The sequence below is a fragment of the Triticum urartu genome, chromosome 7A (genome assembly GCF_056163025.1).
Source record: "Triticum urartu cultivar PI428250 chromosome 7A, HENAU_Tu73, whole genome shotgun sequence".
Classification (NCBI taxonomy): domain Eukaryota; kingdom Viridiplantae; phylum Streptophyta; class Magnoliopsida; order Poales; family Poaceae; genus Triticum; species Triticum urartu.
Window position 1 is genome coordinate 29,049,304 of NC_141879.1, and position 72,089 is coordinate 29,121,392.

General features: G+C 46.8%; 2 protein-coding genes across 2 annotated transcripts; one reads left to right on the top strand and one right to left on the bottom strand.

The window, feature by feature from the left end:
• The first annotated feature begins 6,186 nt into the window (after positions 1-6,186).
• LOC147957254 (uncharacterized) lies at positions 6,187-19,953 on the top strand. The gene is made up of 2 exons (XM_087536212.1): positions 6,187-6,510; positions 18,196-19,953. The coding sequence occupies exons 1-2, from the start codon at positions 6,340-6,342 to the stop codon at positions 18,685-18,687; spliced, it is 663 nt and encodes a 220-aa protein (XP_087392338.1). The 5' UTR covers positions 6,187-6,339; the 3' UTR covers positions 18,688-19,953.
• Positions 6,675-7,939, bottom strand: LOC125523581 (uncharacterized). Its single transcript, XM_048688601.2, has 2 exons — positions 7,776-7,939; positions 6,675-7,645 (listed from the first exon to the last, which is right to left on the bottom strand). Exon 2 carries the CDS (start codon positions 7,626-7,628, stop codon positions 6,765-6,767), a length of 864 nt encoding a protein of 287 aa, XP_048544558.1. The 5' UTR covers positions 7,629-7,645; positions 7,776-7,939; the 3' UTR covers positions 6,675-6,764.
• Positions 19,954-72,089: the final 52,136 nt, after the last annotated feature.

A 72,089-nucleotide genomic window follows, 5' to 3' on the forward strand; every position in this document is an offset into this window, starting at 1 on the left:
TCAACATGCACATTTTCTTATGCCCTAAACATTTTTTCATTGTAATTCATTTGTTATTTGCGATTTCCGTCATTATCAATCAACATGCACATTTTCTTATGCCCTAAACATTTTTAAAATTTTGTCAACAATTTTGGAATTTCAAATTGTGTATGAAAATTTTATGAACATGAACATTTTTTAAAAATTGTTAAAAAATACCCAACAATTGATGAATTTCTCTAACACAAATTTCAAACCACGCACTGCTTAAATACCAACTTTTTTTGAAGCACAAACATTTCTTAATTTTGTGAAAAAATCAAAAACAGGAACATATGTCGAAATTCCTGAACATTTTTCAAAATTATCGACAATACTTGAAAACACGAATATTTTTTGGTATGCCAGAAAATATTTAGAATTTTTAAAAAGGTTTAAAAAATAATAATAAAGTTCCAAAAAGTAGAAAACTGAATTCTAAGTAAAAAAAGAAGAAAAACAAAAAAGGAAAAAGAAATGCTTAACCTTTGGCCCAACTAGGTGACGACATCGCTCCCGTCAGGCGCCTGTTCGGCCGGCCCTGTCGTTCTTTTTTTGTTTCTTTTTATTTTTTATTATTATTTATTTTTTTCTTTTGTCCTTTTTTCTTTTTGTTTCCTTTTTTCTTTTCCCTGTTTCTATTTTATTTTCTTCAATTTTTACTGTGTCCCTTTTCAATTATAATTTTCTTTTTCAATAATTATTCAGAGATTTTAATAAATATTTGTATTTTTAAATTTATTTTATTTTTCAAAAATTGTTCCTCCGTTGAAATTTGGCTCAGAAATTCCAAAGAAGTTTCAATCTTACATTCTTACTTATTTAAAATGTTGACGTGACATGATGCTGGTGTTATGTAGGTCACCGGCCGGATGGAAGATGGTTGGTCATGATGTTCATTGATGAAGATAAAGGAAAAAGATGGATCTGATTCCAGCGCTAGTATACGTTCTTGCTGCTGCTGATTGAATTTACTGCCTGGTTTGCTCTGCTCTTCACTTCTCCTGATGGCTGCTGCTACTGCTTGCGTTTACTACTGCTACTACTATTCTTGTGCTTGGTTGTTAAGTGTGATAATGTTTCCCAATCCCCAATGTTTATTGTGGAGCAAACTTGAACTTCTACGGACGGCGCAACATGGATATTTTGTGTTGTGTCGCTCCCATATTAATGGATTTAGATCCATTATGTATGTCCTCCAATTTACAAAAAAAGTTCCTTAATTTATTTAATATTGGGGCATATTGCTTGAAACACTTGGCATTAGTTTATAATTTCAAATCTAGCGGAACTCTCATATAGTATAAAGAATGCTAGTTTGTTCATGTGGAAACCACAATCTTTATAAGGTGGGGGAGATAACTTGTTATTTGTTTTTTATTTAAATCTGTCTTTTCTCCCTCACTCATCTTTGTCATTATATCCGTTCGCGAGATCGATCCATCTTTCTCATCTTTTTTACTGAACCTCTATAAGTCGACTTCTTGCTCTACTCAACAACGGCCAATTCTAAAACTCCTTCGAAGGTAATAAATCTGTTAATAATCGTGATCTATAGTCAGTCACAACGTGGCTACTTGAGATGTGCATATTATTCTCTTTGCTAAGAGATTTCGGCGAGGATTGTCGGCAGATTCAATCATGCCGCCTTGTCAACTGCGGCTTGTCTGAGCGGCGGTATGAGTGTGGCTGCGCGGGTGGCTCTTATGGATGCGCCTGCATCAGAACCCTCACAAAGTTCTTCCTCACGAATATCACGGCAGCACCGACAGGATCACCGGGCATCCGGCCTTCCCTTTTGTGGTGTGTTACACCGTCTCCGTCCAGACTGCAACCTCCTCCGACGCATCGTCCTCAAGAAGAATTTCCTCATCCAAATGCCAGTGATTCTTATCCATCTAAAAAGAAGGAGCACTTTATCTTATCCATTCACTATGCATCCTCTACCTTTGCCTTGAGTCTGCACGGACACGCCAATGCCCCGAAGTACTTTGTTCACAAATAAATCTTGGAGAGATTAACAATTTAAACATAAATGGTTACCGTTTGTGGACCAGATTACATTTAGTCGGATACTATTGCTTGTACTTGTTCTAATTATGGCCATAAGTAAGAAAATATCTGTAATATATCTTAGTAAACAATATTTTTCGTAACCTTGTGAGGATCGACGCTCTTCATCTGATGTGTGGATCTAAGTCTTTCTACTCTGACTGTCGGTTTTCAGAGATCCTTCTCATGGCTAATGGCATTGAGCATATCATACGTCATTGTTGTGAACCTTACATTGCAAAACAAATTTGTTAGTGCCTCTTAGTTAGCAATAGGAACGACATGGGCTAACCTTAATTCGTTTAATTCTTTGTAGAATTACCATCAATATCAATGTTGCAGATCATTATGTAAATCTGAAACTAATGTTGATATAATAAAGTAAGGGCAGAATCTTCAGGTTACAGTGACATTGAAGGTCGAATTACACAATAAGCCTCTGCCGCCTTATGAGTAAAACACGTACACTTCCATGAAATATCTTAAGGTATTTCATTTCAATAAAAGAATAATTGAAGTAGCTCCTATTAGTTGAATATGCAAGATAACTACTTAGAAATAGTTAACTTGAAGGATAACTCTAACAGAAAAAGGGTAGTGTCAATCGAGTCACTGAAAAGCAACGTTTTGGCATCTTGAAAAAACTTAATAGCGAAACATTGTGATTAGATGCATAAATAATCAAATCAAATCAATAGTCGGCAATTTGGTAACTTTGGTTTTTGAAACTACAGTTGTCAGTTATTAGCAAATGAAAACATGATGTCCATATAAAGTTTTGACCATGTCCCTAGTTCAGCTGAAGTATGTCCAGAGGATATAATCCAGCTGTTTTATTTTTCTCATGTCTAGCTCGGTAGATGTTTCCCTGCTCTGCACTTTGTGCTGTTCTTAGTACTGCTCTCACTGAATCAAAAGGCAACGCTGTATTGTTCTTCTGTGCAAAAATAATAATACTCTGAGTGTGCTTAGTATGCGAGAGGAAAACAATCATAGTATGTAAGCTAATGTTCCTCTGAACAATCATAGTGTGTGTGTGTGTGTGTGTGTGTGTGTGTGTGTGTGTGTGTCAAAGATAGTGTTTGCTTACAGAATTATATAGCATTTAGGCTCTACAGTACACCATGTAATGAAGTATATGTAGGATGATGTACATGTAGGAATGGTTTAGCTGAAGGTTTTGTGCACACACTGCATTTATTGGGCCATTTTTTGTTAAGACCAACATAAACCCTGAAGATAATTCCTGCAGTCCAAGGATCTGACTCTTTTCTTTTGTGCGAGACCAGAAGTGAGTAATTTACACTCATGATTCAACATACGATTTTGTCTAAACTCTGCAAGGTGCCATCATCTGGAGTTTCAACATCACCGCCATCCACCAGCATGATCGTTTCCATGGATCCATTTCCGCGCTGCATGCCATGGCGGTAGAAAATGATGAATGGTGGAGGCCATAACTTTTGTTCTTTCGAACCCTTGCTCTTCTTGGCTAAGCATCAACCGAAGATGTCATACAGGTTAAATATGCTACCTGGTGTAATATTGCCAAAGGAAGAATACACATCACGTAAGATGTAGTTTCATATTTTACTAGCACATATGGCCGTGTATTGCAACGAGAGTAATAGACGCCATCCTCAGTGTCCTCCTCGTGCGGTATATATGGGTGCCAGTGGGTTGAGGCTAGCATCTGCCTTATGGCACAGGCTTTAGCAGATACCATGCAGCGGGAGCCTAGCTAATGCGCGTAGCACTGGCCGCCATCCTTTTACTCAATCATATCCTTGATGGGTCGCGTATGCCGTCCAGGCACCACTGAAGTGCCATGCTCCTTTCTGTTGGAGGATATGTCGGAAGGAAATAAGCACACGACTCTCAGAATGACAAACACCCTAAAAAAAATAAGGCAAATGTGAGGATGTTGTACTTGTATTGCGGATCTCTTCAAAAAGTAGTAGGAAGCGCCTCCCGCTCGTGGTCGGAGATAGCGTTACGAATGACGGTGCCTATGTCAGCCTAGCTGGCTTCCCGTGTGGCTCCTCCGGTCTCGTCAGCGTATGGCTTTGGCGCCACAACTGACATCGAAAATAAAATAACATTTTTAGAGTTTGAATGTACTTGAATTTAAATTGACTTTTGTATTCTCAACGGGGAAATACTAACTACATTTTTAGAGTTTGAATGTACTTTGTAAATATTTCATTTGGGTCTTTAATGATCCATATAAGCCTACTAAAAAATAGAAGGCTTTTGAATAAAGTTTGGAATTTCAAACAATCAAAAGGTTTTTTGAATTATAAAGAAGAAAACAATAACTAAGTGTAACTCTCATACTCAGCCGTCCGTCTATTCCACTCCAAGAAAACCGCGTATCTACGCTCCCCTCCTCTATTTGTCCGTTCATGTGCTTCGCCACGAATTAATCATCTGAAGCAATTCCACTGCAGTTCATATCCGCGACTCCCTCCGCTTTTGTCCGTCCATGTGTGCTCAGCCGTCAGCCGCCGTCGTTCGTATCTGCACTCCTCCTCTGTTGTTTTCCGTCCATCTGTGGTCAGCCGTCATCTGCCAGCCACCCCGTCCATTGTTGTCCCGTCTGTGTACTAAGTACTCACACGACTCACATGTTCGTTGTCTATTCCTTTTCCTTCTTAGTTAGCTTCTCTTTCTGTCTCATCCTGTCACCCCGCCTTCTGTTGATTCTCGCAGTCGCATGTATATAAGTTGATGGGATTTGGTCTAAAAGAGCGATGTGGGACTATTAATGAACAAACAAATCCTACAGCTTGACGAAAGATCGTGAGTTCGATGCATACACACACATACCTTTTTCTCTCTTTTTGGAACTCACAACTCGCAGCCCACAAGAGTAATTCTCTAGCCTTGGTGGATTTTCGTGGCCCATCCCGGTTTGGAAAAAAAAGATTAGCACATTAGTACCACATCGCCTAGCTTTAATAGGAGACAAACCAAAAGTTAGGGTGAACGCATGAAAAATCAGAGAAACGCACGCTACTTTATTAGTAGGTATAGATATAGATATACATTTGGTATTTTAGAAATAAATAGTTTTCTCTATATACTCGGTGAAAGTTTGAAAAGTCTGACTTTTCAAAAAAAAAACCTATACGAACTACAGTATGGAATGGAGGGAGTATTATATATTATTAAATTAATAGGCAACAAATAAGCCACTTCGTTGTCCTATGATCAACACCTTGATCAATCAGGTAACTTTACTCACAACTTACTTGGAGCACTGGACATATTTAGTTGTTTACATACAATGGAATATAATTAATCATAAATGTGATTAACTCGATTATGTATCTTGCTCATAAGTATTTCAGGACACTGATTCTTGCTTAAACTCCTTCCATGTGACTTTAAAAGAAACTTTTCTTGGTGTTTTCATACTGAACTTATTTTAGTTTATTGTAATATCTATTTTGGCTAAGCCCATTTAGGCACTACTATGTCCATAGATTATAATGCCTAATACCAAGGCTATATTGCCTAAGTAATTCACTGAAAAACTATTTTAATAAAGTTTTTATTTCGTGTCAAGAATATTATTTCCAATAAAAAATATGTTTATATGATATTTTTATAGATGATCATCATTTTATTCAAAATCATGTTTATCTGATAATTGTTTTAATAATGCTCTACATTTTGTGTATACATCAGTAACATTTTTTTGTACACATTTAACATTTTAAAAATAGATGATTAAGTTTTATTGAAACTTTTGTTTGATGACTACTTCTTGCACACACATTGTATATTTAGGTGTATATCATCAGAAAAAATTACGCGTTTAAAACTTTAGAAATATATGATTATGTTTTTTGTTAAACGATCAACATTTTTTAAAATGCTTGACTAACATTTTTGTAAATACATGATCACCCTTTTTTCATACATATTATATATTTTTTGAATACATTTTTCATATACAGAAGATGCATTTTTCTATACACATTTAACATTTTGCAAATGGTATATTAATATTTTTCAAATTGTTATGTAGAGTGTACCCATAAGCCCAGTGATGCCTTGCCCAGCCAGCAGTTGAGGCCTGGACCTACAAAGAAAAATAATGCTGCCCAATTGAAAAGAATCAAATAAATGTTGTCATGCTTGGCCCATATAAAGACGAAAAGAATGCGATCGGTCTGCAATAGCTACAGCTAGGCGCTAACCTAATCCCTAACCCTAAAGAAAGGCTGACCTAATCCCCGATCAAACCGGCACGCGAGCATGCCGCGGCGCCGCCGCACATCACCTTCCGGCGAGCGCACACGCGCCACCGCGGCGCCGACCTCTGGTGCCCTATGCTCCTCCTCCGACGCCGCCAAGTCCTCCACGGCAACCCCGTACCCCTCTCTGTCGTCGCCGACTCCCTCGGTCGACACCCTGCACTGTTGTACGGTAAGTCCATCAAGCAAGCTAGCTCAGTGGCGGAGCCAGGAAAAATGTATAACACGGGCCGACTGAAGGCAGCAACACTTCCGTACAAATTTTTGGTCAAAAAAAAACAGTGAAGCAGGTGTAATAGCATATTTTTCATTCATTACACCACCATTCACCGTTGATACAAGAGGATATGCAATTTTTCAATTGTACGTCACACAAAAGAAAAATCTAGATAATAGAAGATAGAGAAACTAACTTGCTCCGGGCCTTCAACTAAATGGCACTCGACGTGATGGTTCATCGAACTCATCTATAATTGCATCTGTTGATATTCCAACAGCAATCTCCTTTTCAATATAAATTAGCAAGCAGTCCCTTAGAAATCCATCTTCCATTTTATTCCGAAGCCTTGTCTTCACAAGTTTCATGGCAGAAAATGCACGTTCTGTCATTGCCGTTGAAACCGGTAAAGTAAGAACAAGCCAAATGCGTCTGCACATTAAGAAGTAGTTGGAATTTTTAGCAATGAATAAATCAACCAATACAGGAACAGAGAACATTAGATACCTGTCAATCAAGTAATATTCATCTGATTTTCCACTAGATGCAAGTCGTTGACAAAGTTCTGATATAGTTGTCAAATTCTGAAACTTTGGGCTTGTGGGTACAATATTTTCGTAATGTCGTAACTGACATCTTAGATTATTCATTTCTTGTTCTTTAAAATCAGCAGGATAGAACTTTGAAGCCAGAGAACATATATTATATATGTTAAATGAACGGAATGAATCTTTTGGGTCCAAGGAAGTACACAGGATGAGAAGCTCTGTTGCTTGTTTGTTGAATCTACAATTCAGCTCTTGTGCTTGCTGATCAACAGCAACCATGAAAATGTCACAGCGATAATGGTGCTCAACTGTAGTCTCATCCTCCGCACGAGAATTAATGAAATCCACATATAACTCACTGAAATGTGGTGTTTCTTCTACTTGTTCTTGTTCATCTACTTGCTCTTCTTCATCTACCAAGGGAGGGGCATCAACCAAATTAATCTGTTCTGGAACATCATCAGTTCTTCTTTTCTTCTCAAAAAAAGAATGCAGTGTTGCAAGCTTTCTTTTATTTTTGGCCATGGAGACAACCGATTACCCTAGAAAAATTAAACACAGACCACTATAAGACTATCCAATTTAGAGAATTGAAAAGCCAAACAAAAATTATAGAACAAATTTCAGATCTGAGAGACAGAGAAAGGGAGATCTCAAATCAAGAATATATACCTCTTCTTGTGTGCTTGCAGCGGCTTGAAGAAAGATGAGTCGTCCAGCCGGCCGGCGGAGCTGCAATAGTTACAGGAGAGAGCAACTAGAAAGATTTAGGAGATTTGGGGGCTAGTGGTTTGTCTCCATGGATGAGCAGAGCAAAGGGGGACCAAGGAAAGGGAAAGGTGGGAAGAGGAATCACGTGTGGTTGGAAGACGAGGGTGGCTTTGCCTCTTTGTGTTTGGGATTAGCTTTTGGGAATTGGGATAGAATAACACTAGAGAAAAATCAAGCCTTGTACAGGATTCATTGTGCCACTTTTGCTGTTGCTCATCGGTTAGGGAGGGCCACAAGGCCCAGAACAGCATAACACACAACTTCTGAAACAAAAAATCGCTGCTCTAAATTTTTTTTTGGCATGTTGGCCCGGGCCTTGGCCCTTGCCGGTCCCCTGCTGTCTCCGTCGTTGAGCTAGCTTATGCATGTTCATGCAGATCTTATGAAAACCGAAGCCAGTCCTAGTATTCCCGTTCACAGATTCTGTTAATTAATTGCACAAACTTTGTTCTGCTTAGCTTTGACAACTGTAGCCTGGGTGACCTACAACTTGATACACTATTTAGCAAAGCTTGGCAGGTCAATTGGTTGGTGTGTGATGTTTCTAATTTGCTTATATTGGAACTTTGCCCTAATGGTAAAAAAAATCTTTGGGCACTAACACCCAGGATATATTTTTATAAAAGGAGCCCATTTGGATGAGGCGCCAGAAATCCGCTCCCGATGAGAGTCTAACCCTGCCCGCAAGGTGCGCCATTGCAACCCTTGCCATCAGGCTACTGTAAGTTCTCTTGTCCTAACGGTTTCACAATGCACTAGTAGTAGTATAGGAGTAGTACAGTAGTACAAGACTTTCAGGGGCCAAGTCACCGACTTCGAACTAGGGCCCTCGAAAACTTAGAGCCGACCCTATGATCAAATATAAAACCTCGTGGTTTATCTTGCTTTTCAGTTTCCCATCCAGAGGGTCATTATTCGACCTCCGGATGTATTTGTATGTATGTAAACAATGTTAGTTAATACGATGCAGCGTTGTTTCTAAAATCAATTAAACAGGCGGTTTACTATTTTTTTTTCTTTCTCTTTTTACCAGTAGTAAGCGCGCACAACGCACGTATCATAATTTATAATAAAAATAAATATTTTGAATCTTATTCCTCTGTAGTGAGTTTTTCTTTTGAACCCTCTAAATGTGTCTCATGCTCAACGATGTGAGCTCGCGTGTAACACATGATAACACACATGTCTATACATAGAATTAATGATCACATAAATGTATTATAATTAGTTACTAGTAAATGTGCACGTGCAACGCATGTAAAATTTTAGATTCAATTTGTTCTAGTTAGCAATCTTCCTGTCTGCACCATGCAAAAAAGTCCAAGTGGCTCATAGTCTTTCAAACATAATTTAGTATTACTTGACGCACAATTCTCAGTGCAAATTATAAATAATGTATGCGGGCATCAACAGAAAACCTAGACAAGCATGAATAACAGATATTTCAGCAAGCAACACTTGCCCTTGAGAGAAGGCTATACAACTGTAGCTTGGGTGACCTACAACTTGATACACTCTGTTAATTTGCTTGTATTGGAAGTTTGCCCTAATGGTTTTAAACAAGAGATCTTTGGGCACTAACACCCATGCTATATTTTGTATAGAAGAAGTCCACTCAGGTGAGGCGTCAGAAATCCGCTCCCGACGGGAGTTGAACCCTGGCCGCAAGGTGCACCACTGCAACCCTTGCCGTTAGGCTACTGTCAAGTTCTGTTGCCCTAATTGTTTCACAATGCACTACTAGTAGTATAGTAGTACACAACTTTAAGGGGCCAAGTCACCGACTTCGACCTAGGGCCCTCGAAAACATAGAACCGATTCTAACATCAAATATAAAAGCTTGTAGTTTATTATACATTTTATTTTCTCACCCGGAGGGTCATCATATATGGCTTATTTGACCTCCGGGTGTATTTTGTATGTATGTAAACAATGTTACCTAATACGATGCAACATTGTTTATAAAATCAATTAGGTGGTTTACTGTTCCTCTTATTTTCTTTTTACGACTAGTAAGTGTGCACAACGCATGTATCATAATTTATAATAAAAATAACTATATTTATAATCTTATTTCTCTGTAGCGAGTTTCCTTACTGAGCCATCTAAATGACTCTCATGCCCAACGATGTGAGTACGCGTGTAAACATGATCAACACACATGTCTTTACAATTTACATAAAATTAATGATCACATAAATGTATTATAATTACTCCCTCCGTCCGGGTTTATTAGGCCTAAAGACAACTTCTTTTAGACAAGACACATAGTAATTTGCTCACATTAATTCTTTCATTCTACTCTCAATGCACTCTCTCACATGCATGCAGCCAATGAAAATATATGCATGAAGTGTATTAATTTCCCAGCCATGGCATCAACAACAATGACTTTCAATACAACCAATGAAATGGTTGCATGCATGCATCTTTCCAAAGCAAGGCCTTATAAAAAGGGACACGCTTGTGATGCTGAGAGGCCTAATAAACCCGGACGGAGGGAGTACTTATAAAATTTTAAGAAACAACTAAGCAACGTTATCTACTATTTATTCTTTGATGATAATTTTCTCTTGAAGATCCATCTGTTGATGCGGTCTATAATGCTTCGTTCCATGGTTGGTATATTGTTTAGAGCTTCATTCCCTTCATACTTCAAAATAATACCAAAAATCGCCTATTTGGTTCAAAACCATCCTACATATGTATTATGCAACATTATTATAAAAAATCATGCGTAACATGTATAGAAATGAGCATGGTGTAAATACTCACCCTAGTTACTGAAAAATATAGAGTTCCATCGTGCCATAAGTGCATGAAATTAAAAACCAAATAATCCGACAGAGCACTATATTTATGAAATGTTACATTTGCGCGTTGCATGAATCAGTTATGATGCATTGACAAGTTCATACTCATATTTGTTTATCGGAACAACATAACTTTGCACCCCCAGTTAAAGACGCCGTTCTTTAATGCAAGGTTTGCAACTTGGAGCACAATGCTTACATCGTTGATCATAGTTGTAAGTATATTTTTTCTATAGTAGGTATTGAAAGTGGGTCCAAAATACGGACAATTTTTTTATTTTGATCCAAGACGAACAATAGAAATAGCCCAAAAATATCCTAAGAAAATAAAATCTGCAACGATGCATACATTTAGAAATACATCAATCATTAAGACCAAATAAATCACTCTTAGTAATGAAGAATTAAAATCCTACGATATCACATTCTGAGATGTGATACTCATTGCTATCAGGCCAACTATTAAACAACTGTGAAAACCTAGAAATGTCTATACTGACACGACCACTTGGTCTTATGCATAGTGGGACATCAATTAAAATAATAATAAAAAAACATTAGTAATATGACGCAAAATGTAATATCTGATTATAGTAACTTACACGGAAGTTCAGATCCATGTAGTGAACTGGAATGTCTCTTACAAGCTGGATGTCGTAACACGCTAATTTCCGCACAACCATATTAAAGCAATTAACATTCATATATTCATCATTTTTTAATATGTTTCTTATTTGTCTCAAATTTAAACTAATATGTTGATATAGGTGTTTACTGAGATCACAATTGGTTAGTTTAAATTTGAGAGAAATAAGGAACATATTAAAGACTGATGAATACATGGATGTTGATTGTTTTAATATATTTGTTCGAATACTAGTGTGCCATGACATATAGCTTGTTAGAGACATTCCGGTTCACCACATTGATCTAAACTCCCGTGTATGTTACTATAATCATACATTACAGTTTGCCTCATACTAGTAATGTTTTCTTATTAGTATTTTAGTCGATGTCCCATTGTGCACGAGACCCAAGTCGTCATGATAATATGGATGTTGCTAGATGGGCACAGTTGTTCGATAATTGGCGTGATAGCAATGAGTACCATATCTCAGAATACGACATGGTAAAATTCTAACTCTTTGTTACCAAGAATGGTTTGTTTGACCTCATGATTAATATATTTCCAAATCTACGCATTGTTGGGCTATTCATATTGCTTGTCTTGGATCAAAATAAAAAAAATTGTCTCTATTTTGGACTCGCTTTCAATACATATTTTGGGAAGAATACGCTTAAAATTATGGTCAACAATGTAAACCTTGCGCTCCAAATTGCAAATCATGAATTGAATGATGACGTCTTTAAATGGGGATGCAAAGTATACATGTTGTTTAGACAAACTCATACGGGTATGATTCTTGTCATTGCATCACATTCTGAATTGATTCATTCAACAAAATGTATTTCATACATGCAGTGCTCTGTTGGGTTATTTGCTTTTTAATTTCATGTACTCATGGCACGATGGAGTGCTATATTTTCCAATACCCAAGGTGAGTATTTACACCATGTTCATTTGCATACATATTGCACATGGATTTTTATTACATATTTTGTTACATATGTGTGATGGCTTTGAACTGAGAAGATGATTTTATTACATATTTATGACAGTATAACCGAGCCTAAAGCGAGCGCTCTCAGGCCCTCAACGTTTTTGGCCGTCGGATTCGTGTTAGATTAGTTTCTGGCCATCAGATCTTTCTCTAACAATAGTTTATCGCGATCTGAGCTGGCTTTCCTAACAGGCCGCTACTCTGGGGACTTTTTTGAAGGCCTGTGATTGATTGGGCTCCCATGGGGTGCTATGAAAGCCCAATTAGTTACGGACAGATCCATAGCTGCGCTCCTAAAAGAAAACCGTTCGCTCGAGGGAGCGGGTCGATACGGAGGATGCGCCGACGCGGGCGGTCTGCCTCCATCCAGCTGACGCACAGGTGGGGATCAAGCCTAGGCGCCGTTCGCGAGGGATTCCGGCGAGTGAGCGGATCGACCTGAGGCCAGGTATCCAGCCCGGATCTACGGTGAAAGGCGAAGCGGTGGTGCGGCTATTCGGTGAAGTTGATCCGTCGGGTTGAAGGCAATCAATCATTAGTTTCTGTAAGCCTTTATGGCAATTGATTTGCTCCATTCACGGGCAGCGATCAATGGAGTACATTACCATTTTTCCAACTTGCAGCTGCTTCAGTACATGCGCCTGTATATACATGTATGCTTCCTCTCATGACGCTTCCGTCCCTCAGACCTTCCAGCAGCTATGATTTCCAGATAGCTTTCCCCTCTATCTAAAATTTTCTTTCCCCTGTCATGCTCTCTTTTGACCCAATGATTCCGTTGTGCTAATGTCTTTCCAATTTCAGATCTGTATAGGTATTGTTTTTCCTGGTTCTTTGGAAAAATGTTGGATTCTGATTCTCGTATTTTGGTTCGAGGATTTAGGGTTTGACTATCTGCAATTTCTGCTGGCCAGGTAAATTAGTTCCGTGAATATGTGTGTTCTCAGCTGAACTGGACAGCACGGTGTGTGTTGTTATGTGTGTTCAGTCAGCTGAACCAGACAGCGCGGTGCACACTGTTTCTCTGATTCCATAACATTGAGTAACCAACTATTATCTTGATTTATCTGTACCCTATGGTGCTCAGGACATACCCAATACAAGCCTTGCTGCTCTGATAGTAAAACGGATTTGTTACTTCTCCATTTTATTGTTTTGACTCTAACATAGTTGTGTCCCTAATTGTGTTTTATTCCAGGTTGACGCACCTATCCTTATTTTGTTTTCTGTTAGCTACAATATTACTCCCATTAAAATATAAAGAAGTCACACTTGCTGGTGCTATGTCATTTGAGATGGCTGTAAACTGACGCAATCATGCTCCTTTCACTCCATCTAAGATAAATGAGATGACCGTGTACACATCAGTCCAGATTCAGCATTTGGATCTGACATAGGGAACAGATGAAGTCTGCAATTAGTGCCAGATGGTTAGTCAAGGGACTTCATCTGATCCTTAGGGCACCTCTAGAATTTCAACCTTTCTAATCTTACACTAATTTGACATGTACTGATAATGTACTATTTTTTCCTCTTCCAAGACATGAAAATATGATTTACTTTGGCTGAAATCATGGAGATATGCCCTACTTTTATTAGCCAATTCGGTGTTGTTGATAGCTATCAAATAGCACAACATTTGTAGTGTCATATTTTTTTCCTGTCATTTTTTATTATTCTAAACAGGCTCTTGTTATTCAATATCTATCTTCAGATTTGGAAGCTCTTCAATATTATGCTGGTTACCTCTGTTCGTTCTGCCCTCAGAGTCTTAGACTGTTCAACTAGTGTTTTTTGTTTAGCGGGTCAGTTCAACTAAGGTATTTTCAATTAATAATGTTGCATCATATCTAAACGGTCCCTATATGGATATATCTACACAATATCTTTAAATGTACAAGTTGCTAAATATTTGTTACTTGTTATGAAATAACATAGGTTGCTCTCCTGTCCTGCAAGATTTTGGACAATCAAGACTGACCATGCCTCCACTATAGTCACTCTATTGGACGTAATTTATATCTTTTAAATGTAGACCAGTTAATGTCAGTTTAACTTGTACTTATATCTTAAAAAAATATGGATTAGTTCATGCAATTTCAACGTCCATGTTTTGTGCATATACATATTTAAATATCTCTATCATTCTATCGCCAAAATAGAAGGGCGCGGCAACGCGCGCCTACCATGATCTAGTTTTGAAGTATGAAGGAAATGAAGCTCTAAGCGATTAATATCCCAGCCATGGAATGAAGCATTATATAATCAATACCGGATAATTTGCTTAGTTGTTGTTTTTAAACATTTTAATAACTAATTGTAGTACATTTATGTGATTTTGAATTTTATGTGACGACATGTGTGTGGATCATGTGTTACTTACATCCTCACACCGTTGGGCTTGACACATATTTAAATGGCTCAGTAAAATAAACTCGATACAGAGTAATAATATTCAAAATAGATGTTTTTATTATAGATTGTGATAGAGATAATAAAATTTAAAATAGATTTTTTACTATAGATTATGATACATGCGTTACACGTGCACGCTTGTATGTTTAAAAATTGTCACTTAAATGCAACATTGTTTCTAAAAATTAATAAATAAGCAGGTGGTTTACAATTCCTTTCCTTTTCTTTTCTGTGAAAAATTCTTTTGTTTGGGAAAACGATTAAGGTCGTGGTTATGTGGCTAACGTTTGCTGGGGATGAATTGCCAGCGAACGCCCTACTTTGTTATGACGAAATAACAAAAATTGCCATGTGTTTTGAGGAAAATGCCATACACAGAATGTGATATTGCCATTTATAGGAAAGAATTGCCAGCGATTTTGATTTTTTTTTGCCATCCAATGGCTTTGGGGGAGGTTTCCCCATTAGCATTTCCGACGATGAAAGTCTCTAAAACAGCCATGCCAGAGTGTGCTAGACTGGAGGGAGGGGCAAGCAGACTGACCTCGCTGCGGGCGAGGGTTAGAGCATCTCCAGCCACGTCCTCAACAGGTCCTCTCGGGTCACTTTTTCGGTGCCAGCGCAGAAAAAATGGCCCAGTCGCGACCCCAGGAGCCCGTTTTCCGCCGGACTGGACCGAAATTGACGCCGGCGTACCCAACTAGAACCCGACGTGCTGGGGGTCGCCTGGGGGCGCCGGACGGACCGTTTTTGGCGCGAATTGTGATGGACCCTCCCTGTCAGCGACGCACCGCTTCGTCGTACACATCGCCTTGTTTCCCGCGGGAATCAATGCCAACTGACGCGCTGCCGCGCCGTCGCCTCCATTGATGCCGCGCCTGGCGCGATGCAGCACGCCGGTCAGCATGCCCATTAATGCCGCGCAGTGAAGCGTCGCGTCGCCCAGCGCCATGGTCGCCCGCCACGAGTCGCCTGGCATGCGCCTCCGCCACCCTTGCTCCGGCTATAAAAGCCGGACTCCTCGTCGGTGAACGCCGCACCGCAGCAAAAAATCGCCCCCCTCCCCCGCTCGCACACTCCACACGCCCGCCGACGAGCAATGGCAGCGTGGTATCCAGGCGACTCCGCGGCGATGAACGGCTTCGGCCGCCGCCACCTCCACAAGTGGGAGGTGCGCCTCCTTTTTGAGGCCGACTACCCGGCTCCCCCGGACATGAGGGTGCCGGGCGCATGGCGCTTGAGCGCCGGCGGCGTGCCGGTGCCACCCGCTCCCACCGGGGCGGACAGGCGGGCAGAGATCGCCCGCATTAGGTCGTCGCTGACGGAGGAGCAGCGGCGAACGCCGACGTACTCCCCCGACAACAACGCGTTCTGGACGATCTACTTCGACCGCCGCCGTGACGGCCTGATCGCCTCCACCAACAGCGTCGTGCCTCGCGGCCGCCACAACACCGAAGGGCGGGGCGAGTGGTGGGGGGTGCCCGGCCGCACCCTCGAGAACGTCCTCGACTACATCGAGGTCAGCAACACGCCGCGCCTCGAGTACCCCGCCCCCGCTCCCCCATCCTTCTCTCGCCGCCGTGGCAGCTCGTGGACGCCGCGGCGGTTGTCGGACGCGACGACCTCCTCCTCCTCCTCGGGCGGCTCGCCGGCGGCCTTCGCCGTCAAGCTCGAGCCGCAGGACACGGCGGGGGAGTCCCCGCTAGGGTGCCACAGCCGCAGCGGCGCCCTAACCATCCCCGAGGAAGGCCGTGGTGGTCGCCTGCGCCTCGTCCGGCCAAAAACCGAGCCGGAGCCTCCCCTGCTCCCGGTGAAGCCGGAGCACCTCGCGATGGCCGCCGCCGACGAGACGGCCATGAAGTGGGCGAGGGAGGAGTACGTCCGTGAGCAGGTGGCTCGCCAGCGCCGCGCCATCGAGGAACTCAAGGCACGCCACCATAGCCCCGTCCGCGAGGTGGACAGCGTCGTCTACCTTGACAGCGACGAGGAGGAGGCCGGGCCATCCTGCGTCGGCGACCATGGGCAGGGCTGCAGCAGGGACGGCGGCGGGTGGTAGGGCGAGGACGACGAGAAAGACGACGACGACACCGACTTTTACAAGCGCCTAGGCATGTAGAAGCCGGACGGCGGCAAGGACGGCGTAGCTAGGCCGTGTTTGTTTTTTTATTTATTTTTTGTACAAATTTGAACGAATGTCGCCGAGTTTGGATGAATTTCGACGAGTCTATGCCAAAAAAACGCCGAATAGATTTAGCTCTGGTGTCGACCTGGGGGCGACGACTGGGAATGCAGTCGCCCCCACGCAGAAAATCTCACTGGCTCGCCCCCAGGACGCGTTTTTTCGGCGTCCTGGGGGGCCGAACTCGGCTGGAGATGCTCTTATTAGTGCCAGGAGAATGCTTCGTCTCCGGCCAAGCCCCCCTGCCACCTGCTATACATCGACTGCCCTGCCCATCGACTGGACTGCCCTGCCCAGCGGCTACACTGAATTCCAGTCCATCGATGTTAACTGAATTTGGTTCACAAAAGTTTGAGCACATACTGAACTGAAATTTCCAGCGTACTTGTTACCACAGATGCTTGGCACCTGGAATGGTCGAAAAGAGATGGAGCACTCCTGATCAATTAGTACACGAAAGAGTTTGTGTACAGAGAGATGGAAAATAATTTATCCTGGTAATATTGCTGCTCTTTTGGATTCATGGATGCTCTATCAAATTAATTTTCTTTTCGATCTCTGTATGCATATAGCTTAGTTTGCTGCTAGCGAGTTTATCTACTGCACTCCTCAGGCTTATCTGAATGTATACGTACTAATTAACAGTGGGTGTTTTAAAAACCATTAGATTCCATGCTAACCCATGTACACTGTATGTGCATATGCTTAAATTATAAAAATCTTGCCATCCATGTAACCCTGGGAATAGTTTGGACTGAAACTAAAGTTTCAGTTTAGTTTTTCTATTGGATTGTAATGGATTGGATTGAATGGATTGAATGGATGATCCATGCCATTTCCAAACCTTCAGAATCTCTATATCTTCTCCTAGAGAATATCTTGGTAAAAACAGAGCAGAAAGAGAGCCACATTGGGTGTATGCAAAAACTTGTCCACAAACCAAAAAGTCGTCCTTATATGGGCTGCCCTTATACTTAGAACGTGGCAGTTGTCCATAAGCTATAAAGCTCAAGGGCAGCCCTTGAGCTTATTTTAGGTCCAAAGCGTATATGGCTATATACTCCAAAGCAGGAGTACTAGGTTGCACATGCCCTGTTGCAGGCTTGAAGCCATTGCTCTGTGTCACCGTGTATGAACTGCCAGCACAGAGGCCTGTAAGTGATAGAGCACAATATGAACTATGAACGTTAGATGTGCACGCCACGCAGGCACAAATGTTTTGAAATAATGCAGCATGCTGCAAAATAATTGAGCTTCAGCCAGGATAGGCCTAACATCGACTTGACTTGCAGGTTCACTGGCTGGCTCTTGAGATGACTTCAACAAGAAGACTAGCTTGCATTCCCTACTTCCACCTTGATGAGCAAACCGAAGACGATATCATTTGGAAGCATGCGAACGATGGGATATACACGGCGAGCACCGCCTACAAAGCTCAATTTCTCGGCCTGACCCTGTCCCCCATGGACCGCATGGTCTGGAAGGCTTGGGCACCTCCAAAGGTTAATTTCTTTGCTTGGTTGGCTCTGCAAGATAGGATTTGGACCGCCGATCTCTTGGAGAAGAGTGGTTGGCCAAACTGTGGCCCTTGCCCGCTTTGTAAAAGGGAACAAGAAACAAGGATACACCTCTTTGTCAAGTGTCGCTACACGCTTAGACTCTGGAGATCAATCATTGAGAAGCTTGGGCTCGTGCACATGAACACCTTCGAATGGCAGTTAGATGAATCTGCCATTGAGTGGTGGCAGAAAAGAACCGACGACAGCAACCCTCCCGGATCCTGATCTTGTACTTGAGCTCAAACTCGGTCATCTCTTTCTTCTTCTCCAGAGTCTCCTTCATGCGAGCCACCACCTCTTCAAGGCCCTCCTTGTTCCAGTGCACGGCGGGAAACACTTCCTTGATGGTCCTCTCGACCAAGACTCGGCCAGTCATTCTTTAGCAACGCCTCGTGGGGTCCAAGGGCTCTATGGCGCCAATCACAAGAGAGTGCTCACTGACTTCCATCTCTAGCTCTGTGATCTTGGTGTAGATCTGGTTCATGTCATGTCAATGTGCCTGTTCGCACAAGTATTTGCAACTACTTGCTCGTTTATGGGTTCTTTTGCTATCACCACCTTGTTTGCTTGCTATTTTCCTTGTGATGATGCACTACAGAAAATAAAGAAACCCGCTGAGAGAAAATGAAATTATTTTTACATTCAAAACTAGAAGAGTGATGGATCTGCTACCTCGTGCGGTTTTAGAAGTGTTGAATCCCTGTCACTCGGAACCATGGGGCAAGTCTTTTGCATGAGTGTGACTAACATAACCTGTCCAAGAATTGATAGACCACACCATCGCACCCCCACAGACGTCACCAGAAACAAAACCAAAGATACTCAACCACCCCGAGTGGTAACAATGAGGCGCTAGGCTTTACTCTAGAGAGTTGGGAGCGATAATGTTGGAGTAGAAATTAAGAACCTTGGCATTGTACTTGGACGGGCCATGTCTCCCGAACATTGTCTACCTATACCGTCCAGACCACCTGAACACATTTTCTCAAGGCAGCAGTCATCCAACACCACACATGGTAGCACTATTCGCAAGTCACCGCCGCACTCATCACTCGGGCCCATTGTACCATTTTTATTTTTGCAAAGACTTGCTTATCAGTTTGTTAACCCGGCATTCGAGCCAATACACAGTTCTTTAGGTATCATTGATATAAACCATTTTCTTGTTGCAAACTCCAAATAACATAAAATAATATTGTATAATATTGTGAAATTATAAACATATCATATTTGTATCTTACAAATTTATTATGCAACAAACACAATCCGAGACCTTTGAATTAAAATACAATGAATTACAAAAGAAAAAATAATATATAATCCCGTTCAGAAGGGATTTCACAAATATTTAAAGTCCACACTGTAGTCCTACAATGAGTTATCCAAATGTCAAAAGCTGAATCTAAAAGATAAGTATGACATATTTCTTACAATTAATATTTTCACACATTTTTGTACTAAAGTTTTATATTTATTTTAAATTATTTTTAACATAACAATACGTTTAATATTCTATTTTCCGGTAGGCATGGTGACCGCAAAAAATATTTATAATGTTGTTTGTTATTGAATTGTAATATATTAATTTTTTGTTTTGCTAAATTTAAGCTCTATAATGTAACAAATATTTTATTCGAATCATTTGCTCTTTTTTATTAGTTGTGCCATATAAAAGAAAATTGCTTCTATTAGATTTATAATTGTAGGATGTAAAACGTTATATTTCAGTCATGTTTCGACAGTTGCATAAATTATCGTGCATACAAAAAAAATTCTATGTAGATGTGTTTCTATATATTTTAATATCATAATATCATGGTAGAGATCTCTAGAGAGTACATGCTAACAAATATTCCTTCAAGACTATTATTAAATATCATAATATAATAGTGGCTTCTAGTGCATTATTATATACTTTTTTATATAAACTTCAAGAGTATAACTTAAATTGTTGGAAAATGTGTCGCGGGTTGAGGTCAATCATATGTTGTCAACCTATATGCTATGCAAACAGGCTCATCATACTCCTTCACTCCTCCCCACGAGGCAACCCTAAGGCGATTAGGTTTTCTCCTCCTCTTGTCACCGTCACCATCGGTCGACCCACCCCCTATAGCCCTTAGGCAGTGGAGGTCCAGAGAACCTCACCATGCCGTCGACGGGAAGGCCCCCGGCTGGTTGCAGACACGTGCCATGCATGACGCCGCTATTGAAGATGACCTGTACTTGCTGTCCCAGTTGTCATCTTCGAATATAATGACTTTCAAAGGGTACGAGATAAATGGGAATACATTTTACACGATCGCCCAAGATAAGAAGAGCACCAACCAAAACAGTGCTGTCCACTTTGATGCAGCAACCAAGACAGGAAAGGAAACATATTATGGTTACATAGAGGACATATGGGAACTTGACTATGGACGTGGTTTGAAGGTCCCTTTGTTTCGGTGCAAATGGGTCAATATGATACGAGGCGGGGTAATGGAAGACCCGCAGTACGGAATGACAACAGTGGATCTCAACAATCTTGCGTATGCAGACGAACAATTCGTCCTAACCAATAACTTGGCACAGGTTTTCTATGTGAAGGACATGTCTACCAAGCCGAGAAAAAGAAAAGATAAGGAAGCGAATGCATCATACGATGAGCCAAAGCACCACATAGTTCTTTTTGGGAAGAGAAACATCGTGGGAGTGGATGACAAGACAGACATGTCAGAAGATTATGAAAAGTTTGATGAAATTGCTTCATTCACAGTGAATATTGACCTGAGCATCCAGTTAAATGATGAAGATTTTCCATGGTTACGGCGCAAAGGGACACACGCGAAGAAAAAGTTTCACACCCAAATATCTGGGATGTGATCGGCTTTATTATCATCACTTTCTTATGAGTTTCACACTCAGGAGGGAATCTCTGTAATAGTTAGGATAGTTATATGTTTTGGCATTTGAAACGCGAAGAAATTTTATGTGCAAACAAATTCTTTCATGTATTTACTGATTTTTTTAGCTAAGTGACCCTGAAATTGAAAAACACTTCAAATGAACTCCGAAAAGGTTGAAAGTTGGGATGGTATCATAATTTCACCCACATAGCATGTGCAAAAAAAATAGAGAGGGTTACGGTAAAAACTGGATGCACTTCGTGTACAAAATGGACAATCTCTTTCGAAGTATCAGGGTTTCAAACAAAAACTCATCTGTTACAAAGACATTTCATTTTTTAAATAACCTAAGTATTACCAAATTGAATATAATGATAACACACACTAATATTAAACATAAGAAAAAAGAATCACTGAAAAATCTATTTTTAAAGTTAAGTTCTTCACAAACTAGTGATTCACACAAATTTCAAATAATTCAAAATTTAAACTATTCAAATTTGAAAACTACCGGCACTAACAGAAAGTTTGTAATTTTTTGTACCTAAAGCAAAAATATTCACAAAGAAACTCTAAATACAGAAAAATACAACTAATAAATAAATAAAACAAAATAAATAAAGTAGAAAAGAAAAAACTAAATTAAAAAACCCACCTACTGGGACACAACGGCCTGCATACGACTAGAAACCCATATTCTACCTGGGCCAGGATGCAGGCCCGCTTGACCAGTAGGCCCAACAGGGCATCACAACAGAGGTAGGCCTAGAAGACCTGCTTTAGAGAGGAACTCGAGACAGCATCAGCAGCGGGGCTTATAAGCAGGTGCGAGCGCCCCTCGGCTAGCGAGGTGGGACTAAACTTGTGTGCCCCTCGCCTGGTAGCGCACCCCCTTTAGTACCAGGTCGTGGCTCCAACCAGTACTAAAGGGGGGGTATTTAGTACTGGTTGGAGCCACCACCCGATACTAAAGGACTGCCCTTCCCGCCGCTTGGCATGGCCAAAAAAGGCCTTTAGTACCGGTTGGTGGCTCCAACCGGTACTAAAGGTGCCTCCTATATAAGAAACCGTTCGAAAAATTTCAGTTTCTCATCTCCCACTTCTCTCTTCCGCCGCCCCTGTCGCGCGCCCTCCCCGTCGACTCCGCGCCGCCCCCGTCCTCGTCGCGTCGTCCCCGTCGACTCTGCGCCGCCCCCGTCGTCGGCCCGTCGTCGGCCCGTCGCCGTCGCCGTCGCCTTGGATCAATCGACCTTGCCTCGCCGTGGCCGTCGCCTTGGATCCATCGACCTCGCCTCGACCTCGCCCGCACGTGCTGTGAGCCCCTCCCCCGGCCTCTCTCCTCCCTCCATTCGATCTAAGCCACCGCGCCGCTGGCGCCGGCCGTAGGTCCTGCACACACGCGCGCGCGCACACACACACACACACACACACACTACACGCGCGCGCACGCACACACACTACACACACAATTTTTCTGTTTTTAGTTTTTAGTTTTTTCTGTTTTTCTGTATTTCATACAAAGTTTTAGATGAATTAATTAATTAGATTAGATTAATGTCAAATAGTATATGGAAATATTAGTTATAATATATATATATATATATATATATAATGTCAAAGTTTTTTTTTCTGTTTTTTATACAAATGTTAGTTATATAGAAATGTTAGAAATTTTAGAAATGTTAGTTTTAGCTAGATGAATTAGATTAATTTCAAATTGTTAGACGATGATCGATGTTTTCTTAGTTTCTTATATTTTTAGTTATAGAAATTTAGAATTTGTATATAAGAAATCACAATCCAATAATTTAAAAAAAATTACATTTGCATATAGTATTTGTTTTCGACGATGCCCGACCCGCATCCTCACCGTCGACCCGTTCATGACGACGTGCTGATTCAGAGGACCCATGTCCGGGACTGGGCTCCGCTGGGCTGGCACCGGGAGGTGCTACCTTCAGGGGCGCGCCCTTGGTGAGGAACCCGGCCCCGGGTCCCGTCGTCGACCCTGATCTCCTTTGGTGGCGTTCGCGTGGGCCATGTTCGGTGCAGAGGGAGCCGGCCCCGCCGAAGGTGGTGCCTCGTCGTGTCAGGGAGGAGGACGAGCACGTCCGTTGCTACATGGCTGCTATGGACATCAGGTTCTCCAATACCTGGCAGGTTCTTTGGGGAGATGACCGGAGCTACGATCCTGTGATGGTTCCTTCTCTTTGGGTGTCCACCGCCCACACCTCAGGAACCGCGAGTGGCATGCATATTATGTACTATGATTCAGTTTTTCCTTATTGATTGCATCCATGCATTGTAATTTGAATACTAAATTGTTTTATATTTCTTTTGGATTAGTTAAATAAAAGCTATGGCGGACAATACCGGCAGAGAGGGAGAAGAGACCCTGTTCGAGATCATACGCAGCCCTCGCGGGCCAGATGATCAGAATGAAGAAGATGACGGCTCCCAATATCTGAACAATACCGTGGAGGGTGATGATATGATATTCGATCGCGACGACTGAATTGATGAAGTCATGAACTATGATTATGATTATGATGACGCTGACAATTTTTATCTTGAAATAACAGAGACCGATGAGGTATATTTATATAAGCAGGCATCTGGTGATCATCACATGTTTTTAATGATTTGAAGATATATTAACGAATTGATCTTTCTTCTTTCAGCCCTCCGGATCGAGCAAATCTGCTTCTACAGGCAGCAGGACAGTGCGAGGCCCGGGCAAAAAGTTGAAGGAGGGCATAAAGTACAACATCGATGCCATCAAAACTAATGGCGAACCACTAGCGCCTAAGAACATTGCCAACAAGTTCGTTCGTCAGTGCGGAGTTCTTGTGAAGGACCAACTCCCGGTCTCCCTTCAAGAAGGGAAAGAGTCAGCAAAGAAACGTCCAGATCTTACTTGGGTCGACGACAGAGCAAAAAACACTTTGGGAATCTCTCATGGTACATTTCACCCTACCAGATCATTTCACTGATGCGGATGTGGAGAAAATCAAGGACGCTGCTCTTAGGAAGATGGCAATTGCATTCAACACCCACAAGAAAACTATATGGGCCAAGTACGTCGATGGAGGAAAGAAGACTCTAGAATTCAAGGGAACACTGGAGAAGCAAAGAGAACACTGGCCCACTTTCGTGAAATTCAAGGAATCAGAATTATCTAAGGAACGGTCGAGAAAAAACAAGGCCAATGCCGCAAAAAAGGAGCAGTCCCATAGGCTGGGGCCAGGTGGCTACGCGGTGGCAATGCCTAAGTGGGATAAGTCTGAGCAAGAAATGCTGGATGCACAGGTCACTCCAGTTACTAGGAGCTAGCCCCCAGGTGCAGAACTTGGTTCTATGCGCATGGGGGGCGTTGGACCCGAAGACAGGCCTGGTTTCGAAGAAGGCAAGTCTAAAAGGAGCCGCATATAAGTTACTTCAAGCAATAGAAGATGCTCGAAAGGGGGTGTTCACGCCCAACAGAGAGAACGACGAGCTTACGCGTGCCCTGGGAAATCTTGAACACCCGGGAAGAACACGAGGCAAGGGCGTTGTTCCGTGGTATGAGGGCTTTTCGGACTGGAACACCGACTACAGAAGTCGTGCAAGAAGGAAGATGGAGGAGGACAAGAAGAGGAAGCTGGCACTCAAATTCATGCTGAGAAGCAACGTGGGTTCCGCCTTGGGCAACGCACTGCTGGATAGATACCCTATGGATGACATCATGGAGAGCACTAACTGTGAGCTACACTTCAAAATTAAGAACATATCCATGAAAGTGGCGAACGCCATTGCTTATACAAATCCCCCCGAAGCAACCTTCCATTGCAACCCGATTCCAGCCAGTCGTGCTCATGTTGTGGTTGATGAGGTGGTGGACCAATATTCGGGGCTAGGGCTTGACATTCCTGGAGGTGATGAGGAGCACACACTGGGAGAGGCCAAACATCGTATCATCCTATGGAGAAAGGATTGCATCATCTTTCGAAGGCCACCGTCTTGATAACCCACAAGTATAGGGGATCGCAACAGTTTTCGATAAGTAAGAGTGTCGAACCCAACGAGGAGCTAAAGGTAGAACAAATATTCCCTCAAGTTCTATCGACCACCGATACAACTCTACGCACGCTTGACGTTCGCTTTACCTAGAACAAGTATGAAGCTAGAAGTACTTTGTAGGTGTTGTTGGATAGGTTTGCAAGATAATAAAGATTACGTAAATAAAAAGGAGGGGCTTTTTAAGTAAAGACACAATAAAGTAAATATAGAGAGTGTGGAAAAGTGGTGGTAGGAGTTGCGCAATTGCCCCTAAGCAATTGACTACTTTACTAGACCGATAGCAAGTATTATGTGGGAGAGGCCACTGCTAGCATGTCATCCCTGACTTGGAATTCTGTGCACTTATGATTGGAACTATTAGCAAGCATCCGCAACTACTAATGTTCACTAAGGTAAAACCCAACCATAGCATTAAGGTACATTGGTCCCCCTTCAATCCCGTATGCATCAATTTCTATGCTAGGTTGAAGCTTTTGTCACTCTTGCCCTCCAATAAATAGTCCTATCAACATACAACTAACCCTAGGGTGTGATCCACGCGCGCAATCATGTGATGGGCACCAAAGGACAGCAACATAACCGCAAGAAAATTAAATCAATCATAGCAATTCATCAACCACCGATAGGACAACGAAAATCTACTCAGACATTATAGGATGGCAACACATCATTGGATAATAATATGAAGCATAAAGCACCATGTTCAAGTAGAGGGTACATCGGGTTGTGGGAGAGTGGACCGCTATAGATAGAGGGGGGAAGGTGATGGAGATTGCCGGGGTACTGATCCACGGGCACCTATGGGACTGGCGGGCCGAGTCCCTTTCGGTTCGGCGGGGGCGGAGATCGTGCAAAGAGCGGATCGAGGCGAAACCCACGAGCAGTTACCCAGGTTCGGGCCGCACGGATGCGTAAAACCCTACTCCTGCTTTGTGATTTGTATTGAGTTCTTGCTCGGGAGCGCGGAGTGCTACAGTACGCTTCAGCAGCTAATGAGACCGAGCGTGAGTGTTCGAACCAGCTAACCCTCCTCTATGTTGCACATGGGCCTCCTTTTATATGCTCAAGGGGTCACCGACAGGTGGCAACGTAGACAAGGGCAAAAAGGGAAAGGTGCTGCGGTTGGTACAGCTACTTGCTACAGTGTATCATACCTAACCCTGACGGCAGGGGACAAGGGCCTTAAATGCCCGTCTGCGTCGCCTAAACAGTGTAAAAGGGACCGTCAGGGACGCCACCGCTCGCCACGGCGGCAATCTTGTTAGGGCCGCTTGCCACCGCTCACCGCTGGCTGCACAGCCCCCCGCCACGTACGCTGGGAAGGGTCCCAGAGCAACACGTTGGTGGATGTGCTGGAGCGCGAGCACGGAGTGGTGGCTTGCCGCGGCAAGCGCCTTGCCGTGGTCGTTGTCTTGTCGCGTCCGGGAGCTTGTCGCTCACCGGGCCTTGCCGTGACGCGTGGCGCGCCGCGGCAAGTTCCTTGAGATGCCTTGGGCGGCCTTCCCGGCAAGCTCCTCTTGTCGGGGTCTTGAGGTGCCTTAGTTGGCCTTCCCGGCAAGCTCCTCTTGCCGGGGTCTTGTCTCCTTGAATGGCTTCAGGGGAACCACGGAGGACCTTGGCGGTCACCCGGCAAGCCTTGCCGCGGGATGCTGTGACTGCCCGTGCACAAGTTCGGGATACTAGGGTACCCCTGCTCTAGTACACCGACAGGAGCCCCCGGGCCTGGGCCATACACGGTGCCGAGCGCTGTTGGGCCAGGCCCAAAACAGGGCACGGGCACGCGCGGCCTAGGTTACGCCGTATCTTTCTCCGTATCCACCGCGCCCTCCCCGAACGGCACGCGTTGAATGCGGCGTCGTGGGAGACATCGTGGGTGGTTATTTTATTCGGAAATGCGGAACGTCCGCCCCCTCCCTCTTTATAAGCAGGGGAAACAGGGGCAGTTCGGACATTCGCCCGTTGCTGCTTCCAATCTCAGAAATCTCCGCCGCTCCCTCGTCTTCCCAAAGCCGAAAGAGAGCAGCGCTCCGCCCCCCATCGCCACCAGCATCACCAACGCCGTCGATCTCCTCCACCACTTCCGCCATGGCTCCAAAAGCCGACAAGGGGAAGGTCGTGAAGTCAACCGAGGCGCAGCGGCTTGCGGCGCTGCGGAAGGAGCGGGTAGTCTCCCCCCCCCAAGCTTGCCGCGAAGGAGCTGAGGAGAACTACTACCTCTTCTGGTCGGCGGAGACGCGAGCGCATCCACGCACGAAGGTACTCCCCGCCGCTGCTTGGAAGAAGGCCCCAAATGGATACCCCTTCTTCGCTCTGTTCTTCTACTGCGGGCTCTGCCCGCCTTTCTCTGCATTCTTCTGCGACATCATGAATACCTATGGATTCCACCTCCTTGACTTCACCCCCAATGCCGTTCTGACCATGGAAGTTTTCGCACATCTCTGCGAAAACTTTGTCGGAGTCCATCCCAACGTAGCCCTCTTTCGCCACTTCTTCATACCCCGAGTAGAGAGAGGAGAGCCTCTATCCGGCGGAATCGCCTGGATCTCAAGGGCCGGCAAGAAGGAAACTTATCTGGAGGGAGAATTCCGCGGCAAGTGGGAGGAGTGGAGGGCAGACTGGTGCTGGATTGACGAGGAGAACCCGCAGGCATTCACCGCCCGGCGCCAAACCCCAGTAGCACGCGGCAGCGATTGGAGTGACGTGGCCCCGGAAGACGACAGGCTGAAGATTGCTGTCACCCGGATCCTGTGCCTCAGGCTTGCCGGGCTTACTGTTGGCGCCGTTGGCGCAGATTTTCTTCGCCGCCGCATCGCCCCCCTGCAGGAACGGGGGAGACCCACTTGGGAGTTCAAGAATGCGGCGGATATCATGAGGCTGCGGCCGGGCCTCAACTACAACTTCACTGTTCTGGAGCTCAACGCGATGCTCCAAGAACTGTTCAAGTATGACCCCCAACACCCCGAAGTGTTCAGGTTGCCGGGGGGTGTCGTTCCGTTGTGCAACAATTCCTCGCTCGACCGCATCCGTGCAATGATGCCGGAGTGCGACTCGCATGGAATTGTGCCAACTTGGCAGGAGCCTGCAGACGACGTCGTGCAGCAATTCTTCGATGACTTGGTAGAAGTGGCGATCCGCGCCGATGAGAAGGACGGCCTCACCCGCGACACCACCGATGCGGAGATGGCACTTATCGCCACTAGGATGGAAGAGGCGGCGGCAGCCGCGGCCGCGGGCGAGTTTGGATTCACCGTGGAGGAGGCAGATGCAGCAGAGGCGGCAAGCCGTGCCGAGCGAAGGGAGCCTGCCGGCGAGAAAGAGCTTGCCGGGCAGAACGTTGAGCCGAGCGAGCCCGCCAAGGATACGAGCGGCTCGCTGGAGATCAACTCGTCTTCCACTTCGTCTTCGGGCAGCTCGCCGCAAGCAGAGCCTCCATCCCCACCAAGAAGGCGTCTCCGCAAGGCCGGTGACGTAGCGGAGCGGCAAGCGGGTCAACAGTCGCCGCGCCGCGTGACACGCTCCACCGCGGCAAACACCGTTGCCGCGGGAGCGCCTCATGCTGCAACGACAACTGGAGCGGGGTCCTCCCGGACTACCGCTTCTGCTCCTGCCGCTGCTCATGCCGCGACGACAGCTAGAGCGGGGCCGTCTCAGACCGCCGCCACGGCTCCCGCCAAGCGGCCAAGGGAAGCTTCTCCTCCGCCTCCCCGCGCCGGGCGCGCGCCGGACTTCGACTTCTCCGCGTTCAGCTCTGATGAGGAAGAAGAAGAAGAGTAAGCTTCTCTTGCTGTACTTGCTGTTCTTCAATCCTTGCTGTTTTGTCTTGTGTCTCACTTGCTTTACTCTGAACTTGTTCCTTTTCAGGACTCTGGCCCAGAGAGCAGCGTAGAGGGCCAAGGCCCCGGTGATTATCATCGAGGATGAACCCACGGCGACAGCGGGGGGTGCACCCGAGACAACCTCGCCGGACCCGGCAACTTTTCTCCAGAGCAGCCACCAGCGTAAGTATATGGTTTGCTTTCCGCTTGTGAGGTGCGCATGGATACTCTGTTTTTGCTGATATTTGATTGCTGATTTGTGTAGGAGCAGAGCAGCCTCACCAGGAGCCAAGGGAGAATCCCCCGACAAGGGAGAATTCTCCGGCAAGGGAAGGCTTCCCGGTAAGGGAGAAGTCTCCGGCAAGGGAGAGCGCCAGCGGCCCCCCGACGGTGGAGACCACGACTGCAGAACCCGGCACAGGTACTCCTCTTGCTTCAAAACTTCCCTTGGGTTCTTCTTCTCTTGATCTTCTTGGGTTTTTTCTTGACTCTTCTCCCCTTTCCGGCTGTCAGACCCATCTGCTACAGAGCTGATGGAGACCGAGGTTGCCGCCGAAGAAGCGGCCGGCCCTGACGATCCCGCCGGCGCAGAGGCTGTTGGAAATATGCCCTAGAGGCAATAATAAAAGCATTATTATTATATTTCCTTATTCATGATAATTGTCTTTATTCATGCTATAATTGTGTTATCCGGAAATTGTAATACATGTGTGAATAACAGACAACAACATGTCCCTAGTAAGCCTCTAGTTGACTAGCTCGTTGATCAACAGATAGTCATGGTTTCCTGACTATGGACATTGGATGTCATTGATAACGAGATCACATCATTAGGAGAATGATGTGATGGACAAGACCCAATCCTAAACATAGCACAAGATCGTATAGTTCTTTGCTAGAGTTTTCCAATGTCAAGTATCTTTTCCTTAGACCATGAGATCGTGTATCTCCCGGATACCGTAGGAGTGCTTTGGGTATACCAAACGTCACAACGTAACTGGGTGACTATAAAGGTATACTATGGGTATCTCCGAAAGTGTCTGTTGGGTTGACATGGATCAAGACTGGGATTTGTCACTCCGTATGACGGAGAGGTATCACTGGGCCCACTCGGTAATGCATCATCATAATGAGCTCAAAGTGACCAAGTGTCTGGTCACGGGATCATGCATTACGATACGAGTAAAGTGACTTGCCGGTAACGAGATTGAACGAGGTATTGGGATACCGACGATCGAATCTCGGACAAGTAACATATCGATTGACAAAGGGAATTGCATACGGGGTTGATTGAATCCTCGACATCGTGGTTCATCCGATGAGATCATCGTGGAGCATGTGGGAGCCAACATGGGTATCCAGATCCCGCTGTTGGTTATTGACCGGAGAGTCGTCTCGGTCATGTCTGCTTGTCTCCCGAACCCGTAGGGTCTACACACTTAAGGTTCGGTGACGCTAGGGTTGTGAAGATATGTATATGCAGTAACCCGAATGTTGTTCGGAGTCCCGGATGAGATCCCGGACGTCACGAGGAGTTCCGGAATGGTCCGGAGGTAAAGAATTATATATAGGAAGTGCTGTTTCGGCCATTGGGACAAGTTTCGGGGTTATCGGTATTGTACCGGGACCACCGGAGGGGTCCCGGGGGCCCACCGGGTGGGGCCACCTATCCCGGGGGCCCCATGGGCTGAAGTGGGAGGGAACCCAGCCCAAAGTGGGCTGGGGCGCCACTCCCCTAGGGCCCATGCGGCTAGGGTTGAGGGGAAACCCTAAAGGGGGCGCCCCCTTGCTTGGGGGGCAAGCCCCCCACCCTTGGCCGCCGCCCCCCCTAGGAGATTCCATCTCCTAGGGCCGGCGCCCCCCCTAGCACCCCTATATATAGTGGGGGAGAGGAGGGACTTCATACACCAGCCCCTGGCGCCTCCCTCTCTCCCCGTTACGTCTCTCTCTCTCGTAGTATAGGCGAAGCCCTGCTACTGTGACGTCCTGCATCCACCACCACGCCGTCGTGCTGCTGGATCTTCATCAACCTCTCCTTCCCCCTTGCTGGATCAAGAAGGAGGAGACGTCTCCCGTCCCATACGTGTGTTGAACGCGGAGGTGCCTTCCGTTCGGCGCTTGGTCATCGGTGATTTGGATCACGTCGTGTTCGACTACACCATCACCGTTCTTTGAACGCTTCCGCACGCGATCTACAAAGGTATGTAGATGCATCCGATGACTCATTGCTAGATGAACTCCTAGATGGATCTTGGTGAAACGAGTAGGAAATTTTTTGTTTTCTGCAACGTTCCCCAACAGTGGCATCATGAGCTAGGTCTATGCGTAGTTCTTCTTGCGCGAGTAGAACACAATTTGTTGTGGGCGTAGATTTGTCAACTTTCTTGCAGCTACTAGTCTTATCTTGCTTCAGCGGTATTGTGGGATGAAGCGGCCCGGACCAACCTTACACGTACGCTTACGTGAGACCGGTTCCACCGACTAACATGCACTAGTTGCATAAGGTGGCTGGCGGGTGTCTGTCTCTCCCACTTTAGTTGGAGCGGATTCGATGAACAGGGTCCTTATGAAGGGTAAATAGAAGTTGACAAATCACGTTGTGGCTTCAACGTAGGTAAGAAGACGTTCTTGCTAGAACCCTAATTCAGCCACGTAAAACTTGCAACAACAATTAGAGGGCGTCTAACTTGTTTTTGCAGCAAGTGGTTTGTGATATGATATGGCCAAAGTTGTGATGAATGATGAATGATCTATATGTGATGTATGAGATGTTCATGCTATTGTAATAGGAATCACGACTTGCATGTCGATGAGTATGACAACCGGCAGGAGCCATAGGAGTTGTCTTTATTTTTTGTATGACCTGCGTGTCATTGAGAAACGCCATGTAAATTACTTTACTTTATTGCTAAACGCGTTAGCCATAGTAGTAGAAGTAATAGTTGGCGAGCAACTTCATGGAGACACGATGATGGAGATCATGATGATGGAGATCATGGTGTCAAGCTGGTGACAAGATGATCATGGAGCCCCAAGATGGAGATCAAAGGAGCTATGTGATATTGGCCATATCATGTCACGTTTATTATTTGATTGCATGTGATGTTTATCATGTTTTGCATCTTGTTTACTTAGAACGACGGTAGTAAATAAGATGATCCCTCATACTAATTTCAAGAAGTGTTCCCCCTAACTGTGCACCGTTGCGACAGTTCGCTATTTCAAAACACCACGTGATGATCGGGTGTTTTATTCAGACGTTCACATACAACGGGTGTAAGACAGATTTACACATGCAAACACTTAGGTTCACTTGACGAGCCTAGCATGTACAAACATGGCCTCGGAACACAGAAGACCGAAAGGTCGAGCATGAGTCGTATAGAAGATACGATCAACATGAAGATGTTCACCGATGTTGACTAGTCCGTCTCACGTGATGATCGGACACGGCCTAGTTGACTCGGATCATGTTATGCTTAGATGACTAAAAGAGGGATGTCTATCTAAGTGGGAGTTCATTCAATAATTTGATTAGATGAACTTAATTATCATGAACTTAGTCTAAAACATTTACAATATGTCTTGTAGATCAAATGGCCAACATAGTCCTCAACTTCAACGCGTTCCTAGAGAAAACCAAGCTGAAAGATGATGGCAGCAACTATACGGACTGGGTCCGGAACCTGAGGATCATCCTCATAGCTGCCAAGAAAGATTATGTCCTACAAGCACCGCTTGGTGACGCACCCGTTCTCCCTGCAGAACAAGATGTTATGAACGCTTGGCAGGCACGTACCGATGACTACTCCCTCGTTCAGTGCGGCATGCTTTACAGTTTAGAGCTGGGGCTCCAAAAGCGTTTTGAGAGACACGGAGCATATGAGATGTTCGAAGAGCTGAAAATGGTTTTCCAAGCTCATGCCCGGGTCGAGAGATATCAAGTCTCCGACAAGTTCTTCAGCTGTAAGATGGAGGAAAACAGTTCTGTCAGTGAGCACATACTCACTATGTCTGGGTTGCATAACCGCTTGACTCAGCTGGGAGTTAATCTCCCGGATGATGCGGTCATTGACAGAATCCTCCAGTCGCTTCCACCAAGCTACAAGAGCTTTGTGATGAACTTCAATATGCAGGGGATGGAAAAGACCATTCCTGAAGTATTTGCTATGCTGAAATAAGCAGAGGTAGAAGTCAAGAAGGAACATCAAGTGTTGATGGTCAATAAAACCACTAAGTTCAAAAAGGGCAAGGGTAAAAAGAACTTCAAGAAGGACGGCAAGGAAGTTGCCGCGCCCGGCAAGCAAGCTGCCGGGAAGAAGCCAAAGAATGGACCCAAGCCCGAGACTGAGTGCTTTTATTGCAAGGGAAGCGGTCACTGGAAACGGAACTGCCCTAAATACTTAGCAGACAAGAAGGCCGGCAAAACAAAAGGTATATGTGATATACATGTAATTGATGTGTACCTTACTAGTGTCCGTAGTAGCTCCTGGGTATTTGATACCGGTGCAGTTGCTCACATTTGTAACTCAAAGCAGGGGCTGCGGAGTAAGCGGAAATTGGCAAAGGACGAGGTGACGATGCGCGTTGGGAATGGTTCCAAGGTCAATGTGATCGCCGTCGGCACGCTACCTCTATATTTACCTTCGGGATTAGTTTTAAACCTTAATAATTGTTATTTAGTGCCAGCTTTGAGCATGAACATTGTATTGGGATCTCGTTTAATTCGAGATGGCTACTCATTTAAATCCGAGAATAATGGTTGTTCTATTTATATGAGAGATATGTTTTATGGTCACGCTCCTATGGTGAATGGTTTATTCTTTATGAATCTCGAACGTAATGCTACACATGTTCATAATGTGAGTACCAAAAGATGTAAAGTTGATAATGATAGTCCCACATACTTGTGGCACTGCCGCCTTGGTCACATAGGTGTCAAACGCATGAAGAAGCTCCATGCAGATGGACTTTTAGAGTCTCTTGATTATGAATCATTTGACACGTGCGAACCATGCCTTATGGGTAAAATGACCAAGACTCCGTTCTCAGGAACAATGGAGCGAGCAACCAACTTATTGGAAATCATACATACTGATGTGTGCGGTCCAATGAGTGTTGAGGCTCGCGGTGGCTATCGTTATGTTCTCACCCTCACTGATGACTTGAGTAGATATGGGTATATCTACTTAATGAAACACAAGTCTGAAACCTTTGAAAAGTTCAAGGAATTTCAGAGCGAGGTTGAAAATCAACGTGACAGGAAAATCAAGTTTCTACGATCAGATCGTGGAGGAGAATACTTGAGTCACGAGTTTGGCACACACTTAAGAAAATGTGGAATAGTTTCACAACTCACGCCGCCTGGAACACCTCAGCGTAATGGTGTGTCCGAACGTCGTAATCGCACTCTATTAGATATGGTGCGATCTATGATGTCTCTTACCGATTTACCGCTATCTTTTTGGGGCTATGCTTTAGAGACTGCCGCATTCACTTTAAATAGGGCTCCGCCGAAATCCGTTGAGACGACACCGTATGAATTATGGTTTGGGAAGAAACCTAAGCTGTTGTTTCTAAAAGTTTGGGGATGCGATGCTTATGTCAAGAAACTTCAACCTGAAAAGCTCGAACCCAAGTCGGAAAAATGCGTCTTCATAGGATACCCAAAAGAAACTATTGGGTACACCTTCTACCTCAGATCCGAAGGCAAGATCTTTGTTGCCAAGAATGGGTCCTTTCTAGAGAAAGAGTTTCTCTCGAAAGAAGTAAGTGGGAGGAAAGTCGAGCTTGATGAAGTATTACCTCTTGAACCGGAAAATGGCGCAACTCAAGAAAATGTTCCTGAGGTGCCTCCACCGACTAGAGAGGAAGTTAATGATAATGATCAAGATACTTCTGATCAAGCTCCTACTGAAATTCGAAGGTCCACAAGGACACGTTCCGCACCAGAGTGGTACGGCAACCCTGTCTTGGAAATCATGTTGTTAGACAACGGTGAACCTTCGAACTATGAAGAAGCGATGGCGAGCCCGGATTCCGACAAATGGCTAGAAGCCATGAAATCCGAGATAGGATCCATGTATGAAAATGAAGTATGGACTTTGACTGACTTGCCCGTTGAACGGCGAGCCATAGAAAATAAATGGATCTTTAAGAAGAAGACAGACGCGGATGGTAATGTGACCATCTATAAAGCTCGACTTGTCGCTAAGGGTTATCGACAAGTTCAAGGGGTTGACTACGATGAGACTTTCTCACCGGTAGCGAAGCTAAAGTCCGTCCGAATCATGTTAGCAATTGCCGCATTCTACGATTATGAGATATGGCAAATGGATGTCAAAACGGCATTCCTTAATGGTTTCCTTAAGGAAGAATTGTATATGATGCAGCCGGAAGGTTTTGTCGATCCTAAGAATGCTGACAAGGTGTGCAAGCTCCAACGCTCGATTTATGGGCTGGTGCAAGCATCTCGGAGTTGGAACATTCGCTTTGATGAGATGATCAAAGCGTTTGGGTTTACGCAGACTTATGGAGAAGCCTGCGTTTACAAGAAAGTGAGTGGGAGCTCTGTAGCATTTCTCATATTATATGTAGATGACATACTATTGATGGGAAATGATATAGAACTCTTGGACAGCATCAAGGCCTACTTGAATAAGAGTTTTTCAATGAAGGACCTTGGAGAAGCTGCTTATATATTAGGCATCAAAATCTATAGAGATAGATCGAGATGCCTCATAGGTCTTTCACAAAGCACATACCTTGATAAAATATTGAAGAAGTTCAATATGGACCAATCTAAGAAGGGGTTCTTGCCTGTGTTACAAGGTATGAAATTGAGCTCAGCTCAATGTCCGACCACGGCAGAAGATATAGAAGAGATGAGCGTCATCCCCTATGCATCAGCCATAGGTTCTATTATGTATGCCATGCTGTGTACCAGACCTGATGTAAACCTTGCCGTAAGTTTGGTAGGAAGGTACCAAAGTAATCCCGGCAAGGAACACTGGACAGCGGTCAAGAATATCCTGAAGTACCTGAAAAGGACTAAGGAAATGTTTCTCGTTTATGGAGGTGACGAAGAGCTCGTCGTAAAGGGTTACGTCGACGCTAGCTTCGACACAGATCTAGATGACTCTAAGTCACAAACCGGATACGTGTATATCTTGAATGGTGGGGCAGTAAGCTGGTGCAGTTGCAAGCAGAGCGTCGTGGCGGGATCTACATGTGAAGAGGAGTACATGGCAGCCTCGGAGGCAGCACATGAAGCAATATGGGTGAAGGAGTTCATCACCGACCTAGGAGTCATACCCAATGCGTCGGGGCCAATCAAACTTTTCTGTGACAACACTGGAGCTATTGCACTTGCCAAGGAGCCCAGGTTTCACAAGAAGACAAGGCACATCAAGCGTCGCTTCAACTCCATTCGTGAAAATGTTCAATATGGAGACATAGATATTTGTAAAGTACATACGGACCTGAATGTAGCGGATCCGTTGACTAAACCTCTCCCTAGAGCAAAACATGATCAACACCAGAATTCCATGGGTGTTCGATTCATCACAATGTAACTAGATTATCGACTCTAGTGCAAGTGGGAGACTGTTGGAAATATGCCCTAGAGGCAATAATAAAAGCATTATTATTATATTTCCTTATTCATGATAATTGTCTTTATTCATGCTATAATTGTGTTATCCGGAAATCATAATACATGTGTGAATAACAGACAACAACATGTCCCTAGTAAGCCTCTAGTTGACTAGCTCGTTGATCAACAGATAGTCATGGTTTCCTGACTATGGACATTGGATGTCATTGATAACGAGATCACATCATTAGGAGAATGATGTGATGGACAAGACCCAATCCTAAACATAGCACAAGATCGTATAGTTCGTTTGCTAGAGTTTTCCAATGTCAAGTATCTTTTCCTTAGACCATGAGATCGTGTAACTCCCGGATACCATAGGAGTGCTTTGGGTATACCAAACGTCACAACGTAACTGGGTGACTATAAAGGTATACTACGGGTATCTCCGAAAGTGTCTGTTGGGTTGACATGGATCAAGACTGGGATTTGTCACTCCGTATAACGGAGAGGTATCACTGGGCCCACTCGGTAATGCATCATCATAATGAGCTCAAAGTGACCAAGTGTCTGGTCACGGGATCATGCATTACGGTACGAGTAAAGTGACTTGCCGGTAAGAGTCGTCTCGGTCATGTCTGCTTGTCTCCCGAACCCGTAGGGTCTACACACTTAAGGTTCGGTGACGCTAGGGTTGTGAAGATATGTATATGCAGTAACCCGAATGTTGTTCGGAGTCCCGGATGAGATCCCGGACGTCATGAGGAGTTCCGGAATGGTCCGGAGGTAAAGAATTATATATAGGAAGTGCTGTTTCGGCCATTGGGACAAGTTTCGGGGTTATCGGTATTGTACCGGGACCACCGGAGGGGTCCCGGGGGCCCACCGGGTGGGGCCACCTATCCCGGGGGGCCCCATGGGCTGAAGTGGGAGGGAACCCAGCCCAAAGTGGGCTGGGGCGCCACTCCCCTAGGGCCCATGCGGCTAGGGTTGAGGGGAAACCCTAAAGGGGGCGCCCCCTTGCTTGGGGGGCAAGCCCCCCACCCTTGGCCGCCGCCCCCCTAGGAGATTCCATCTCCTAGGGCCGGCGCCCCCCCTAGCACCCCTATATATAGTGGGGGAGAGGAGGGACTTCATACACCAGCCCCTGGCGCCTCCCTCTCTCCCCGTTACGTCTCTCTCTCGTAGTATAGGCGAAGCCGTGCTACTGTGACGCCCTGCATCCACCACCACGCCATCGTGCTGCTGGATCTTCATCAACCTCTCCTTCCCCCTTGCTGGATCAAGAAGGAGGAGACGTCTCCCGTCCCGTACGTGTGTTCAACGCGGAGGTACCGTCCGTTCGGCGCTTGGTCATCGGTGATTTGGATCACGTCGTGTTCGACTACATCATCACTGTTCTTTGAACGCTTCCGCACGCGATCTACAAAGGTATGTAGATGCATCCGATGACTCGTTGCTAGATGAACTACTAGATGGATCTTGGTGAAACGAGTAGGAAAATTTTTGTTTTCTGCAACGTTCCCCAATAGAGGCCGCCAAGGCTGTCGCCGCAGCAACTGGCGAGGGGTCTGGCGATCGCACTGACGGCCCTGAGGCCGCAGGAGCGCCAGGCGCTACACCGACCGCCGACCCGTCCGCCGCTGCCGCAGCGCCAGGCTCCGAAGAGCCCCAGCCAGGCATCTACCTGAAGGCCAGCGAAGGCGTCTTCATCAACCTCCCCTGGGCGTCAAGCTCCAGGGCACCGATCGAGGGGGAGATCTTCGACGGGGAGGTGCTCGCCTTCGCGGGGCTGACGCTGGTTGACGCGCCAAGCAGCAGCAGCAACGAGCCTGAAGAAGAGCAGCTGCTGCGGAAGTTGATGTCGCTCTACCACGCGCGGCAAGCCAAGCTGGAATCCCGCGAGGCGCTTGTCGCGAAGGCGGGAGTTGACATCGAGAAACGCACGGAGGAGCTCCGGGGCTTCCACCAGGAAGCTTGTCGGTCCTTGGCAGAGGAGCGGGAGCAACTCGACGAAGCGCAGAAGGCCTTCCTCCTCGAGAAGGCCGAAGTCGAAGAGCAGCAGCGGCTTGCCGTTGTGAAGCTATCCGCGGAGGAGGGCGAGCTGGCACAGCGGAAGGTCAATCTTGACGCCCACGAGGTGGAGCTTGCCGTGCGCGAGGAAAAACTCGGCGGAGCCCTCAAGCAAGCAGAGGACGCTGCCGCAGCCGCCGAGGCCGCCAAGAAGGAGTTGGAGACAAAGGTGGCGTAGCTGGAGGTCGATCTTGCCGAGAAGGGCAAAGAGCTCAGCGCCGCCAAGGACTCCAATGCAGATCTTGAGTCGAGGTTGACTGCTTTGACCAAGACGCTGGACGGCGCCAAGAAGCAGGAGGCGGCCTTGAAGGAGGAGATCAAGGCCGACAAGGCGCTGCTGGAAAGTGTCGCCGCCACCCAAAACGCTTTCCGGGAGACTGTGGAGCACTGGACGGAGAGTCTTGTGAATGCTGCCACAGACATTGACAAGGAGTTGGCGCAGCTGGGGATGGAGGATCTCGGGTATCCCTCCGACGAGAACCTCCAACCCAGCGCCAAGCTCGTCTTGTTCTTCAAGGGCGTGGCGACGGCCCTCCAGTGACTCCGGGAGAGGGTCCCAAAGCAGCTGGCCGACGAGTCGCGCAAGATCTGCACGGGAGCTCTTCAGAAAGTGTTGGTGAAGGTGGCCTTCCGCAATCCGGGCCTCAACCTCACCAACGTCCTCAAGACCCTACCGCCGGATGCTGATCTGGAGGCGCTCAAGGCCCTTGTCGCACCCATTGTGGACAAGGTGAGCGCGATCAAGAGGATCGAGGGCGATCGCGTAGATTAGGCCGCCCATTTCTTCTTTCCTTGTCGCTGTTTATCATGTTATGAAAACAATCTGTTAGAGCTGCGACAAGCTATCTTTGTAATATGACTTTACTTGCAATGATTGCAATGTTATTCCCTTTACTTGATTCCTCCCTTTGTATGTTTTTGCCCTACGCTTTTAGGGAACTTGCCGGTGCAGGCACCTGAGCCGCGAGCGCTGAGTGCGGGACGTCAGCAGCCTGCTGGCGGTGCCGCTACCGACAAGAAACCTTGTCGCAACTAGTTGCAGCTCACTTAAGTTGTTGAGCGGACTCGAAACAAAGTAAGGGCGCAACTAGCTACGAGTTGGTTCCTCCGCGCACAAGTTTTCCATACAAAGTGCGGTTGTTCAAGGGAGATAACTTAAAAATTTAAAAAATCTGATTGCTCAAACTTTGGCAACTTAGCTTTTCTGTTGTTTGCTTCCCGGCAAGGCGAAACTTTCTTGAACGACGCCTGGCCCATACCATTATCTTCTCCTTTCCCCCCGGCAAACTTGTGGGCGAGGGAACCTTCCTTTCCTTGAGAAAAAAGAGAGAAGAGAAAATAAAGATATGGAGCCTTGCGGCTCGTTATTGCTTACCGGGGAGTAGGTGCTGCACAAAGTGTCAGAGCACATATGCAAAAAATAGAATGCATGAAAATGACAAAATGTGCGGAGCACATGAGCTTTACTTATGCACCGGGTCTGCGCCCGGCTTTGTACAAAGGATTACATGCAACAGCAGCAAGACTTGTACAAAAGGTGGTTGCCGGAACAGGTTCCGGCAACCGCGCCTTACGGGTAAAACTTGCGAAGATGCTCAATATTCCAGGAGTTGCTCACCGGAATGGCGTCTTTGGTCTCAAGGCGGACAGCGCCAGGTCTAGTGACTCGTTTCACCCGGTAAAGGCCTTCCCACTTCGGCGTCAACTTGTTGGAATTCTTGGCGGACTGAACACGCCAAAGAACAAGGTCGCCTTCCTCGAGACTTCTGGCGTTAACTTTGCGGCTATTGTAGCAGCGCAAAGCTTGCTGGTAGCGAGCAGCTCGCACAGCAGCCTGAAGACGGTCTTCCTCAAGGAGCAGCGCATCATCTTGTCGCACCTGCTCTTGCTCGAGCTCATCATAAGCGAGCACTCGAGGTGACCCGTATACGAGTTCTGTGGGGATAACTGCCTCTGCTCCATAGACTAGAGCGAAAGGTGTCTGGCCAGTGGCTCGATTTGGCGTCGTTCTGATCGACCAAAGAACCACCGGCAGCTCCTCCATCCAGTTTTTTCCACACTTGTGCAGCCTGTCGAAAGTTCTGGTCTTGAGCCTACGCAGCACTTCAGCATTTGCCCTCTCCGCTTGACCGTTGCTTCTCGGGTGAGCAACAGAAGCGAAGCAGACCTTGGCGCCAAGGTCTTGGACGTACTGCATGAAGGTGAATTGTGTACCGTTGTCGGTGATTATCCTGTTAAGGATTCCGAAGCAGCAAACAATCGACCTGAAGAACTTGACTGCTGACTGTGCTGTCACCTTCCTCACTGGTTCCACTTCCGGCCACTTTGTGAACTTGTCGATTGCAACGTACAAGTACTCAAAGCCCCCGACTGCTCGGGGAAAGGGGCCGAGAATGTCGAGCTCCCAGACCGAAAATGGCCAGGATAAAGGGATCGTCTGGAGAGCTTGAGCTGGTTGGTGTATCTGCTTGGAATGGAACTGGCACGCTTCACACTTGGTTACTTGTGCAGTTGCATCCTGGAGGGTTGTCGGCCAAAAGAAACCTTGCCGGAATGCTTTGCCGACAAGTGCTCTTGCGCCAATGTGGTGACCACATATGCCTCCATGTATCTCTGCCAACAGCTTTTGTCCGTCTTCCCGGTGAATACACTTCAATTTCACACCGTTGAGTCTTCTTCTGTACAGTGTCTTGTCGACAAACTGGTACATACTTGACTGCCGGGCTACTCTTTCCACTTCTTCTTGCTCTTCGGGAAGCTCTCCTGTCTGAAGAAAACGGACAATCTGCTGCGCCCATGCTGGAGCTTGTGGCTCGACAACAAGGACTAAAGGCAAATCTGCTGCTGCGGAAACATCCGCTTCAACGGCGAGAACCTGTGGCTCTGCCGGAGCGTGACGTTCCCCGGCAAGCTTGCCGGAGCAAAACTTGTCGGGAGCTTCTGCTTCAACAGAATAAACCCTAGGGCTTGCCGGAGCATATTGCTCCTCAGCATTCTTGGCGTCGATCTTAGGGACCTTCTTGGCGGCGGCTTCGGGAAGCTCTGCCGGAAAATAGTCACCATAAATCAACTTCCTCTTCTTGCTCTGTCCAGTTGGTGGTGTTACGGACGGTTGAGTCAGCTTGAGCACAAACATCCCTGGTTCCACAGGTAACTTAAGTGCGGCGAACTTCGACAGGCCATCGGCAATGGCGTTCTGAGCTCTTGGAACATGCTCCATTTGTAGGCCGTCAAAGTGCTCTTCTAGCTTTCTCACTTCGTCGACGTAAGCCTCCATCAACGGACTCTGATAACTCTTGTTTACTTGGCGGACGACAAGCTGCGAGTCACCCCTGACAATGAGCTTCTTGATCCCAAGGTCTGCCGCGATCCTGAGACCGGCAAGCAAGCCTTCATACTCTGCAGTATTGTTTGTTGCTTGCTCCTTGGGAAAGTGCATTTGGACTACGTACTTGAGGTGCTCTCCGGTGGGTGCGATAAGCAGCACACCAGCGCTGGCGCCTTGCAGCGAAAACGCACCGTCAAAGTACATCAGCCACTCTTTGCCTACTTCGTCGACGGGGATGCTCGTTTCTGGAATTTCTTCATCTGGTGTTGGCGTCCATTCTGCTATGAATTCTGCTAATGCTCTGCTCTGGATAGTTGAAGTACTCTCAAACTTGAGGCCAAAGCTTGACAGTTCTAGTGCCCACTCAACAATCCTGCCTGTCGCTTCTGGATTCTGTAGTATCCTCTTCAGCGGAAAGCGAGTGACAACTGTGATCTCATGTGCTTGGAAGTAATGGCGCAGCTTTCTCGAGGCCATGAGAAGGCCAAAAAGCAATTTCTGGATGCCAGAGTACCTTGACCTAGCCCCCTGCAGAAGGGAACTGACAAAGTAAACTGGGCGCTGCACCATTTTCTTCTGTGTCTCCTCGTGCATCTGCGCAGATCCATCTTTGTCGGGACTAGAGCTTGCCGGGGAAGCCCCTTGCTTGTCGCTGGATGCGCTTGCCGTGGTTGCTGGCTCGTCATCTGCCTCCCTCTCTGCTACTAACGCAGCACTAACCACTTGATTGGTTGCCGCTATGTACAGCAGCAACTTCTCTTGTGGTTTAGGTGCGACAAGTATTGGAGGGGAGGACAGGTATCTCTTCAAGTCTTGCAGCGCAGCCTCCGCTTCCGGAGTCCATTTCATTGGATCTGCCTTTTTCAATAATTTGAAAAACGGCAGGGCGCGCTCAGCAGACCTAGAGATAAACCTGCTGAGAGCAGCCACGCAACCGGCAAGTCTTTGTACATCCTTGACGCGCTTTGGTGCTTCAATCTGCTCAATGGCCTTGATCTTGTCGGGATTGGCTTCAATTCCCCGCTGAGACACAAAGAACCCGAGAAGCTTGCCAGAGGGGACTCCAAACACACACTTCTCTGGGTTGAGCTTGAGGCTGATCTTGCACAGATTTGCAAAGGTCTCGTCTAAATCTTGGATCAGAGTTGTTTTGTCTTTGCTCTTGACCACTATGTCATCCATGTAGGCTTCCACATTTCTGTGACTTGTGGCTCCAGAGCGACATGGACTACTCTTGCAAATGTTGAACCAGCATTTTTTAAACCAAAAGGCATCCGTACGAAACAGTACGTGCCACATGGAGTAATAAATGCGGTCTTCTCCTCATCCTCTTCTGCCATGAAGATCTGATGGTATCCTGAGTATGCGTCAAGAAATGAAAGCAAGTCACATCCGGCCGTGGAGTCAACAATCTGGTCAATGCGCGGCAAAGGAAATGGGTCTTTGGGACAAGCTTTGTTAACATCGGTAAAATCGATACAAAGTCTCCATTTCCCGTTTGCCTTGCGCACGACTACAGGATTGGCCAACCACGTAGGATGGAGCACTCCTCTGACAAGGCCTGCTGCTTCCAATTTCTTGATCTCTTCTGCAATAAATTCTTGGCGCTCCACTGCTTGCTTCCTGACCTTCTGCTTGACGGGCCGCGCATGAGGACAAACGACAAGGTGGTGCTCAATTACTTTCCTGGGAACACCGGGGATGTCAGACGGTTGCCATGCAAACACGTCGACATTCGCCCGCAGGAAAGCAATGAGCGCGCTTTCCTATTTAGGGTCGAGAGTGGCACTAATGGTGAAAGTACCACCAGTGCCATCCTCCTTGGCGGACACCTTCTTCGTCTCTGGCGGAGCTGCCATTGTCTTCTTACACTTGCCGGTGGAGCTCGATGGTGCGTCCTCGACGGCAGCGCAGCACTCCGAAGAGGTGCGCTTGCCAGAGTGGGCATCAGAACTCTTGCCGGACTTGGTCTTCTTCTTCCCCCCAGGAGCTTCAGCGGCAAGTGACTTGCGGTCTGTTGCGGCCGTGGCTTCCCGGTAAATCTTGTCGGCGCAGATAAGAGCATCCTTCTTGTCGCCAGGGACAGAGATGACGCTTATCGGGCCTGGCATCTTCAGCATATTGTACGCGTAGTGAGAGGCTGCCATGAACTTGGCGAGTGCTGGATGGCCAAGTATCCCATTGTAAGGCAATGGAATATCGGCAACGTCAAAAGTGACCCTCTCAGTCCTGAAGTTCAGCTCGCTGCCAAATGTTACTGGCAACGTGACCTTCCCCTTCGGCTTGCTCCTTCCCGGGTTGATTCCTTGGAATGTGCCGGTCTCTTCGAGCTCGCTGTCAGGGATCTGGAGTTTCTGGAGTACAGCTGAGGAGATCAGGTTCAAGCCGGCCCCGCCGTCAACTAACATCTTAGTGACCTTGAGGTTGCGGATAGTTGGTGAAACCAACATCGGCAAGCACCCGACCGCAGTTGTGCGGTCAGGGTGGTCCTCAATATCAAAGATGATAGGCGTGCTGGACCATTTCAGAAGCTTGCGTGACTCGACAGGTGGTTCTGCTGCATTGACTTCCCGCACCCACTGCTTGAGTTGGCGGTGCGAAGTATGCAAAGAAGCACCACCATCAACACACAAAACCTCTGTGGCTTTCTGGAACTCCTGTTCACTGGTCTCAACATCATCCATGTCTTCGTCGTCGTCGTCTTCATCCTTGTCGCGGCCGCGGGGAGGTCTGTCTCCTTGCCGCGGCGTCCTCCCCGGCCGGCGCGCTTCTTGCCAGATTCTCCAGCGCCTCCTTGGGCCCTCTCCTTGTCTCGTCGCTCGTACTCAGCCTTTTGTTGCTGGACAAGCTGCTCGACCTTCTTGCAGCTCTGGAGGTCATGGCCCTTGGTGCGGTGAATCTTGCAGTACTGCTTGTCGGTGCCGTCCTGCTTGTCGGCGACCGCCACAGCCTGGCAGTTGGTGCATGCGGCAATCTCCTTGCCGGAGCTACCAACTTTGGCTTTCTTGGCGCCACCTTCGTTGCCGGACCGCTCAACGACTAGCACCTCTTTGCCTTTCTTCTTCCTGTTCCGCCGCCGGTTTTTCTTTGCCGGGGCTGCATCCTCACTGTCAGATCCTCCTGCTCCTATATTCTCTCCGGGGAGTTTCCTCCCTTCTTCAGCACGTGGACACTTGTCGGCCAGGGCATACAGCTCACTGACGTCTCTGATCTTGCACATCACCATCTCCTCCCGCATCCTGCGGTTACGTACGTTCTGATGGAACGCGCTGATGACCGCGGCAGGGTGGACATCTGGGATGTTGTGCTGTACACGGCCGAATCTCTGAATATACTAGCGCAGGGGTTCTCCTTCCTTCTGGGCGAGCAGATGAAGGTCACTCTCTTGGCCATGAGGTTTGTGGCCGCCTGTAAAGGCGCCGACAAACTGATGGCACAGGTCTGCCCAGGAGGATATGGAGTTGTCCGGCAAGTGCATGAGCAGGACCTGACGTTGGGCTTGAGCACCAGCGGGAAGTAGTTGGCAAGGATCTTGTCGTCCCGTCCCCCGGCAGCATGCACCGCGATGGTGTAGATGCTGAGGAACTCCGACGGATGCAACTTGCCGCCGTACTTCTCCGGTACGTCTGGTTTAAAATTCTTCATACTGGGCCACTGGACTTGCCGCAGCTCACGGGTGAACGTAGGGCAACCTACCGCGTACGGCAAGTCGCCTGGTTCCCCTGGCGCATGCATGTCGACAGAGGGCCCAGTGCGCTGGTCTGATTGACGTCGCGCTTCTCTTCGGCGCTCGATGCGAGTACGAGCGTCTTCTTGCTGTCGTTCGTGAAGAACTTGGCGCTGATCGCGGCGAGCTCGCGGATCTGATGACGCGGTGGAGTCGCTGTCGAGGTTGATCCGGCGAGTCGGCGATCTTGGCCTTCGGGGCGAAGAGTGCACAGTGGTTGCACCCCCACCGGTCTTGTCGCCACCGGCTCATGCCTGGCTGACTTGCCGCGGCTGCGACGTGCTCGGCTGCCGCTGAGTGTCGCCGTTGGCGAAGCCGATGAGATTCTGAATGGTGGCCCTCCAGTCGCCGATCTTGTCTGCTGTTGGAGGGTAGTCTAGGAGCAGTTGAGCTCGCGCCAAAGCTTCTGCTGCAGTGGCGGGTGGTGGTGGCGAACGGTGCGAGGAGCGGGATATGCTCGGACTTCTAACTATGTTAGAAGTCGCAGTATCCCGTCCAGGCGACCGCGCCTCGCTTGTGCCAGCATGTTGGCGTGCATGCTGGTCTTGAGCACTCCGATATCCACCAGCTCGATCTTGGTCCAGCAAACGCATGGTACCATGAGTACCATGACGCTGCCGGTCCCGCGCCTCCTGAGATGGGCGCGGTGCATGTACGGACGCCGAGGCCTTGGAGTGCGCCCGGTCGTTGTGGGAGGCGGCTACGCCGCTGATGGGTAGCGCAGCCTTGTCCTTGGACCTGGCGGCACCGTGGGCTCCCTCGTCGACGCCCGTTCTTCCGCCGGCGTCCGCCCCATCAGCCGTTTGCTCCGGTGGTAGCAGGGCGGACGGAGCAGCCGCCTCCGAAGCCTTCTTCTTCGGCGGCATGTCGATGAAGATGATGGAGATCTAGCTCGTGTGAACGCCGGATCTGGTTCACACAACCTCGACGCCCCCTACCTGGCGCGCCAAAGATGCCGGGGTACTGATCCACGGGCACCTATGGGACCGGCGGGCCGAGTCCCTTTCGGTTCGGCGGGGGCGGAGATCGTGCAAAGAGCGGATCAAGGCGAAACCCACGGGCAGTTACCCAGGTTCGGGCCGCACGGATGCGTAGAACCCTACTCCTGCTTTGTGATTTGTATTGAGTTCTTGCTCGGGAGCGCGGAGTGCTACAGTACGCTTCAGCAGCTAACGAGACCGAGTGTGAGTGTTCGAACCAGCTAACCCCCCTCTATGTTGCGCATGGGCCTCCTTTTATATGCTCAAGGGGTCACCGACAGGTGGCAACGTAGACAAGGGCAAAAAGGGAAAGGTGCTGCGGTTGGTACAGCTACTTGCTACAGTGTATCATACCTAACCCTGACGGCAGGGGACAAGGGCCTTAAATGCCCGTCTGCGTCGCCTAAACAGTGTAAAAGGGACCGTCAGGGACGCCACCGCTCGCCACGGCGGCAATCTTGTCAGGGCCGCTTGCCACCGCTCACCGCTGGCTGCACAGCCCCCCGCCACATACGCTGGGAAGGGTCCCAGAGCGACACGTTGGTGGATGTGCTGGAGTGCGAGCATGGAGTGGTGGCTTGTCGCGGCAAGCGCCTTGCCGCGGTCGTTGTCTTGTCGCGTCCGGGAGCTTGTCGCTCACCGGGCCTTGCCGGGACGCGTGGCGCGCCGCGGCAAGTTCCTTGAGATGCCTTGGGCGGCCTTCCCGGCAAGCTCCTCTTGCCGGGGTCTTGAGGTGCCTTAGTTGGCCTTCCCGGCAAGCTCCTCTTGCCGGGGTCTTGTCTCCTTAAATGGCTTCAGGGGAACCACGGAGGACCTTGGCGGTCACCCGGCAAGCCTTGCCGCAGGATGCTGTGACTGCCCGTGCACAAGTTCGGGATACTAGGGTACCCCTGCTCTAGTACACCGACAGAGATGTTGGTGAAGATGGCAGAGGTGTTGGTGTAGATCGCGGTGATGATGATGGCCCCCGGTGGCACTCCGGTGCCACCGGAAGCGAGGGGGAGAGAGCCCCCCTCCTTCTTCTTCTTCTTCCTTGACCTCCTCCCTAGATGGGAGAAGGGTTTCCCCTCTGGTCCATGGCCTCCATGGCACGGGAGGGGCGAGAGCCCCTCCTAGATTGGATCTGTTTCTGCGTTCTCTGATTCTTCCCTTTCACCGTTTCTTATATTCCCGGATATCCGTAACTCCGATTGGGCTGTAATTTTAACACGATCTCTATCCGGATATTAGCTTTCTTGCAGCGAAAGAAGGGCATCAACCGCCTTACGGGTGGCCCACGAGGGTCAGGGGCGTGCCCCCTGCCTCGTGGCCACCTCGGGCACCGTCTCGCGTGGATTTTTCTTCCCAAAAATCATATATATTCCAAAAAAAATCTCCGTCAGTTTTTATCCCGTTTGGACTCCGTTTGATATGGATATTATGCAAAACAAAAACATGCAACAAACAGGAACTGGCATTGGGCACTGAATCAATATGTTAGTCCCAAAAAATAGTATAAAAAGTTGCGAAAAGTATATGAAAGTTGTAGAATATTGGCATGGAACAATCAAAAATTATAGATACGACAGAGATGTATCAGCATCCCCAAGCTTAATTCCTGCTCGTCCTCGAGTAGGTAAATGATAAAAAAGATAATTTTTGATGTGGAATGCTACCTAGCATAATCTTGATCATGTAATCTAATCATGGCATGAATATTAAGATATGAGTGATTCAAAGCAATAGTCTATCATTTGACATAAAAACAATAATACTTCAAGCCCACTAATAAAGAAATCATGTCTTTTCAAAATAACAAGGCCAAAGAAAGTTATCCCTACACAATCATATAGTCTGGCTATGCTCCATCTTCACCACACAAAATACTCAGATCATGCACAACCCCGATGACAAGCCGAGCAATTGGTTCATACTTTTTAACGCGCTTCAGCATTTTCAACCCTCACGCAATACATGAGCGTGAGCCATAGATATAGCACTATAGGTGGAATAGAATGGTGGTTGTGGAAAAGACAAAAAGGAGAAGATAGTCTCACATCAACTAGGCATATCAACGGGCTATGGAGATGCCCATCAATAGATATCAATGTGAGTGAGTAGGGATTGCCATGCAACGGATGCACTAGAGCTATAAGTATATGAAAGCTCAAACTGAAACTAAGTGGATGTGCATCCAACTTGCTTGCTCATGAAGACCTAGGGCATTTGAGGAAGCCCATTGTTGTAATATACAAGCCAAGTTCTATAATGAAAATTCCCACTAGTATCTGAAAGTGATAACTCAAGAGACTGTCTATATGAAGAACATGGTGTTACTTTGAAGCACAAGTGTGGAAAAAGGATAGTAACATTGCCCCTTCTCTCTTTTTCTCTCATTTTTTTGTTTTTGTTTTTTTGGTGGGCTTCTTTGGCCTCTTTTATTTAATTGGGCTTCTTTGGCCTCTTTTATTTAGTTTTAAAGTCCGGAGTCTCATCCCGACTTGTGAGGGAATCATAGTCTCCATCATCCTTTCCTCACTGGGGCAATGCTCTAATAATGATGATCATCACACTTTTATTTACTTACAACTCAATATTACAACTCGATACTAGAATACAGATATGACTCTATATGAATGCCTCCGGCGGTGTACCGGGATGTGCAATGATCTAGCGTAGCAATGACATCAAAAAACGGACAAGCCATGAAAACATCATGCTAGCTATCTTACAATCATGCAAAGCAATATGACAATGAATGCTCAAGTCATGTATATGATGATGATGGAAGTTGCTTGGCAATATATCTCGGAATGGCTATGGAAATGCCATGATAGGTAGGTATGGTGGCTGTTTTGAGGAAGGTATATGGTGGGTTTATGGTACCGGCGAAAGTTGCGCGATACTAGAGAGGCTAGCAATGATGGAAGGGTGAGAGTGCGTATAATCCATGGACTCAACATTAGTCATAAAGAACTCACATACTTATTGCAAAATTTTATTAGCCCTCGAAGCAAAGTACTACTACGCATGCCCCTAGGGGGGTAGATTGGTAGGAAAAGACCATCGCTCGTCCCCGACCGCCACTCATAAGGAAGACAATCAATAAATACCTCATGCTCCGACTTCGTTACATAACGGTTCACCATACGTGCATGCTACGGGAATCACAAACCTCAACACAAGTATTTATACTAATCCACAACTACCCACTAGCATGACTCTAATATCACCATCTTTATATCGCAAAACTATTGCAAGGAATCAAACACATTATATTCAGTGATCTACAAGTTTTATGTAGGATTTTATGACTAACCACGTGAATGACCAATTCCTGTCATCTCTATAAATAGATATAAGTGAGGCAAGAGAGTTTAATTCTTTCTACAAAAGATATGCCCATGCTCTAACAAATATAAGTGAAGCAAAAGAGCATTCTTCAAATGGCGGTTGTCTATGTAAAAAGAAACAGGCAATCCAAACTTCAAATGATATAAGTGAAGCACATGAAGCATTCTATAAAGCCATACTCAAAAGATATAAGTGAAGTGCATAGATCATTCTATAAATCAACCATGGACTATCTCATACCAGCATGGTGCATAAAAGAAAAATGAAAACTAAATGCAAAAGACGCTCCAAGATTGCACATATCGCATGAACGAAACGAATCCGAAAACATACCGATACTTGTTGAAGAAAGAGGGGATGCCTTCCGGGGCATCCCCAAGCTTAGACGCTTGAGTCTCCTTGAATATTTACTTGGGGTGCCTCGGGCATCCCCAAGCTTGAGCTTTTTCCTCTCTTCCTTCTTCTCACATTGAGACCTTCTCGATCATCGAACACTTCATCCACACAAAACTTCAACAGATAACTCGGTAAGATCCGTTAGTATAATAAAGCAAATCACTACCCTAAGTACTGTTGCAAACCAATTCATATTTTTTTTTTGCATTGTGTATACTGTAGTATAACTTTTTCATGGCTTAATCCACTGATATAAATCGTTAGTTTCATCAAAACAAGCAAACTATGCATCAAAAACAGAATCTGTCTAAAACAGAACAGTCTGTAATAATATGAACATTCACCATACTTCTGATACCTCAAAAATTCTACCAAAATTAGGAAAAATAAACAATTTGTATAGAAAGACAGTGCAAAAAGAATCAGAACCATTTGACGTTCCAGCTTAAAATGTAAAATCGCGCACTACAGCCAAAGTTCCTGTCCTGCACTGTACAAACCATCAAGCAAATGTAAACATCCTAAAGGCAAACCTTGGCACATTATTTTTATAATACAATGGAATTGTACAAGGGGATAATTATTTTTGTTGAAAATTTTCTGTAATCAAGATTCACAAAGTTTTCGTGAGCATGAACAACGTTCAAGGCTAGCTCCCACTTCAACAATGCTTGTCTCTCTCACTTTCACTTTCCTTTTTGAAAAAGTTTTGGGTTCCCCTCTTTATTTTTGTTGTTTTTAAACTATATGAAAGCACTCAACAGAAATAAATGACTCTCTAAAACTTCCGGGTTGTCTCCCTAGCAGCGCTTTCTTTAAAGCCATTAAGCTAGGCATATAGTGCTCAAGTAATGAATCCACCCGGATCCCAAGGTATATCAAAGCCAATTTTAATTAGCAATGATTTGTAATTTAGTAGTGAGCAAAAAGTAACATATATCATGCAATAATGAAGTCTAACTCTCTTCCTATGCATCGGCATGTCATAAAAGAACAATTCATGCACACATAGTAAGGGCCAATGCATAGTATAAACAGTTTCTTGCAATTTTGTCATATTGGAAACATAGAGAGATGGAGATATAGTTCCTCTCTCATAATAATTGCAAGTAGGAGCAGCAAGCACATGCATATTATATTCATGAAAATCATCATGTGCAACGGTAAAAGGCAACCCATCAATATAATCCTTAATAAGGGCAAACTTCACCGATATAGTGTAGTTGGGAGAATTCAAAAAGATAATAGGACTATCATGTGTAGGTGCAATAGCAACAATTTCATGTTTAACATAAGGAACTATAGAAAGTTCATCTCCATAAGCATAATTCATATTGGCATCTTGGCCACAAGCATAGCAAGCATCATCAAAAAGGGATATTTCAAGAGAATCAACGGGATCATAACAATCATCATAGCAATCATCCGTCGGTAAGAACGAAGGGAAATTAAACAATGTATGAGTTGAAGAGTTACTCTCATTAGAAGGTGGGCACGGGTAGCTAATCCGCTCTTCCTCCTTTTGTTCTTCGGTCTCCTCATCATCTTTTTCATCCAATGAGCTCACAGTTTCATCAATTTCTTCTTCCATAGACTCCTGCAAAATATTAGTCTCTTTTTGGACAGCGGAGTAGTCCTCAATATATGGTTCAACATAGGCATTAGAAGCATAATTATCATAGCAATATTTAAGTATGACAAAATTGTCAGATTTGTAAAGAGTAGCATCATACTTTTCAATCAAAGAAGCAATTTCGTAAGCACCCTTAAAAGCAACAAATTCTTCAATTTGTTGAACATCATAGTAACTATAAACACCTTTAGCATACGAAGATACGATTCCATTATCATTAAACTCACATTGATAGGGAAGGTGTTTCTTAGGGTTTTCAGAACAACAAGTAAAATCATATATTTCACATAAATTCCAAGCATAGCATTGCAAACGATGAATTTGACCTAGTAAAAGTTTCCCTTTTTCAGATATACGGTGTCACACATAACAAGCATGCTCATCTAAAGATTTGCCCTCAACTAAGCTAGTTGGGGTTTCAGCACGAGCAGATAGGGATCGAAGATGATCCAAGTAATAAGCTTCAGTAGTGTGATAGATTTTGAGTGGTTCTTCAACCATTGGTTTAGTAGGTACAACTAATTTTTTTGGTATTTTGCGTTTCCTACCCATAACTAAAGATAGAAAACAACTAAGAACAACAAATAAAAATTACTTAGTGATAAAGCAAACAAGCACACACGAGAATATTCACCCCACGCTATGACTCCCCAGCAACGGCGCCAGAAAATGGTCTTCATAACCCACAAGTATAGGGGATCGCAACAGTTTTTGATAAGTAAGAGTGTCGAACCCAACGAGGAGCTAAAGGTAGAACAAATATTCCCTCAAGTTCTATCGACCACCGATACAACTCTACGCACACTTGACGTTCGCTTTACCTAGAACAAGTATGAAGCTAGAAGTACTTTGTAGGTGTTGTTAGATAGGTTTGCAAGATAATAAAGATTACGTAAATAAAAAGGAGGGGCTTTTTAAGTAAAGACACAATAAAGTAAATATAGAGAGTGTGGAAAAGTGGTGGTAGGAGTTGCGCAATTGCCCCTAAGCAATTGACTACTTTACTAGACCGATAGCAAGTATTATGTGGGAGAGGCCACTGCTAGCATGTCATCCCTGACTTGGAATTCTATGCACTTATGATTGGAACTATTAGCAAGCATCCGCAACTACTAATGTTCATTAACGTAAAACCCAACCACAGCATTCAGGTATATTGGTCCCCCTTCAATCCCGTATGCATCAATTTCTATGCTAGGTTGAAGCTTTTGTCACTCTTGCCCTCCAATACATAGTCCTATCAACATACAACTAACCCTAGGGTGTGATCCACGCGCGCAATCATATGATGGGCACCAAAGGACAGCAACATAACCTCAAGCAAATTAAATCAATCATAGCAATTCATCAACCACCGATAGGACAACGAAAATCTACTCAGACATTATAGGATGGCAACACATCATTGGATAATAATATGAAGCATAAAGCACCATGTTCAAGTAGAGGGTACAGCGGGTTGCGGGAGAGTGGACCGCTGTAGATAGAGGGGTGAGGGAGTCCTGGATTAGGGGGTGTCCGGATAGCCGGACTATACCTTCGGTCGGACTCCTGGACTATGAAGATACAAGATTGAAGACTTCGTCTCGTGTCCGGAAGGGACTTTCCTTGGCGTGGAAGGCAAGCTTGGCGATACGGATATGTAGATCTCCTACCATTGTAACCGACTCTGTGTAACCCTAGCCCTCTCCGGTGTCTATATAAACCGGAGGGTTTTAGTCTGTAGGACGAAGAACAATCATACCGTAGGCTAGCTTCTAGGATTTAGCCTCCTTGATCTCGTGGTAGATCTACTCTTGTACTACCCATATCATCAATATCAATCAAGCAGGAGTAGGGTTTTACCTCCATCGAGAGGGCCCGAACCTGGGTAAAAACATCGTGTCCCTTGTCTCCTGTTACCATCCGCCTAGACGCATAGTTCGGGACCCCCTACCCGAGATCCGCCGGTTTTGACACCGAAATTGGTGCTTTCATTGAGAGTTCCTCTGTGTCGTCACTTTTAGGCCCGATGGCTCCTCCGATCATCAACGACAATGCGATCCAGGGTGAGACTTTTCTCCCTGGACAGATCTTCGTATTTGGCGGCTTTGCACTGCGGGCCAATTCGCTTGGCCATCTGGAGCAGATCGAAAGCTACGCCCCTGGCCATCAGGTCAGATTTGGAAGTTTGCGCTACACGGCCGACCTCCGCGGAGACTTGATCTTTGACGGATTCGAGCCGCAGCCGAGCGTGCCGCACTGTCACGATGGGCATGATCTAGCTCTGCCACCGAATAGTGCCCTAGAGGCCGCACCCGCATCAGCTCTGACCCTTAATTCGGAGCCAACTGCGCCAATCGAGTATGGGTGGTTGGACACCGCCTCGGGGGCTGCAATCTCTACGGCGAACGAGCCGAACACCAGCCCTATTCTCTGCGAAGCCCGTGACTCCAAGGAGCCGGACTCCTCTCCAGACTCCGAGCCCTCTGCGCCCCTACCGATCGAACCCGATTGGGCGCCGATCATGGAGTTCACCGCTGCGGACATCTTTCAGCACTCGCCCTTCGGCGATATTCTGAATTCACTAAAGTCTCTCTCTTTATCAGGAGAGCCCTGGCCGGACTATGGTCAGCAAGGTTGGGATGCGGATGATGAAGAAATTCAAATCCCACCCACCACCCACTTCGTAGACACTGTCGATGATTTAACCTACATGCTCGACTTCGACTCCGAAGACATCGACGGTATGGACGCCGATGCAGGAGACGATCAAGACCAGCACCTATAGGGCACTGGAAAGCCACCTTGTTGTATGATATATACATGGTGGACACCCCAAAAGAAGGCAATGGTGATGGAACAGCGGAGGATGACCCCTCCAAGAAGCAGCCTAAGCGCCGGCGTCAGCGGCGCCGCTCTAAATCCCGCCAAAGCAAAAACGGTGATTCCGGCACGGGAGATAATAACACCCCGGATAGTGCCGAAGACAACCATCTCCAGCAAGATTCAGCACAGGAGGATGGAGAAGCCAGCCCTCATGAGAGAGCGGCAGATAGAGAGGTCGAGGACGATAATTATATGCCTTCCTCCGAAGACGAGGCAAGCCTCGACGACGAAGAATTTTTCGTGCCGGAGGATCCCGTCAAACAAGAGCGTTTCAAACGCAGGCTTACAGCCACGGCGAGCAGCCTCAAGAAAAAACAGCAACAACTTATAGTTGATCAAGATTTGCTAGCCGACAGATGGACTGAAGTCCTTGCGGCCGAAGAGTATGAACTCGAACGCCCCTCCAAGAGCTACCCAAAGCGCAGGTTGCTACCCCGATTAGAGGAGGAAGCACCTAAACCTACATCACCAGCGCATGATGCGGCCGACCAACCACCCCGTGGTCACGACAGAGAGGCCTCTCGGCCCTCCACTGAAGCCGCACCCCGGCGCCGCTCAAAAAATACCAAGGTGCGGGAAAATGCGCCAGACCTACGAGATATATTGGAGGACAAGGCAGGAAAACAAGATCGATCTACGGATTGCGTGGGCGCCCCACGACACGAGACGGTAATCGTCACTCCGGATATAGTAAATCCGACCGGGCCGAACACAGTAGACAAAGCTCGTTTGAGCTGCGTCGTGATATAGCCCAATACAGAGGCGCCGCACACCCACTATGCTTCACAGATGAAGTAATGGATCATCAAATCCCCGAGGGCTTCAAACCCGTGAACATCGAATCATACAATGGCACAACAGATCCTGCGGTATGGATCGAGGACTATCTCCTTCATATCCACATGGCCCGCGGTGATGACCTACACGCCATCAAATACTTCCCACTCAAGCTTAAAGGACCAGCTCGGCATTGGCTTAACAGGTTGCCAGCAGAATCAATTGGTTGTTGGGAGGACCTGGAAGCCGCATTCCTCGACAATTTCCAGGGCACTTATGTGCGACCACCAGACGCCGATGACCTTAGCCACATAATTCAGCAGCCAGAGGAATCGGCCAGACAATTCTAGACATAGTTCCTAACCAAGAAAAATCAAATCGTCGACTGTCCGGACGCAGAGGCCCTAGCAGCCTTCAAGCATAACATCCGCGACGAGTGGCTTGCACGGCACCTAGGACAGGAGAAGCCGAAATCTATGGCAGCCCTCACGACACTTATGACCCGCTTTTGCGCGGGAGAAGACAGCTGGCTAGCTCGCAGCAATAACATGACCAAGAGCCCTGGTAATTCGGACACCAAGGACAGCAGTGGCAGGTCGCGTCGCAACAAGCAAAAGCACCGCATTAATGGCGACAATGCTGAGGATACGACAGTTAATGCCGGACTCAGAGGCTCTAAACCCGGTCAGCGGAAAAAGCCATTCAAAAGAAACACTCCGGGCCCGTCCAATTTGGACCGAATACTCATCCGCTCATGCCAGATACATGGCACCCCCGAAAAACCAGCCAATCACACCAACAGGGATTGTTGGGTGTTCAAGCAGGCAGGCAAGTTAGATGCCGAAAGCAGAGACAAGGGGCTGCATAGCGAGGACGAGGAGGAGCCCCGGCCGCCGAACAACAGTGGACAGAAAGGTTTTCCCCCACAAGTGCGGAGGGTGAACATGATATACGCAACCCACGTCCCCAAAAGGGAGCGGAAGCGTGCGCTAAGGGACGTATACGCGATGGAGCCAGTCGCCCCAAAGTTCAACCCATGGTCTTCCTGCCCGATCACTTTTGATCGAAGGGACCACCCCACTAGCATCCGTCATGGCGGATTTGCTGCATTGGTTCTAGACCCAATTATTGACGGATTTCACCTCACTAGAGTCCTTATGGACGGCGGCAGCAGCCTGAACCTGCTTTACCGGGATACAGTGCGGAAAATGGGCATCGATCCCTCGAGGATTAAACCCACTAAAACGACCTTTAAAGGCATCATACCAGGTGTAGAGGCCAACTGTACAGGCTCAGTTACACTTGAAGTGGTCTTCGGATCTCCGGATAATTTCCGAAGCGAGGAGTTAATCTTCGACATAGTCCCGTTCCGCATTGGCTATCACGCATTGCTCGGGCGAACCACATTTGCCAAGTTCAATGCGGTGCCGCACTACGCATACCTCAAGCTCAAGACGCCAGGCCCTCGAGGAGTCATCACGGTCAATGGAAACACCGAACGCTCTCTCCGAACGGAGGAGCATACGGCGACTATCGCGGTGGAAGTACAAAGCAGCCTCTCAAGGCAATTCTCCAGTCCGGCCATTAAACGTCTGGACACCGTCAAGCGCGCCCGGAGTAACCTACAACAAGACCGCCTGGCACGTTCCGAGCAAGTGTAGCAATGCGGCCCCAACCCCAGCCCTCGCGAACTTGCGAAACCAGTGCTGCGCGTACATAACTATGCTCTGGAAATACCATGGGCAAAGGGGGAGGGGCACCATCACGGCACGCCCGAAACACGTCTTAAACCGCACTAGGGGCTGCCGACTTCTTCATTTTCTCTTACTTTCAGGACTCCACTCTTCGGAAGGCCTGTCCTGCAGTACAATTGCCGCACAAACGATAAAATAACCAGGGGAGCAGAAAGCTATGCCGCACTATGGAACTCTAAGGTGGTCTCTATAATGAGCAGTATACCTGTTTCACATACCATTCCGCAGCTCGCCCCTAGAAAGGACATGTTAAATAGTCCCATCTTTTTCTTATTGCACTATTTGTATCGTTCTGCTTTGATCGCAGCTTTTTTAAATAAACAATGCATAGCTTCCGTCTATTATTGCATTACTCTTTTTTACGAATATATGTTCATTAATGACATGTTGCACCCGTACACTTTGGTACGGCCAATACGCCAGGGGCTTAAGTACCCCACAATACGGTGTGAGAAGTCCGAACACTTTCACAAATGCGGCACCCCGAACTTATCGCATTATATGCATCGGCTCCGAATCATGTCTTGGGTCAATAGTTGGGTTTGCCCGGCTCCTATGTTTTGGTACCTTACGTTCCGTTATATCAGCTAAGGTAGCACTAGGAGAACTACTGCGATTGTGCCCCAGTTGAGCTGGGCTAAGCACCTCGGTAGAGAAAGCTAAAACTGACCGTCATGATGAGGCGAGAGCTGGTCGCTGTTCAAGAGGTTTTCGAGTCCCTAAAGACTTATGCCGCTTAGAGCGAGGAGTCGGCTTTGTCCGGCCTAGGCGTGGATAGCGCCCCGAACTCGGTCTTCCAAACACTAGGGGCTTCACCGAAATTTAAAATTATAGAATTCTATGGCTAAGTGAGAGTGTTCAAGCATTATAGTCCGATTGCCTTGTTCGTTGTGTTGAGCGCCTCCCTCGAAGGACCCAAGAATGGGAAAAAGAGCGCTCATGTTTATCCCGAACACCCCAGCACTCGTGGCATGGGGGCAGAAGCCGACGACTCGCCATCTCTCAAATTTGATAAACGGCTGCACAGAAGGTAATATTTTAAATTCAAAAGTGTTGCTTAGCGCATATGAACAAGTTTTCAGCGTACAGGATCACAAATGCGAGTTTACTCAAAAATTACATCTTTGGAGCATTCATCCGCTATAAGACGGGCACCCTTCAGGACGCCCTCATAATATGCTTCCGGGACGCGATGCTCCTTGCCCGGCGGTGGCCCATCCTTCACCAGCTTCTCCGCATCCATCTTGCCCCAGTGCACTTTAGCACGGGCAAGCACCCTACGGGCACCTTCGATGCAGACGGAGTGCTTGATTACTTCAAGCCATGGACAGGCATCCACCAGCCGCTTCACCAGCCGAAGTAGCTCCCAGGCAGAGCCTCTCCAGGCCAAAGCCGAACTATGCGGCCCTTTATGGCCTGTTCGGCCACCTTGTGGAGCTCGACCATTTGCTTCAGCTGGTCGCTCAAAGGAACCAGGTGTCCGGCCTCAGCATACTGAGACCAGAACACCTTCTCCGTCGAGCTCCCCTCCTCGGATCGGTAGTAGGCGGCGGCATCAGACGCACTGCAGGGCAAATCTGCGAATGCTCCTGGAGAGCTTCGGACTCGGGTAAGTAACAAGTAATTCACTTTCACGTGCTTGCTTTGCATAATGAATGCCTTACCCGCCGCTATCTTCTTCATCGCTTCAATTTCTTGGAGGGCTTTCTGGGCTTCGGCCTTGGTAGACTTCGCGCTTTCGAGGGCTGCCGCAAGCTCGGACGCTTGCGTCTTTGAGTCAAGCTCCAAACTCTCGTGTTTTTTCACGCGAGCCTGGAGCTCTTTCTGCACCTCCTCCACCCGCGCCTCCTGCTTCCCTCTCTCTGTGCGCTCCGCGGCCGCTCTGTTTTCGGCCTCAGACAACGCTTTCTTAAGGGTTGCCACCTCGGTCGTGGCCCCTATAATAGCACGTTGATCCTGTCATTTTTTGCAACCACATCTTCTCTATATACTTGCGCAAGGTATTACTTACCTTCCTTCTCCTCGAGTTGCCTCTTGGCATGGCCGAGCTCGTTCTCGGACCGCGCGAGGTTTTGCTTCAGCGTATCCACCTCCGCAGTCAGTGCGGCGGAGGCCAGCACCAAAGCCTGCATACGCATATTGACTTGATTATGTTAGACTCCTGCGAATGTTATTAGATCCTCTATTCGGCTTTTCTTTCCGAATGCCGAACAGAGCATCAGGGGCTACTGTCTATGCGGTAATATTTTTACATATTCTTTACTTACCTCGAAGTGTGTTAGAAGGCTGGCACAGGCTTCAGTCAGTCCGCTCTTGGCGGACTGAACCTTCTGGATCACCGCACTCATAATAGTGCGGTGCTCCTCGTCGATGGAGGCGCCGTTAAGCACCTCCAGCAAATTGTCCGGTGCCTCCGGTTGGACGGAGGTCGCCGGCTCGGTAGGCTTGCTCCTCTTAGAAGGAGGCTGCCTACCGGAGTCCGGAACCGTTGAAGGTTCCGGCGCGGTGTCCGGCTCAAGGCCGGACTTGGAGCCCTTAGGGGTTCTATCCCCTTTACGCCTGGAGTCCGGGAGGTCGCCTTGCGGCGCCTCCAGGACCACCTCCTCCTGGCTTGGAACCTGTTGGGACGCCACCTCGGCGTCGTCCGTAGGGTGGGGGAGGTAGCCGTCGGAAGTGAATTCACATCCGACGAATCCAGGGAACCGCTCGACGACACGTCGAGCCGGTCTTTGGGTGGACTGCATAAACATGTTCGACGTAAGGAAAAGCTGTGCAATGGAGGAATACTATGAATCACTCTGGTATCCGGATACTTACGATTTCGCCAGGGGCTTGGCCCTGAGCGGACACTCCTCTTCGCCGTCGTCGGCATTGGTGGAGTAGTCCGGAGGAAGGGTTTTCCCCTTCTTGGACCCTTCGGCCTCCTCAGTTGGGGCGGCCTTCCTTTTCTTCCCTCCCCCCGCTAGAGGGGGAGAGGTCTCTTCTTCCTCCTCCTCGTCTTCATGGGAGGAGTGTGTCTTGGAGTCGTCGGATGATGAATCCGACGCCTCCAGGCGCCGGGCACTCTTTCGAGTCCCCGTGGCCTTCTTCTTAGCCTTCTTCTCTGGCACCACATAGGGTGCCAGAACCAACAGCTTCGCCAAACGAGCGTCCGCTGGGCCTTCGGGCAAAGGAGCCGGACAGTTGATCTGTCCGGACGTCTCCTGCCAATCCTGTCAAAGGTGAGGGAGCTTAGATCCCGCATGGAGTCAAACTATGAAAAACTAATACCCTGTAAAAGGTAAAAACAGCTTACCGCACTAGCGTGACGCTGCGTGCTGAATCCGCGATCCTCGGTAGCGGATGCGGGGGCCTCGACGCCCTTGAAAAGCACCTTCCAGGCATCTTCGTACGTCGTGTCGAAGAGCCTGCTCAGAGTTCGGTGCTGCGCCGGGTCAAACTCCCACAGGTTGAAAGCCCGTTGTTGACACGGGAGGATCCGGCGGATGAGCATAACCTGGACTACGTTGACAAGTTTGAGCTTCTTGTCCATCAAGGTTTGGACGCATGTTTGGAGTCCGGTCAGCTCTCCTTTTTTACCCCACGACAGGCCCGTCTCTTTCCAGGAGGTGAGCCGCGTAGGGGGTCCAGATCGGAACTCGGGGGCTGCGACCCATTCAGGGTCACGCGGCTCGGTGATGTAAAACCACCCCGATTGCCACCCCTTTAGGGTCTCCATGAAGGAGCCCTCGAGCCATAGGACGTTGGGCATCTTGCCCACCATGGCGCCTCCACACTCCGCCTGGGTGCCGCACACCACCTTCAGCTTGACATTGAAAGTCTTGAGCCATAGGCCGAAATGGGGGCGGATGCAGAGGAAAGCCTCGCACACGACGATAAACGCCAAGATGTTGAGGACAATGTTCCGGGCCAGATCGTGGAAATCCAGGCCATAGTAGAACATGAGCCCCCGGACAAATGGGTGGAGAGGGAAGCCCAGTCCGCGGAGGAAATGGGGGAGGAACACCACCCTCTCATGGGGCCTAGGGGTGGGGATGAGCTGCCCCTCTTCGGGAAGCCGGTGCGCAATGTCGTTAGACAAGTATCCGGCCTTCCTCAGTTTTTTGATGTGTCCCTCCGTGACGGAGGAGACCATCCACTTGCCTCTCACTCCGGACATGGCTGGAGAAGGTTGAGGTGGGGTGTGCGGACTTGGGCGTTGGAGCTCGAGTGCGCGGAAATGGATAGGCAAAGGAGGAATAAGGCGTGGATTAAAAGGTGGATCCTTATCCCCTTATATGGGCGGACGCGACTATGCGTCCCCACTAGCCTGGTAAAACTCGCTTATCTCCCAAGCACCGTAATCAATGGCGTGGTTGGGTTACCCACGCCCGTATTGATGAGAATCCTGGAATAAGGGGACACGATCTCTGCTTTGACAAGACGTGCCAAGGAAACCGCCTCGCTAAACGCGCTGAGGTGGGACAGTAAAACGATTCGAATAAAGACTTGGCCGTGGTGTGATGTCATGCTACGGAATACGTCAGCAGATTAGATTTGTGTAAATATTATTCTCTCTATGGCAATATGTGGAAACTTATTTTGCAGAGCCGGACACTACCGTTGTGTTCAAAATCTTCTATGAAGTACTTGGAGGAGGAACCCGCCTTGCAATGCCGAAGACAATCCGCGCGCCGGACTCGTCGTCATTGAAGCCTGGTTCAGGGGCTACTGAGGGAGTCCTGGATTAGGGGGTGTCCGGATAGCCGGACTATACCTTCGGCCGGACTCCTGGACTATGAAGATACAAGATTGAAGACTTCATCCCGTGTCCGGAAGGGACTTTCCTTGGCGTGGAAGGCAAGCTTGGCGATACGGATATGTAGATCTTCTACCATTGTAACCGACTATGTGTAACCCTAGCCCTCTCCGGTGTCTATATAAACCAGAGGGTTTTAGTCCATAGGACGAAGAACAATCATACCGTAGGCTAGCTTCTAGGGTTTAGCCTCCTTGATCTCGTGGTAGATCTACTCTTGTACTACCCATATCATCAATATCAATCAAGCAGGAGTAGGGTTTTACCTCCATCGAGAGGGCCCGAACCTGGGTAAAAACACCGTGTCCCTTGTCTCCTATTACCATCCGCCTAGATGCACAGTTCGGGACCCCCTACCCGAGATCCACCGGTTTTGACACCGACAAGGGGGGAAGGTGATGGAGATGTTGGTGAAGATGGCGGAGGTGTTGGTGTAGATCGCAGTGATGATGATGGCCCCCGGTGGCACTCCGGTGCCACCGGAAACGAGGGGGAGAGAGCCCCCCTCCTTCTTCTTCTTCCTTGACCTCCTCCCTAGATGGGAGAAGGGTTTCCCCTCTGGTACATGGCCTCCATGGCACGGGAGGGGCGAGAGCCCCTCCGAGATTGGATCTGTCTCTCTGTCTCTCTCTGTTTCTGCGTTCTCTGATTCTTCCCTTTCACCGTTTCTTATATTCCTGGAGATCCGTAACTCCGATTGGGCTGAAATTTTAACACGATCTCTATCCGGATATTAGCTTTCTGGCGGCGGAAGAAGGGCATCAACCGCCTTACGGGTGTCCCACAAGGGTTAGGGGCGCGCCCCCCTGCCTCGTGGCCACCTCGGGCACCGTCTCGCGTGGATTTTTCTTCCCAAAAATCATATATATTCCAGAAAAAATCTCCGTCAGTTTTTACACCGTTTGGACTCCGTTTGATATGGATATTCTGCGAAACAAAAAACAAGCAACAAACAGGAACTGGCACTGGGCACTGGGCACTGGATCAATATGTTAGTCCCAAAAAATAGTATAAAAAGTTGCCAAAAGTATATGAAAGTTGTAGAATATTGGCATGGAACAATAAAAAATTATAGATACGACGGAGACGTATCACACCGACACCGCGTCAGCTGACTCCTCCTCGAAGTCCGCCACCGCATCAGCAGACTCCCGCTCCTCCATGTCCACCAATGCGTCAGGCCACTCCTCCTCCGCCAAGTCCGGCACAGCGTCAGGCCACTCCTCCTGCTTCAAGTCCGGCACAGCGTCAGACCACTCCTCCTGCTTCAAGTCCGACACAGCGTCAGACCACTCCTCCCACTCCAACTCAGCCACGCCAGCTGTCTTCGCCGCCTCAGCAATCGGGGAAGAGAGCCACCGTAGCTATGGTGCGTAGCGGTACGAGTCGAGGTAGTACAGGAGGTACAGGCAGAGGCAAGCGATATAAATATGGTCCAAGCCTCGCTCCTCTTCCTCAGAGGCCTTACGACATGACCAAGGAGCAAAACACAGCCATAGTGAAGGCCCAAGTGGACGCCCATTTTGGACCGAAACCGGCACCGCCGCCAAGGGAGAAAGTGCCTGAGAAAATATTGACCACTTTATTCGTTGGCTAAACCACCAGCTCCCAAGCCTATTGACTCACTACAAGAAATCTGTTAATACATGATGGATCTAATCTATCATGGATCAATGAAAATCTGTCATGGGTGCCCATCCATGACGAAGTACAAATCCGTCATGTATATTGCGTCATAGTTTGACATCACACCATCCTTGACGGTTCATGACCGTCATGGATCTTCCCCAAAAGTGCTTAACTGATATGCTTCTAACGACGTTAACATGTTTGCGACATCATCATTTGACAAGGATCTAACATGGCAGCCCATATAGGAATCAGCCTAATTAAAAATTTGGCCCATCAAATTTCGACTAGGTCCAAAAGTGACAGCCCATATAGCAATCAACCCAATTGAATTTTGGCCCATTGAACTATGGTCGGTCCAAAGCCCACTAATCATATATCATATATACTTAAGAAGTTCACCCCCACTACTTGATTTATCTCAACATGCAGCCTAGACACCTCAGCATCCAATTAAATTCAGCCACGTCACACATGCATTCTTACTCAATCCCACCACCTCAGGTATGACCAAATATTAGAAAAAATGAAATCTTTAAGATTTCTTGAAACGTACATGCTAATACAGCGAAACGAACGGCTCTTGGGTTAACTGAAACCCGAGTTGTCCCCGAGCCATCGTTTCCTATTCGACTTCTATAACACATGAGGCTTTTAAGGAGCCTCCCAATGCATCTTCTTTTACCTCCCCACACCTCATCTTCCCATCCCATCTCACGAAGCAACCACCGAAATTGAGATTCACCACGCTCAACCTCATAATCAGACCAAGATCAGGTTCAATGCTCCTCCACCACTGCGCGGCTCGACGAAAACATCGCACGCCCACAACGCATCCTGGGTGGCCCGCTTCAGCTTAGACCGGCGATCCACATACACCATCCACCGTCCGCATTGGCTTCAACCCGCCGGCGGATGCCCGTGACACCGCACCTCGATTGAGCCGGCGTGGCGCCACCAGCAACCTTGCCGCCGTCCGTCGTATAATCCTCATCCCCCCTCCCTTCACTCTGGTCTGGAGTGCGGCGAGCCGGTCGGCGTGGCGTACTGTTGGAGATGAAGACGAGGGTCTATTTGCACCAAGTATCTGCTCGCCTCTGCCAAACTTACTTTCTAACCCATGTGTCATCTATTTCTCAACATCACTATCGCCACCTGAAGTTTTTATCGGATTTTATTGCAATATGCAAACAAAATTGCATAATGGGTATTAACATTGCAAGGTAAATTGATAATGCATGACTATTTCCTGAATTCCTTTTACAATACCGAGCCTGAAGGTAACTGTTATTTTATATGTATTGCACTTGCATATTAAGATTGAATGATCTGCTCTGCTGCATTTCATAATAATCTGTCCATTGGGTTATCTTTAGAGAAGTTTGGATCTATACTTCTAGGAGTAGTCCATTAGTCGATCTCTTTGTGTCTATTATATGTCAATCTTCCAATAGTGCAATGGGGATGGCCCTGGTCAAAATCATATTAAGAGGGAGGAATGAATGAAGCAGAAGATAGATTAAGTTCAGCAAAGGCATCCAAGTTTGCCCTGGTCAGAATTATTGCAACATCCATGGTGATGGCCATGCACTCTGCCACGACACTTTCTGGTAAGAAAATGATCAGTAACATATCATAATAGTGGTGTGTTATTTCCTCATGGATGGTTATCAATGCAGTTCATAGAGAGTAAGGTGCCATTTCGCAAAACAAAATTGAGAGTAAGGTGTCATGTAGTTGCGATACAGTTAGCTTATTGTGATGCTTGCCAAATGTTGGTAAATAAAAAATGGAATCCACAATATTATATCATATGTATATTTATCAGTTTGCATGGATATTAGTGTGTTCTTTTCATCAATATTCCGCAGGGCACTCTATTCTGTTGTGCTAATGTGCTATCTGCCCTTGCTTCGAATTAATGAAAATCTGTGGCTTACTAAAAGCGTGTCAAAATAATACCTTCCATGATTATTTGGCAGTTGATTGCATGTGATTGCAATTTTGAACTGCATGGATAATTTTAATCTCAGTACTTTCCTCTGTATAAGATCTCTTGCTCTTCTTAAATTATGTTGTGCAATTTTTTTACGTTTGTCTCGGAGAATTGTTTAATTGCTAATACTATATGTATAAATTTCTCATGCTTTTTCAGAAATATTATAGATGTCTAATGGCATGACACCTACCAAGTGGTTGCGAAAGTTGAGAAGCATGTCGTGTTATATGTATCACAGTTCAAGATATCTTCCGATATTCCGATAAATCGGCCGATTTATCTCTTATCGTGGTCTGAACGATAAGATAAATCGGCCGATAAATCAACCGATATGGCGATAAATCGGCCGATATGCCGATAAACTGGCCGATTTACCCCTTATCGTAGGTCGACCGATAAGTTCCCGATAAGGGATATCCCCAACATTGTGTATTAATCTCTTTTCTTCCATATAAGGTTTATTTTGGTGGTAGCATGAATTTTGGTTCTCCCAAATAAAGCATTTTCATCGTGGTGTGTTATACTCACCGAGGTTTATATGTATTAATCTCTTTTCTTCCACGCGCGATCATTTCCCTGAACTTTGAATTATGTTGTTTATCACAACTATTGGCATATACGTTTGCAATGGCCTCATCCAATTGGTTACTGGGCAAGTGCTCCATCCAATTGGTTGCTGAGTTCATGACAAATATAGAAGCATGAAAATTCAATACAAGGCCCTCATCAAATATATAGTGGCGGTTAGTTGTACTCTTACTAAATTGTTCATTCTTTTATAGATGGCAAAAATACTTCACACTGATGAGTTTTTTTTTGAACGGTCACCGGGGGGGAGAGCTTCCCCACCTGAATATATTACCACTCAAAAGAGGAGTCGAGAATTACAGCCGCAGTTCGGTTACAACAAGAGATTAGGGTACAGCTGAAGAGAGAAAGTGAAGCCATTGCCTAGCGGAGGTATTGTCTGCTTCCTTTTTGAACCGAAAAACCCATAGAGAGAAATCAGCAACAATGTTTCGTATTGTGGTTCTGTGGGAGTGATCCTCGTTTCTGAAGACTAGAGCGTTTCTCGAGTCCCAAAGTTTCCAAGAGATGGTCAGCGCCACCGAAGGCCAGATATTGGGGTTGAGGCCCTGAAGCGTTGGGTGTTGTAGCAGAGCAGCAAGGGAGGTCGGAGCCGGCAGTCCCAAGGAGGACCAGACCTGTGTAGCGTATGAACAGTTGGAGATGAGGTGTAGTGCATCTTCATGTGGGTCTTGACAGCGCGGGCATGCAGCAGATTGGGCAATGTGTTTGTGAAACATGTTTGCCTTCGTGTTGAGTCGAACTCGGAGGAGGAGCCATGCGAAGATCTTGACCTTGATCGGGACTTTGGAAGCCCAAACTAGGTCATGGTGGGGGTCGATGTAATCTTCAGCCACAATGGAGGAGTAGGCGTTCTTGGCAGAGAACGGTAGTCCATGGGTGAGGGACCGTTCGTCGGGTTGGTCAGCCTACTGGAAATCCTGCAATAACAACAGCACACAATCCAACTCACGAGCAGCAGCATTAGACAGACGGTTCCGTAGGTTCGCCAATAAGCTGGTTTGCCACACAATAGCCACTAAAACCTTGTCATCAATGGAGTGTGAGAAGAGGTTTGGGAAAACTTTTTGGAGAGGTGACTGTAGTAACCATTTATCAAGCCAGAAGAAGGTGGAGAGACCATTGTAGGTGATCACAAATGAGTGCTCTATTCACAGTGGCAAGTTATTGTTGATAATTTTCCAGAGAAAGGAGGGTTTTGAGGTTTTTGCTGCAATGCCAAGAGGGTATTGGCGGTGATACCATTGAGTCCAAGGGATGTTTGGGTGTTGCAGAATTTTGGAAGAGAATTTCATAAGCAAGCAGCGGTTTTGAACTTCCAGATTTTTAATGCCTAGACCACCAGTATCTTTAGGTTTACAAACGTTTTTCCACACGACTAGGCAGCTCGCTCCAGTGCAGGTTGCCTCATTAGACCAGAAGAAAGCCCTCCGAATGGCGTCAAGTTTGGCTAAGATCCACTTAGGTAGGCGAAAGATGGACATGAAATAAACAGTTAAGGAGTCTAGGACCTGTTGGGAAACGTAGTAATTTAAAAAAAATTCCTACGCACACGCAAGATCATGTGACACATAGCAACGAGCGGGGGGAGTGTGATCTACATACCTAGTAGATCGACAACGGAAGCGTTTGGTTGATGTAGTCGTACGTCTTCACGATCCGACCGATCAAGCATCGAAACTACGGCACCTCCGAGTTTTAGCACACGTTCAGCTCGATGACGATCCCCGGACTCCGATCCAGCAAAGTGTCGGGGAAGAGTTCCGTCAGCACGACGGCGTGGTGACGATCTTGATGTACTACTGCTGCAGGGCTTCGCCTAAGCACCGCTACAATATTATCGAGGACTATGGTGGCTGGGGGCGCCGCACACGGCTAAGGAAAAGATCACGTGGATCAACTTGTGTGTTTCTGGGGTGCCCCTGCCTCCGTATATAAAGGACTAAAGGGGGGAGGCTGGCCGGCCAAGGAGGGCGCGCCGGGAGAGTCCTACTCCCTCTGGGAGTAGGATTCCCCCCCCCCCCCCCAATCCTAGTTGGAATAGGATTCGCGGAGGGGGGAAAAGAGAGAGAGGGGCCGGCCCCCTCTCCTTGTCCTATTCGGACCAAGGGAGGGGAGGGGCACACGGCCCATGAGGGGCTGCCTCTTCTCTTTTCCACTAAGGCCCATCATGGCCCATATAGCTCCCGGGGGGTTCCGGTAACCTCCCGGTACTCCGGTAAAATCCCGATTTCACCCGGAACATTTCCGATATCCAAACATAGGCTTCCAATATATCAATCTTTATGTCTCGACCATTTCAAGACTCCTCGTCATGTCTGTGATCACATCCGGGACTCCGAACAACCTTCGGTACATCAAAATGCATAAACTCATAATATAACTGTCATCGTAACCTTAAGCGTGCGGACCCTACGGGTTCGAGAACAATGTAGACATGATCGAGACACGTCTCCGGTCAATAACCAATAGCGGGACCTGGATGCCCATATTGGCTCCTACATATTCTACGAAGATCTTTATCGGTTAGACCGCATAACAACATACGTCGTTCCCTTTGTCATCGGTATGTTACTTGCCCGAGATTCGATCGTCGGTATTCCAATACCTAGTTCAATCTCGTTGCCGGTAAGTCTGTTTACTCGTTCTGTAATACATCATCCCGCAACTAACTCATTTAGTTGCAATGCTTGCAAGGCTTAAGTGATGTGCATTACCGAGAGGGCCCAGAGATACCTCTCCGACAATCGGAGTGACAAAACCTAATCTCGAAATACGCCAACCCAACATGTACCTTTGGAGACACCTGTAGTACTCCTTTATAATCACCCAGTTACATTGTGACGTTTGGTAGCACACAAAGTGTTCCTCCGGCAAACGGGAGTTGCATAATCTCATAGTCATAGGAACATGTATAAGTCATGAAGAAAGCAATAGCAACATACTAAACGATCGGGTGCTAAGCTAATGGAATAGGTCATGTCAATCAGATCATTCACCTAATGATGTGATCCCATTAATCAAATGACAACTCATGTCTATGGTTAGGAAACATAACCATCTTTGATCAACGAGCTAGTTAAGTAGAGGCATACTAGTGACACTCTGTTTGTCTATGTATTCACACATGTATTATGTTTCCGGTTAATACAATTCTAGCATGAATAATAAACATTTATCATGAAATAAGGAAATAAATAATAACTTTATTATTGCCTCTAGGGCATATTTCCTTCAGTCTCCCACTTGCACTAGAGTCAATAATCTAGTTCTCATCGCCATGTGATTTAACAGCAATAGTTCACATCACCATGTGATTAACACCCATAGTCCACATCGATATGTGACCAACACCCAAAGGGTTTACTAGAGTCAGTAATCTAGTTCACATCGCTGTGTGATTAACACCCAAAGAGTACTAAGGTGTGATCATGTTTTGCTTTGTGAGATAATTTTAGTCACCGGGTCTGTTATATTCAGATCCGTAAGTATTTTGCGAATTCTATGTCTACAATGCTCTGCATGGAGCTACACTAGCTAATTGCTCCCACTTTCAATATGTATCTAGATCGAGACTTAGAGTCATCCAGATCTGTGTCAAAACTTGCATCGACATAACTTTTTACGATGAACCTTTTGTCACCTCCATAATCGAGAAATATTTCCTTATTCCACTAAGGATAATTTTGACCAATGTCCAGTGATCTACTCTTAGATCACTATTGTACTCCCTTGCTTAACACAATGTAGGGTATACAATAGATCTGGTACACATCATGGCATACTTTATAGAACCTATGGCTGAGGCATAGGGAATGACTTTCATTCTCTTTCTATCTTCTGCCGTGGTCGGGCTTTGAGTCTTACTCAATTTCATACCTTGTAACACAGCCAAGAACTCTTTCTTTGACTGTTCCATTTTTGAACTACTTCAAAATATTGCCAAGGTATGTACTCATTGAAAAAACTTATCAAGCGTCTTGATCTATCTCTATAGATTTTGATGCTTAATATGTAAGCAGCTTCACCGAGGTCTTTTTCTGGAAAATTCCTTTCAAACACTCCTTTATGCTTTGCAGAATAATTCTACATTATTTCCGATCAACAATATGTCATTCACATATACTTATCAGAAATGTTGTAGTGCTCCCACCCACTTTCTTGTAAATACAGGCTTCATCGCAAGTCTGTATAAAACTATATGCTTTGATCAACTCATCAAAGCGTATATTCCAACTCCGAGATGCTTGCACCAGTCCATAGATGGATCGCTGGAGCTTGCACATTTTGTTAACACCTTTAGGATCGACAAAACCTTCTGGTTGCATCATATACAACTCTTCTTAAATAAATCCATTAAGGAATGCAGTTTTGTTTATCCATTTGCCAGATTTCATAAAATGCGGCAATTGCTAACATGATTCGGACAGACTTAAGCATAGATACGAGTGAGAAACTCTCATCGTAGTAAACACTTTGAACTTGTCGAAAATCTTTTGCGACAATTCTAGCTTTGTAGATAGTAACACTACTATCAGCGTCTGTCTTCCTCTTGAAGATCCATTTAATCTCAATGGCTTGCCGATCATTGGGCAAGTCAATCAAAGTCCATACTTTGTTCTCATATATGGATCTCATCTCAGATTTCATGGCTTCAAGCCATTTTGCGGAATCTGGGCTCATCATCGCTTCCTCATAGTTCATAGGTTCGTCATGGTCAAGTAACATGACCTCCAGAACAGGATTACCGTACCACTCTGGTGCGGATCTCACTCTGGTTTACCTACGAGATTCGGTAGTAACTTGATCTGAAGTTACATGATCATCATCATTAGCTTCCTCACTAATTGGTGTAGTAGTCACAGGAACAGATTTCTGTGATGAACCACTTTCCAATAAGGGAGCAGGTACAGTTACCACATCAAGTTCTACTTTCCTCCCACTCACTTCTTTCGAGAGAAACTCCTTCTCTAGTAAAACTCCGAATTTAGCAACAAAAGTCTTGCCTTCGGATTTGTGATAGAAGGTGTACCCAACAGTCTCCTTTGGGTATCCTATGAAGACATATTTCTCCGATTTGGGTTTGAGCTTATTAGGATGAAACTTTTTCATATAAGCATCACAACCCCAAACTTTAAGAAACGACAACTTTGGTTTCTTGCCAAACCACAGTTCAGATTGTGTCGTCTCAACGGACTTAGATGGTGCCCTATTTAACGTGAATGCAGATGTCTCTAATGCATAACCCCAAAACGATAGTGGTAGATCGGTAAGAGACATCATAGATCACACCATATCTAATAAAGTACGGTTATGACATTCAGACACACCATTATGCTGCGGTGTTCCAGGTGGCATGAGTTTGTGAAACTATTCCACATTGTTTTA

Bases quoted from the DNA above. Each gene is read 5' to 3' on its own strand.
- LOC147957254 (XM_087536212.1), top strand. From the start codon at position 6,340: ATGCCGCGGCGCCGCCGCACATCACCTTCCGGCGAGCGCACACGCGCC. The intron at 6,511-18,195 runs GTAAGTCCATCA...CTTGACTTGCAG, and splicing joins ACACCCTGCACTGTTGTACG to GTTCACTGGCTGGCTCTTGA.
- LOC125523581 (XM_048688601.2), bottom strand. From the start codon at position 7,628: ATGGCCAAAAATAAAAGAAAGCTTGCAACACTGCATTCTTTTTTTGAG.